Source organism: Euprymna scolopes, chromosome 19 (assembly GCF_053919585.1).
Source record: "Euprymna scolopes isolate OS-2025 chromosome 19, ASM5391958v1, whole genome shotgun sequence".
NCBI classification, from domain to species: Eukaryota; Metazoa; Mollusca; class Cephalopoda; order Sepiida; family Sepiolidae; genus Euprymna; species Euprymna scolopes.
This window is the reverse complement of record NC_136500.1, coordinates 86,965,372-87,037,460: the sequence shown is the minus strand read 5'-3', so window position 1 is coordinate 87,037,460 and position 72,089 is coordinate 86,965,372. Positions and strand designations below refer to the sequence as shown.

Below are 72,089 nucleotides of genomic sequence, written 5' to 3'. Positions count from 1 at the left end.
ATGCAATTTACCTGGGCTGGATGAGAAGGATTAAAATCAAGAACGTCTGTGATGATAGCATTGTGCACACCATACTTGGTCCATTCTGTGTTGAAAGGGGCTCTGCATTTCTGTCCAATCAAATTCTTTAAACCTTCTTTTAAACGTCTGTTTTCTTCCTCCTCCTCCTCGTCTTCCTCTTCACTAGAATTTATGCGCTCATCTTCCCCTCTTTCATTTTTAATGGAACACTCGGCTATTTGGTCACGTTCATTCTGAGATCTCTTTTCAGTGGTGCAAGATGTTGATTCACCATTGTCAGCATCAATTAAAGCCTGTGAAAATAGAAATTATCTGATATATATATATATATATATATATGAAACTGAACGTCTGTGTGTCTAGTCATGAATAGGCTCCTTTATGGTTGACTATTATAGAAAACTGATCACATATAATGATAGATGTATCGAGACACAGGAATGGGTATGTTTGATCTGATATGGATTCATTAAAATTGTGGGGTCTGCGTACGCGCCTGGTCCACAAAGTATGGAAATAAAAAAAAAAAAAAAACGTTTACAAGTGTTTTTGATATAGATGTACATAATACTTTGATAAGTATGTTTGAACTTAAATGGGGATGGTATAGTAAAATAGAATGGAAATAGGCACAAACTTTAATAAAGAATTTTCATATCAATCTGCATAAGTATACTTTGATAATTATGTTTCAGTTTGAAGAAATATGGTATAATAAAATTATGGGGTGTTCGTTCGCGCCTGACCTCCATAGAATGGAAATATGTCACAAAGTTTAACAAGGTTTTTTAATATAGATCCACAGAATATTGTGATAAGTGTTTCAGTGTGAACAGGTATGGTATAATAAATGATGGGGTTTATCTATTTTATTTTTACTTTCATCATATTTTGCTTTGGTTTTGATACCACCAAATTCGAAGCTACCTCTTTACAACTCTTCCTTTTCATAACCTATCATACTTTCATAAATCAGAGTTCATTTTCTGTAGGCTGTTTTTGAACCCAGTCAACGACGGGTACTTTTGCTAGTATATATATATGTATATATATATATTACTATTATAATATTATATATAGAAATTATCTGATATATATATATATATACTTCAGAATAGTTTTTATTTAACAATCAGTTGTCATGGAAACGTAAGATTGTAGGTTTACAAAATATTACTGGCAGTAATATTCTATAAGTTATCCCATCTAAACAAGAATTGCTCGATATGCAAGATAGAGCAAATAAATTAAATTGTAATTCGATGAATTTCAAAAAACTCTCATTGAAATGAAATGAAGTGGTTGAGTTTCATATCAAAGAATTTTTATTATTCTAAGCAAGACAAAGAATGCTTTAGAAAATTAATCTCCTTAACCTATAGGGTTTCGATGTCTACCATCTCATCAGAGGAGAGAAAATATTAGCAAATACTTATAAAGGTATGCACCCTATTTGCTAAAGTCAGTGAGACATGGAAAGTCAAAGTCAAAATAATACATTTATCAGAAGTCCTGCAGTAGGAGGATTTGCAGAAAAAGGATATGAATGTTTTTTTAAGATCCAGCTTGCTTGGTAAAATCCATATTATACGTTCTCTACATCCGTTTGGTAATAAGGTCCAAGTTCTATATTGGGTAATCCGCATAGCTGTGTAGATATCCGATGAGATGGTAGACATCGAAACCCTATAGGTTAAGGAGATTAATTTTCTAAAGCATTCTTTGTCTTGCTTAGAATAATAAAAATTCTTTGATATGAAACTCAACCACTTCATTTCATTTCAATGAGAGTTTTTTGAAATTCATTGAATTACAATTTAATATATATATATATATATATATATATTAGCAGATCCTGTTAACCAGCATTGCCTGGTGGAAGCATGTCCCCTATTTGTAAAAAATTAAACTAAGGTTAATGTTAAGAATCGCTTTCAAAATAGACATCCCCAACCTCCACAAGTTAAGAATGGCTTTCAGAATTAAAACCCCCAACCTCACCATGTTAAGAACGGCTTTTGGAATAGACACTATTTTATAAGGGGGGGGGTTAAAATATCTGCCCCAAATTGAACCTTGATATTCGTTGTCAGCATACCCACCCGCAAATACTATGAACCAAAAAAAATTGAGGAGTGGTAGTGTCTTTCAGAGAGAAGTAGATTTGTTTACCATGCGTGCATACAAATCTGGTGGCCACTGAATTACAGTGCATAATACAGGTCTTTATATCTCAAAAACTACTTGTTCCTGCCAAATTTAAATGAGATTATTTGTGAGCTGTTCCGTCTGATAACACCATAAGCATCTAGTGTAGGGTTTCCCAAACATTTTCAGGCTGATGCCTCCTTGGCTTCTAGAATAGAGTATAAGCACACCCTACCCCATAAACACATGTACACTTTTTTTAAGTGAAAACAACAATTATTATAAACAAAATATGTATTTAAAAACAATGATATAGTACAGAAGCTCGACTTTGTCGGCTTGTAAACATTTTATTTGATTCTAGCAATAACCCTTAATAATCACATCAAACATTTTTTTTTCAAATTGAAAATAATATTAAGCACAAAATTTCCTTTTCAAAAATAATAATCACTATATTCTCACAAAATGCACACACACAATATATATATATATATATATATATATATATGTATGTATAACCTACATACAGCCACTTTCATAAATGTGTATTCTTTAGCATAAAAACCTTTGCCTATTTTCTCTCTCTATATGTTTGTGTATATATCTTTTAATTACCACTTCCTAACTACTTCTTCTGGCGTTACTGCCCCCTACCCCTAATATCAAAGCACCCCCTCCAGGAGGGCTGTGTCCCATCTACTTTGGGAAACATTGATTAGTGTGAGATGTCTAGCAGCTGCACCTTCTGTGACCCAACTACAGTGCAATGATGACCTATGATTAGATGGACCCCTAATATGAAACTTGACCAAACCAAACCAAACACATTAAGTAAAAGGAGTTTTTTTCTTTAAATGGAAGTTGCTCCAGACAGTGTGAAGCCACTTAATGTAAGGAGCTAATAAGAACGAAAAATGATTATTGCAAAGACAGGAGATGCCTACTGGCCTTATTCTTAAAAAGACCAAGACGTAGGAGAGAAACAGTTAACCGATTACCACCAAATTGTACTTTCAAGTCGCCTTTCAAAAAAACACCTGTATAGGAAATATTTCTTACTCTTATGGCTTGTCAGCCCAACTGGTCTTCAAAGTACAGGTCTATGCATGGTTCAACAAGTGAAGGAGGGGTTTGTTTATGTTCGTGCATCAGTTGCATGCTAACATCTGTCACGTGTGGGTGTGCCACTTTGCAGTTGCGATTTTATTGCATAAAAAAATTCTGACGATAAAGGGTTAACAGGAAAACAGTTCTTGGAACGAAGCTGCTGTAAGAACTACATTTGCACAGCAAAGAAATTATCCTAAGGACTAGTCAGTTCTGCTGATACAGTCAGCAAAGGCTAAGGAAAACATGGGAGTAAGTGATAAGGGTGGATTAGAGAGAAAGAGGGATAAATAAAGACCTGACCAGAAATAGTTTGCTATGGAAGTTGATTTTTTAAAGCCATCCAACACATGCCGACATGTAAAAGGGCTGTTAAACTGACACATAATCATTACAAGCAATATAACACCTAATCACTCAAAGAAACTTTACAGACATTCGCATTAGACACACTCACCCCTATCGCAAAAGATTGTGGGGTCAATACGTTACAATTATAGCATTTTACAAACTGACCTTGAATGCTGCATATTCGGCGTCTATGTCCTTTGCCTCAGAAGACTTTGCCTCGGAGCTAAAAGTTGGTTGTTCATCATTTGCAGCATCTAGTTCAGAAAGTAATTGCCGTTTGCGCAGATCCAAAAGACTTTCTACAAAAGACAGAAAAAAAGAATTGAATCTATAATTAGATTGTGACACAAAAAACATGCTTAAGAACAGCATATTTCTGAATTTTTTAGATAAGAAACTTTTATTCACATTATTTGTAATCGGACTGGTTCTCTCAGTTCGGTTTGTTATAATGTCTCAACTGTTTTTTTTCATCAGCCTTTGGTGTGAAGCTCGAACTAAAATACACTTTTCTGGCCTTCAGGCCAGAAAAGCACAGTACCTGCTTTGTTCTCTACTGGAGGAGGAGAAATCCAGTAATGACACAAATAAAAGTGCTAAATTATAATCAGTTCTAAGCGACATGCTTCTGGAGATTAAAGATTCAATTCTCTGTACAGGCAACACTAAAAACACAATTATGAATTACTTAAGATTTCTACCTGGTCATGGCTGACGTTAGAAGAATAAGCTTAATATTTCCAAGTGTTTGTATTTTCAAAAAGTACATATGTCATTTTTTTTTCATATGCCATTTTTTTTCATATTATACCAGTTTTTTTTTTCATATTATACCAGTTTTTTTTCATATTATACCAGTTTTTTTTTCATATTATACCAGTTTTTTTTATACAAGGTCATTTTTTTTTTTTTCATATAGTGCCATTGTTTTTCGTTTCTTTTTCAGTTGCTGACATGAATTGGACTGGTGAGCATCATGCTTTCATTGTGGAAACGTTTATCAAAACAAACAAATCTGTAACTGCAACACAATGAGCGTTCCGTTTGCACTTCAATCTTGGTAAACATGATCCCGTACCAACTCGAAACATGATCTTGTTATGGGTTACCAACTTCAGAGCTACTTGATCTGCATTGAAACGAAAATCAACCAGCTAGCTTCACACCACCAGAATTCCAGAAAATGTCACAGCGGTAAGAGCTTCAATTCAACAGTCTCCATGCCATTCAACATTTAAATGCGCCAACACTCTTAGGCTTTCCAAAAGAAGTTTGCAAAGAATTCTTCACTGATTTTCAAATGCATCCATACAAAATGATGTTGGCACAAGAATTCAGCGAAAGAGACACTGAAACTCGCAGAGCATTGTTTGAAAATTCATCAACATGAATAGGAAATATCATTTCATGCAGCAGTTGTGTTGTTCAGTGACGAAGCACATTTTCACCTGCGGGTGCAGTGAATAAGCAAAACTTCAGATACCGGGCTGAGAACAACCCTCATAAGTTGCATGAACGCCCTTTACAAAGTCCTTGAATGACTGTATGGTGTGCTGTGGCAGAATTCGGTATATGGTATCCATATGTTTTTGAAGAAGACATTACATTGACTGTGAACTGATTGATATTGTGAGATGCTAGAGAGTTTTCTCAGACCAAAGTTGAATATACTCCACAATATGGACAATGTTTGATTTCAACAGGATGAGGCAACAGCCCACACTTTTCGACATGCGATGGGGATTTTGAGGGAGATGTTCCCTGGTCATTTGATCTCATTGCGTGGTGATATCGGTTGGCCCGCTCATTCACCTAATTTAAATTTGTGCAATTTTTTTCTCTGGGGATACCTCAAGTAAAAGGTATACATTCATCAGCCTCGACCTATTGAACAACTTAAAGATGCAATTCGTCAAGAAATTACTGCCATTCTTCATGAAATGATCCGCTGAGCTAGAGGCAACTTCTGCGAATGCTTTTGACAGTGTGTGGACAATAATGGATCCCATGTAACTGATTTTATTTTGAAAACATAATGAAACAGAATGGCATTATATGTACTTTTCGAAAATAAAAACACTTTTTTGTTTCTTTGTCTTTTATTAAACATACAAAGGTGTCCAATCATTTGGCCTGACCCTGTATTTCTGAAACAATGTTTTCATTGTTTTTCAGTTTTACTTTTGGTGATGATCAATAAACATGTATTTAAAATAAGCCATGCTTCAGTTTTGGTTGTCGTCCAAGGTTTGCACATATACATTCACATAGTATACCAGTAATGTGAGTTAGTTGCCTATTGAAAAATATGTAATCTCCACTTTGATGTGAACAGAACTGGGTGTCTTGGTTTGGTAGTCAGATGCAGAACGATAAAGAAGAACAATCAAATTGGAATAGAAGGGAAAGAAAAAAAAAACAGCAATACATGTTTGCACTGAGCTTTTAATTTTTACTTTGTAATTACTGTAGCAACAATTATTGAAGTCACATCATATAGCACATACCAAATCTATCTAACTGTTATATTATGTAGGTGCAAAAATAATGTCGTTTTTTATATGACAAAAAAAATGGCATTTTTGCACCAACCTAATGTTACATTAAATTTATAAAATACATAAAAATTTCCAAAGAATCAAAATCAATAAAATGAAATTAAAAATTAATTCAATAAAAATTGACACCTTATTAATATTGAGTACTTTTATTAATATAACATATACATCTATCTTGTTGAATTTTAAAAGTCAGACTCAAATAGCATTCTGTCTGACATATCGATACTTGATTAAAACTAGCCTATTACTTCATTTCATTATGTTATTGGTCCAAACATATTTATTTTGCATTAGTTTTTTTCAAAAAATACTTAGTCTAGAAAGAAAACTTTAAGAGTGAAGACTTTCTTTACTCATTGAATATTCGTACACATTTCTTCTTGTTCATCTTCTATTCATTTAATGTAACTTTTCCCTTGTTCAGGGATCAGGCGTTTTCTGATATTACGCACACTCACTCTCCACTTCTCATTGGTCAACCATCTCCAAATTTCACTCCGTACAATCTTGTCTTAATAACTTGCTTCCAAGTTTTCCTTGGCCTGCCAATCTTCCTACAATTTAAGGTATCCATGCTTCTACTTTAAAGGGAAATAACCTCATCATTGATTATTTTGCTTGCTGCAAGAAATAAATATCTAGAAACATGTCATATTTTTAAACAATTTTTCCTTTACTCAACAAATATTCTTACAAATAAAAAGTAATCAGGTCATGCATTATTTCCCATGACTTCATCAACAAAATGAATATTAAAAAAAAACATATCTTTTAACATTATTAGTTTTATTACAAAATTCAAGTCACCAAAATTACTGTCCACTTCTGAATAAACAAGTCAATTATGTTTTTTGTCCCTGGCAATGCTGGGTCAGGAGAATTAATAAATAAGAAAATAACAATTTAACAAAAAAATTTAAAAATTTAAATTACCTTCTGTTAAGCTAATTAATTCTTTTAAATCTGCTCTTAACTTGATTAAGTTTTCATCAGGAACAGATGCTTGAATCGCCGTTTCGACCTGATTTAACTGGAAATAAAACAATTAAAAATGAAATATACAGTTTTTGCATTTCCGAGCTTAAGTAAATTTTAATGAATCCTCATGTTAGATATTGAACAAATAGATATCCTAATATATAATATATATATATATATATATATATACACAATTAGTTGAGAATAGCAGGAAATAGCTCGAGAGAAGTGAAGTCACTAAATACAAGTAAAAAATTACTTAGGCTATGGTAATGTATTAAAAATACATATGACATCACATGGTTTAAGGAGAGAGAGTGATAGCAAGCAACAAACCGTTTGGAAGTATGCAAAGCATTAGATGTATAATAACATAGGCTGACAAAAGTGATTTGGAACAAAGATCACGTCAAATAAATAACTCACTTTCTTCCATGCAAATTTGCTTTTAGTTAGTCTTTTTTGAAGATATAAATAAGAAACCTTAATTACAGGACTAGCATTTATTCGTGGTCTGAAAGGATCACAGGAAAAACATGTACAAGAAGTATGGGCAGCAAATGAACTTGGTTTCTGTGTGTATGACACAACAATCATTGTATGTTTCGTTGACCTTGATCCAAAAAATTATCCTCGTTTTTTTTCCAAGTTGAAATAAATGGCTCAATTCATGAAATAGTTGTCTTATTTGATAAGTTCCATGAATTGACTTTCACTCCAGACCTGAAATGGAAGAGTCACATAAAATCCATTGTGAAGGCTGTGGGAAAATGGTTAGATCTTTCAACAGCTTCAGAAAAGACGTTGCTTTGAATGCAATGCTCTACTTATACAAGAAACAGATGGACTGTTGTCCCCACCATCTAGACTTATGCCAATTAGAGCACTATCACTTTGTTGACAGAATACAAAATCAACTTTGATTTTGTTCTTTCCCTACAGTCTCTTTCTCATGTTGTGTGTCAGTAATGCAGATAACACAGCACTGATTTGTACCCAACTTACTTATGTCAGATGTGCAGAGAGGTCAAGGGGTTGCTGGTGACACATATCAAACTCATTGACAAAACATGCACCTGTGTTGCTAGAAAGTGGGTCGGTCCATTTTGAGTGTAGATCGGTTAACAGGAGTTACCATCCCTACATATACACCCTGATATGGGATATTTTTGGACATGTCAGATTTGGAGTCGGAGTTTGGTAGTCAGTCAGATTTGATCGGAGATAGAGTTAGTTTGAGACCAGGAGGTTCAGACAGAAAGTAACATTAGACGAGCTCGCTGTTCAATTCACCTCATTCTGCTCACACTCTCTATAGGTTAGACGCGCACACACTAGGCAAAGGATAAAATAATATTTTTATATTTCCTATAACAAACAAATTTTGTGTTATGAGTTGTCTCCGGCTGACAAAAACCTACCAGCGTTCATGCAGCTACACCACAGATCTTCTCTGCAGAGAAAATGTTGCTAATCTTTCTCCACTCTATTGACATTTTCATGGCAGCTTTAATCACCGTAAAGAATTTTTCTTTCTTTCTCTGTATACTTAAAGCTAAATAGAACTACCATGAATAAAGCTTCTTTCCAAGAACTTCCCATATGTGGAATGCAATATAGTAATACCTTGAGATACAAATGCATTAAAATATGATAATATATTTACACTCTAAGATAGGACGATATTTTTGAGATATGATTTCAAAAACTGTCATGCCATCAGTAGGTGTCAGAATGTTTTTTTAGCTACCCAAGTGGATCCAAATGCTTAATGCTTACAATTTTATTCTTTATTTTTTATTCATCCTTTTCATTACAGTAAGACTTAAATATTAAGCATTTAATAAGTTCATTCAATGTTTTTAATTGTGTATAATCTTGCCCCTTTTTAGTTACCATATTGTGTGTGTGTGTGTGTGTGTGTGTGTGTGGTAGCTTTGCTTCTGTCCCTACCTCCTCCTTGCATGCATCCCGTATGTTAGCATTTATCTAGGTAGTGAATACAACTCGATTTTTTATTGTTTTTATTAATATTTATTATTACATATCAATTTCTGTGTCATTATTGCTGTATTTATCTTTCTTTGAGTACAATTGTTTACATCTAATTGATTATATAAACATCAATATGTTCATTGATGTATGTCAGGGACAACCATTGTAATCCGACGTAATATGTCATATGTGCATGTATGAATGAATGAGTAATACTTGTCCCATTTGTATTGTTTCCTTAGGAAACCTATTTCCATCATGGTGAGTTCTCTGGAATGAGAATATAAGGCAGATATAGTTTCTTTATCTTTTATTAATCATCCCTACAGATGATTGATATTAAGTTGGTGCAAAATAATGTTTTTTTTTTGGGGGGGGGGGCGTTCAACTCCATGTCAAAAAATGACATTTTTGCACCAACCTAATAGCTATCAACTGACAATCTCATTAATTCTTGTCCTCAAGTAGCCTTTGAGACTTGAGAAACGGTGACACTTTCACTTTAACTCACTGAATTAAATAAAATTAATCGATTTGTTGCCTCAGTCAAAAATAATGCGGCTCACAGATCACTTGGAGATTTCTCTCCCTCTCTTTGCTCTACTCTTCTTTTATCCGACATATGCAAATCTTCAGGGACACTTCCACTACTCTATCCAGGTCCAGGATCACTACGTTCGCTATATATAATTAACTTCTTGGGTTTGTATTACTGTACACAAATTCGAAAAAGTCGTCAAAAAAACAAATATATAACAAAAAATTGTTATCAAAGGCAAGATACGTTACTTTTCTACCAAACTGGATATATTTTTCGTGTTTTTATTCAATGTAACATGTTTATTCAGCTCGAAAACCATACAGTGTTTACCGATGTATTGGAACATTCAAGATGGCGTCTGATTCTCTCTTGAACACGGTAAGTTTGGGAAAAGGTGTTATGAATAAAAAACCGGTTAAAATACTGTTAAAAACTCGCTCAATATATGTTACCGTGACATAGGTTGACATATATTCGGCAGGTTTTTAATAGTATTTTGTCTAGTTTTTTATTTATAACACCTTTTCCCAAACTTACGGTGTTAAAGAGGGTGTGAGACGCCATCTTGAATTTTCCAATACATCGGTAAACACTATGTTTTTCGAGCTGAATAAATATGTTACATTGAATAAAAACGCAAAAAATATATCCAGTTAGGTAGAAAAGTAACTTATCTTGCCTTTGATAACATTTATTTGTTATATATTTGTTTTTTGACAACTTTTTCGAATCTATGTGTACAGTAATACAAACCCAACTTCTTACATCAGTGGCTTCATGCCTTGCCTGAAGCGACTTTTATAAAAATAAATAAATAAAATATACGTTATCCTCTTACTGTATTCCTCTTCTGCTAGATATTTTAAGTACGGTAGCCCATGGAGTAAATGTGATGTTATGGTGATTGGATAAATGAAAGTGATGAACAAAATTACGATACTTGTGCAGTTTACGGATCGCGTTATTTTTCTAGGGTTAGGATTTTTAAGTTAAATTCAATTTTTACATTTTTTTTTCTTTAACTGTTATGTGAAAATTCAGAATAGCTAATGAATCCCCCTTCCTTATGTTAAGAATGGGTTTATAAAATGTAATGTTATTTCAGCACAGTTCGTAAACTGCAGAAGTACTACAATTATTAATTGTAAACAAGTTTCCTCCACCTTTAATCTTGTTTACTCTTGTTTTAGTCAAACGAGAAATGATTGACCGCTGATAATAATCAATAAAAACAAAAAAATTATTACGAAAGAAAATGTTACTGCTAAAAATTAAATAAATTTATTTCTGAAAAAAAAAAAAAAAAAGAAAAAAGTAAACAAAGTCATCCTGTCAGGCTCATTTAGCGATCCAAACAAACAACCCAATTCCCTTTGATCATACGCCAATATGGCGATAAATCATTATAAGATATTATATTTAGGCGAGTGATTGTCTACCTGCATTGTATAAAGCTGTAAACTTTGTTGAATCGTATCCGCATCCATGATTACTGCAGCTTTTAATAACAGACATGAAATTATTCTTTAGTTATTTCGTATTCAATTTGAATAAACCGGTGTAAAACGATAAACTAGATTTTGTAGCCGCCGATTCAGAAAAAGAAAAAACTTAGTTCACTAAATAGTAGTGTTAGTTTCGTACTTAATATTCAAATTTATTATTTATTTATCTTGTATATTATTTGCTTTAGCTAAGCTTTCCTTTGCTTTGTTATTTGAATTTGGGGTGTCTCATTTTTCACAGACCGTAAATATTTCTTGTAAATAATTTTAAAAAATTAATTTAAACCACTGAGATTATTTTAAGCAAAATCGTATCTTGGCTGATATAAGAAATAAATGCAAGCAGAATCAGAACTGCTGCTAGTGGTAGAGGTATAGAATGCATTTTCGAGATTCTTAATGATAAATTTAGCAGGGTCGCCAATTTACACCCTTACATAAAGAAATAAATATAAAGTCAGAAAAAACGACACTCGATAAAGAACACGGAATCGCTGAGTTTATATAAAATAAATAACATTTGTTTACATAAAAGATGTGTTAAAATAAAGTTTTCCAACAAAAGTGTTTTCTTGTGTTTCAACATTTTAAATGAATGATTATTGGCGTGTGGATTTTATGGCACAAGGCTTGAAAGTACTGATTTTTTATGATAAGTGTGCAGCAAGAGGGCTTGAAGTCAATGTGGATTATTTCCTGGTGGAAACAGTCTGTGCTGTGACTCACTCTCACACACGCGCGCAAATCAACGAACGTTCATTGATTTTCCCCACGAATTTGCAAAAATAAGTTCTAGCAACGACATAATTTCAAATACGCCCACGCGCTTTTCTCACAACAACAAAAGCAAAATGAACATATTTCTGGTGGACGTAGGAGAAGACAATACCACATGACAATATCGACCAATGAGAAATTTTAGAAGATTGTTTTTTAACGCTTTTCCAAACCAAATAGCACCAGCAGCAATCTTGTGCTGGAATCTGATTTAAAAAGTATTTAAACACAACAAGCATTTTTTTTCTCTCTCTTTTCGCTATAACTTGACACATGAACATGTCTCTTGTTTTCATCTCATCGTCGTTTTCAAATCTGTCGAAACCATAATTACACACACCATGCGGGCATCCAAAAAAAAAAAAAAAAAAAATCACACTTATGAACACACGCACCCATTCTGTACATTTTTTATAAGAATTATTAACGGACTATTTTCCTCATGAGACTTTCGAATAAGGCGAACTTCACAAACCCTGAAATAAGGACATTATTTTCACAAAAGACTTTCACCTTCCAATCTTATTATTTTAACGAAGGACTTCCATCTAACATGACTTTTTAATCTTAGTAAGTCCACAAAGGATTTTCACCTAATTTGAATATTCTAACCTTAATGATTTCACATTTTCATTTACCGATCGGACTTTGGTTGTTCATCTTGTTATTTAGTTGAAAAATAAATGCAGCGCATTTTAAACGAGAAGAAGGTGTCATTGTGTTTTATTTCTTTTTTTATCATTATTTTGTTTGGGGCCGAGGAATTTAATTTCTTTTAAAGTTCTTTTCCACTATAAGTCCATAATCCACATAAGAGTGTGTGTGTGTGTGTGTGTGTGTGTGTGTGTGTGTGTGTGTGTGTGTGTGTGTGTGTATTGTAAGAACAATGGTTTGTTTGCTTTTTTTTTTGACAAAGGAGTCACCACTTATCAAGGCCCGGGGGCCACTCGAAGATAAGGGTTAATGGGTGTACAGTGGTCAAGGGTAACATGCTGTAGTAATCATTAATGGTGAAAATTTGGTAAATTGGATTACTTAAGGGGATGGCTCATAAAGAATTTGTTCACGTCATTGTAGCAGTACAATATTGTACGTATTGGAAAGCAGGAGAACGGAACAGAGTTCCACAGGCGTGCAGTTCTAAGAAAGAAGCTTTGTTCATGGAATCTATGTTTAGGTTTAGGCACAGATAAAGAGTGGGGGAAATTATTGATAGTGGTTCCAGCTAGACGAGTGTTTTTCATGAAAGTCAGGCCAGGGAGGACCATAGATTGAAACTCAGACGAGCACTTGCCATGAAAATAACGATAAAACAGAGACAGGCTTGTGACGTCTCTTCTGTGGGAAAGAGGGTCTAGGGAAGAGAAAACGGCATCCTCCACTACAAAGTCTATTTTGAACTTTGTCAAGGAAGGATAATATTGTGGCAACAATACTCCATCCTTGGACACACTTGGCTCTTATACAGGTAGAGAATTGCATTAGCAGTGAGATATCTACTGGAGTGGTAGAACGATCCCACCATTTTCCCAGCAGCCCTGGCAATTGATTTGAGGTACGTGTTCCATCTCAGATCAGGAGTAAAGGTCAGACGTTGAAGTTTGTCAAAATATGGAGCCTCCTCAAGATGAGAGCCATTCATTTCGATTGATGCCAGATGGAGATCAGAGCATTGATGATGGAAAGATAGAAGTTTTGCCTTAGATGCATTAAAATTAACCAGCCACGTCTTTCCCCATTGCACCATGTGCTCAAGATCAGAGGAGAGAGAATCAGAGAGAACTTGGTCATTTACGGCCTTTGAAGTGTTTGAACTGGAACCTCCTTCAGTCGTCTCAATGCACTAAGTAACCGTCTGTCTTTTAATGTCATCTGAACAGCCAAAAAAAAACTCTCCCAACCCCTCAAAGCGACCTGCTTTATATCACATTCATTCATGTGAATTCCGCGAGATTACACGAGACCGTTTCTGTTAAATATCACAGACGCCATCTTGCTTTTTCTTTTTCCTATCCAACGTGCATGACAAGCAGACACGTGGGTGCTTAACAGGTAGGTCATGTGTATGTCCGTTTCTATTTTCCCCACAGTTGCCATAGATGGTAGTGTCATCAACATAAATGCCTACAAATGATCTTAGAATGTGTTTTGGGAGATCATTAATTTAGATCAGAAAGAGAGTTGGGCCCAGGATGGACTCCTGAGGGACTCCAGCATTAATTCTGTGAGCTTCTGATTTTTATCCAATAACCACTACTCTTATGAACCTATCAGAGAGAAATGTTTTAATAATTTAGAAGACGTTTCCAGCTATACTCTAGCTGGAGATTTTGTGGAGTAGACCTTTATGCCACATCCTATCAAAAGCCTTTGATATGTCAAGAGCAATTGTCTTAGAAAGAAAGAGATTCGCTAATCCTATGAGATATAGCTGTTAACACATCAGCTGTAGATCTAGTAGAACGGAAACCTTATTGCATGTCACTGAGGAGGTTAATTTTGCTGAGGTGGTTGACTACTTCTCTATTTACCACAGATTCTAGCAACTTATGGGATACAAATGTTTAAAAGGAGGTTTGAGTTCTCACTGGATGTGATGAATTTCCACGATGGGTATAGTATTTAATTTGCGGCCCATGTAAAACCATGGCGGGTGTTTTCATGTTTCACAAAGACGGAGCTTCCTTGAACATGTGCTGCACTTGAGAATTTGGAGAGAAACTATTTTGATTTTGGCAGATAAATCCCCTTATAGTGCTTTTTGCTTTGGGACTAATCACTGTATTCAAGCATGAGGGAGCATAAACATAGTTCCTTTGCTTTTATGTATGCATGTGGTCACATCACGACGTTATGTTCCTACACATTTTTAATAACACATAAGTGTTTCAAACCGGTGATCGCTGTGGAAAAGTTCCTGTCTGTCATTTATTCCAACTGGATGTATTGTTGCTGCTGCTAGCTGTAGATGGAAATAAAAACATGGTGGTGGTGGCAAATTGCTTTGGATGTATAGTCTTTAAGGTTTATTAATACTTATTACTTACGGGCTTTCAATCTTACAATGTGGACTAGTGACAGTCTTCTGTGTACAATACCAAGAATACAATTACAAATTAATTAAGACTTCTACCTGGTCATGGCTTATGGAACATGAGCAAGCTACCTCAATGGATTAACTAAATGGTTCCATTTGTTATCTCATGAAATACAAGATCTTCATGAAGCCTATAATAACAACATAAACAAAGTACAGCTTACATCAGCAGGAGCCAAGACGCCCAAACAGCAGGAGCAGCCAATAATAATAACAATGACAACACATAAGTAAAGATGTGGCCGACTTGTGTTTCACTTAGACATTTAATCAACTGCTAACGATACATTAAGTTGTCAGAAACTGTTTTTTGTATCCATCCTTCCACTACGATAAACAGTTCATTAAAATATAGAATTATCGGGCAAAGCACATTAGCTACACTAATAGAAATGTGGTACGAAAAATTCTGACAGATTAAATACAGAAATATGTGGTAAAATATCTACAAAAAGACTACTAGTGACAAACTTAATCTAAATTCTCTCACAGACACACCAGGTTTAAATGGAAACAACAAAACAGATTCAGGGAAACAAGTATTCCCTAATAACAATGGATAATCAAGACAACAAAACACAGCAGCAAACAAAGCATCTCTTCGATTGTGGTGCAAGCCAGTGTTTAGTGCTACATCTGCTCCGCTAATATATAAAGGCTGCATCATCGATTATCAGTAGCAGTTTAGTGGTGGGGGTTACCCTACATCTCGCATAATTACTTTCCTTCTCATTTTAGTAACACAGCAGCAGCTCACATGAACGTCTTCCTCCTTTCTTTCTCTTACAGCGGTGTCAACAAATAACGCAAAAGCCTTCACCCTTTCTTTCTCATAGCAGCACAAGCCGATCACACAATGCCGGCAACAAACTTCACAATTAAAGGATTTTTCTAATTCTCTTCTTGGAACTGTAGCAGCCAAAACTTGTTACAATCACAGGCAGGAGCTAATTTTCGTGGCTTGAGATTTGCAATTCATTTTCTCCCTGGCTTGTCCAATCACAAGCCAGCTCTCAATCACGTGATTGAGTATATAAAAGGTGAAATCACAAACCTTTCTTTCTCTTTCCTCCTGACATTAGTCTGGTGCTTTGGCCCCAGGCCGAACGTAAGTACGACAAGCTAACATGGATATCGTGAAAACTTGCTTTCTTATTACGAGACACTAACCCTTTGCTCTGTCTCTACTATCAAACATACGCTCCTACATACACAAACACACTGAAAACTTTGCCCTTTCTTTCTCCTTTAATCAGCTTCCTTTGTTCCAGCGACTACTAGCTATAAACACGTGTAAATGGAACTATTCTCTCCTCCACAAGCCGGCGATATATTAAATCTATCTTTACATGAGAACACTCCCACCTACTAACCCGTTTCTCTCGTGTGCACGCTACTAACGAAGATGAGAAATAAAGTTGTTTATTAAATGTAAAAATGAGACTTCGTTTCGTTGTCTTCATTATTAACTAAAACTTTTTTGTCAACAAAGAACACTTTTAATTGATGCTGCAGGACCTTTCTATATTTTCTTCTCCAAACACCTTTTTTCAGCAAAAGACACTTCTAATTAACTCCAGTCTGAACTTTTCAGAACTTTCTTATCGTCAAGACGATTTTTCATTCAATACGTTTCATCAATAATTGTGTAATTTAATATTCTTTCTGTCTTTCTGGCTAACATTATAACACAATCAGCCGGTCACTGGTGTGTGACCGACACACATGTTACACTAAATATCTTAGAAACGGTCCCATAATGATGTGATGATGGGTTAGTCATTAGGGCTCGAGTATCCATAGGAAAATCATACCTGAGATGTTGGATGTAAGTGTGTGGCTCCTTCATTTTCTCAAGATCACTCTGGTGGCATTCTGGCTGGAATCTTCTTCCTTCGTCTTCAGTGCCGCCTCATTCGACTTAAGAAATTTATGCCAGACACAAAAAAATGACACACATATATTATATAACCTTGACTATTTATTTTACAAAAACATACATTACAATAAAATATACTAATTATAATTAATTTTTACAATTAAAACTAAACAATAGGCTCTTCAAAACTAACTAACCTACCCTAACTAATGTTGAGGGAAGGGGGATGTCCCCCCCCCTCATTTACTGAGAGACAGAAATATGCGTGCTCACCTCATGACGGTCCAGACAAAAGAGGTCGATAGAAGAAAGGGAATTATTGGGTTGCATTTCTGTGTATTTCTCCGCCTACGGCCAAATCACCACCTAGCCATGCAGTAGTAAGCAACTACCAGCACCATGGCACTACAATATAGTGCCATATCCCACCCTATGCACTCTGAAATTTACGAGTATTCATAAATTTCAGAAGTCCCTAATTTTCTGTGGATGGCGCTTCAACCAGCCGTCTGCGATCAATGTCCCCATCCCCTTCGTTCCATTAGGAACTCAGTGAAGTAATTTATTTTTTTCCGCCAGGCCTCTGGTCGGCTGGTATACTGCTTCAAATACCAGGGAGAATAATCATCCTCGCTCTCCATCGAAACAGAAAAAAAAATGACGGAGGAATTTCAACCTCCCCATATAACATTATTTCAGTAACTGGATTTACGCTCTCTTCAGCAACCAGTATTAATGTATTTTAAATAAGTCAGGGTTACGTGACCTCATCATGCCGATCTATATGTATTTCAAGTTATCATTTCAGTAACTGGATTTATGCTCTCTTCCGCAACCAGTATTAATGTATTTTAGATAAGTCAGGGTTACGTGATCTCATCACGCCGACCTATATGAATTTAGTTAAACCTCGGTCTTCAGAGGTCCTAATCCAATTTAATTTTTTAATTTATTCTGCATCAACTTATAACATTATTTCAGTAACTGGATTTACGCTCTCTTCAGCAACCAGTCTAATGTATTTTAACCAAGACAGAGTTTACGTGACTTCATCATGCCGACCTATACATATTTCAATTTATTACAATGAGCCGGAGTTATGTGACTTCATCTCGATTTTGATGATCATGCCAGTTACTACAAGAGTAAAATTGCGACAGCATACACTATTTTTGTTATTGTAACGGTCGTTATTGGGTATTGAGATACAATACCTCATAGCATACAATATGACACTGGCATCAGAAGTATCCAGTACAATTGCTGCTAGATAGTTACAATATCATACTGGTGTCATTTGTGTTTGCAACGACTGGTATCAAAAGTCAACACATAACACTGGTGTCAGAGTATGCAGCAAGTTCAATTCAGACGGTTTAGAAACAAAATATAACAACTAGAAATCAACTGAGGACTACAAAGATCTCACCCGATCCGAACTATTCACTCTCGTCAAGGAACAGAAACTTGTCGCAGTTACCATTATAGACTATTTTCTTGTGGATTAATGCCCCTTGCTGACTCATCCAGTCACACACTGACCAATCAGCTACCAGCGCGCATTAATCCTATGTGTCCCTTAATGGACTATTTACTCCTGCCTGGAACAATCCAGGCGCCAGCAGGTGAGTTCCGACCATCAAAGAACACGGACCATTCTCCTCTCGCTCTCTGTCCACTGAATCCCCCCAAGCTGTAAATACCTCACTGAAGACTTCCACTGGACAGCCTGGGTATGCTTCAAGTTTAGCCGTGTAGTGAGGCCCAGCTGTGTGCTTAGCTGTTTAGTGAGGGCTAGCTGTGTCTAGCTGTATAATGTCGGCTAGCTGTGTTTGGCCGTGTAGTGTAAGCTAGCTGTGTCTGGCCGTGTAGCATCAGCTAGCTGTGTCTAGCTGTGTAATGTCGGCTAGCTGTGTTTGGCCGTGTAGTGTAAGCTGTGTTTGGCCGTGTAGTGTAAGCTGTGTCTGGCTGTGTAGTGTAAGCTAGCTGTGTCTGGCCGTGTAGTGTAAGCTAGCTGTGTCTGGCCGTGTAGCATCAGCTAGCTGTGTCTGGCTGTGTAGAATGGGCTAGCTGTATCTAGCCGTGTAGCTCCACTTCTGGTAAGGAGTACCTGACAAAAACGGACACTACCTCCTTGCCCTGTTCGTGATCATGAGATCAGGAGGGAGTGTAGGGAAAATTGTAGTGTGTAAGATTAGTGCAGGTGTCATTCGTTTAAGATAAGAAAGAGAAAAAGTAGAAACCTGACAAAAATGTATTTTATGCAAATTGAGACGTGGTCGCGTTTGACAATATAAAAAGCCAGCATTTCTTCAGTGGAGGACGATTTCTTTTTCTTGTCAGCTCGATGTCGGTATGGTGTACTTTGCAATCTGATGTCAGTTGAAGAAGGCTTGTTTGCAATAATGTTGAAAAAGGAACAGGAAGGATTTTTGTTATGTGTGTGTTGATGCAGCAAACTTAGCAATCTGAAAATCATTCTTCTTTTTTTGTAACTCAAATATTCAATGATCAGTTCATGTGCATGGCACGTAAATCCAAGACGGAGGATTTTAACATCTCCAAGTGATGGAGTTATTCTGAACATGTGCTGTTCTTGAGAAATCCAGAGGAAAAAAACTCATTTGATTTTCATGGGCAAATCTTTATATATAGGCCTTTTCGAACGTTCCAGCCTGTTTACTGTATTTCTACGCGAGAAAGTATAACATAGTTCCTTTTGTTTTATTTGTGTGGTGGTCGCGACGCATCACAACGTCATATTCTTACGTGTGGGTGTTAAAGCAGGGATCCGGGGATTTGTTCCAGCCGTGCATAGCAGTTGCTACACATCTTTTAATATGGGATCAATACGCCGTCTTTTTTTTTTTAAATTCATTTATTTTTTATTTTTATTAATTATCAAAGTTACATAGACACGAGAACTACAAACACACAGAAAATCTTGTTGAGTGGTGCATTTTAATTTGTTGACTGATGAGGAGAACTCTTTATTGTAAAAAGGGGAAGAACAAAAGGGATTATGGGATATGTACAGGAAAAAGGGAGGTAATAGGGATACAAGAGTTATCGGACCTTCAACACCCCCACTTGCTCTTAGAGTGTGAGCGTATTTTTTTTTTTTTTTTTTTTTTTTTGATTTATTTACTTATTTGTTTATTATTATTATTATTATTTTTTATTTTTATTTTTTTTTTTTGTTTACAAAGAAAGAATACGCGTATATATAAGAGCATCACATCGGCAAAAAAAACGAATTTAAAGCCCGAATAAAAGTGGTTTGAATTTTTCTAGTTTTGCTCGGGTTGGGGGTTTGGTCATGATGTCTGCGAGCATGTCTGTTGTGGGGCAATATATAATTTTTATGTTGCCGTTGTTCAAAGCGTCCCTGATGAAATGGTATTTTATGTCTATGTGTTTGCATCTTTGTCGATGCACTGGGTCTCTAGAAAGTGCTATAGCGCTTTGACTGTCATCGAATATTTTGATAGGTGTGTATTCCTTATACCAGTCCATTTCTTTTAATAATTGTGTGAGGTACATACCTTCTTGGGTTGTTTTTGCTAATGCCACATATTCGGCTTCGCATGTGGATAACGCTACCGTGGGTTGTCTTTTTGACTTCCAGGAAATGGGTGGACCGCCTTTTGTTAGGCTGAAACAGTATCCAGATATACTGTGTCTGTCGTATTGGTTTGATGCCCAATCGGCATCACTGTACGCGAATAACTGGAGCTGATCGTTTGATCTTGTATAGCATAGTTGGTGTTGCATAGTACCTTTTATGTACCTAAGTACATGTTTGGCTGCCGTCCAGTGCTGCTCATGCGGTTTTGATAAGTGTTGGGACAGCTTGCCAACGATATAGCTTATATCTGGTCTGGTACAGATCATCAGATAGATTAGGCTGCCGACGACTTCACAGTACTTTCTGGGGTCGATGAGGTCAGAGTCATTTTCGGTTAGATCACACTTTAGTTCACATGGAGTTGTCCTGGGTTTGCAATTGGTCATATCAAATCTTTCCAGTATTTTTGTGATGTACCGTTCCTGGCTCATCAGTATACGACTTTGAGTTATGTCGAAGTCTATCCCTAAGAAGTGCCGGAGTTTTCCAAGGTCCTTCATCTGAAATTCGGACATCAACATCTGCTTGGTGGTGTTGAGCGAATCATTATTATTGGCTGCGATAATTAAATCGTCGACCCATGAGATGATGGTGATTCGTTCCTCACTGTTGTGTCGCATGTGGACACAATGATCCACTCTATTCTGAATGAAACCATTTTTGGTGAGGTGGTCGTGCAGGGTTTGATTCCAATTTCTGCCCGATTGTTTCAGTCCATATAGAGATTTGTTTAACATGCAGACTGGTTTCTCGCCCGTTTTCCATCTCACTTCAAATCCCTCTGGTTGCTCCATGTAAATCTCATGGTCAATTGGGGCATGGAGGTACGCCGTTTTGACGTCCATTTGGTGTACGATGAGATCGTATTGGATAGCTACTTGCATTAGTATGCGGATTGATGTGATGTCAGCTGTTGGGGAGAAAGTGTATAATCTACCCCCTTGGTTTGGTTGTAACCCTTTGCAACAAATCTTGCTTTTTATTTCGGGGATCCGTCAGGGTTTTCTTTAATTTTGTATACCCATCTACCGCTGATTGTTGTTTTGCCTTTGGGTAGAAGTGTCAGCTTGTACACGTCGTTTTCTTTCAAGGAATTGATTTCCTCCTGCATTGCTTTGATCCAATGGTGTGCTACTGGGGAGGTCGTAGCTGCTTTATAGGTGTGTGGTACACCATGTGCGACTTTGTAGCAGTAGTCGAGATTGACAAGTGTGTGACCACTCTCGTCTTGAACTGTCGTTACATAGTCCTCTAAGTAGCTGGGCATCTTGTGTTCCCGCTCTGGGTATCTGCGTGTATAACTGCTTTCTTCTATGATATTGAGTGGTTCATTAACACTAGGCTGTTCTCTGTCTTCTTTCGGTTTTAGATTTTTTGTCAAATCTCTTTGGAGGAAGTCCTCATCATTATTGCTTAGTGGAGAAGTTTGGTTTTGTTGTACGTCAGAATTGTTGACGAATTTTACTTGTCTGTGTTGGTACACTTTCTCACTTTCGGGGGGGGGGTAGATTAGGTATGCTGGGCTGTTTCTGTCGTATCCGATAAATATCCCTCTCTGGCATTTTGGGTCCAGTTTCCCTCTTGTGTTGGAGTAGGTGTAGCACACCGAACCGAAGATGTGCATTTTCGAGAGGTCAGGTTTCCTCCTGGTTATTTCGTAATATGGAGTCTGTTTCAGGCGGTTGTTGAAACACCTGTTTTGTATAACTGCGGATGTCATGACAGCATAGGTCCACAGGGTTTTGGGTAATCCACTCTCTATGATCATGCATCTCGCCATTTCGAACAGTGTCCGCCAATTTCTTTCGGCTGTTCCATTCTGGTGAGGTGAGTACGGTGCTGAGGTCTCATGTTTAATTTTGTTTTTGCGGACTAATTTCTGGAAATCGTTCGACTTAAATTCTGAGCCGTTATCTGTCCTCAGTATTTTTATTTCGCCGTAGGGTGAGATATCCGCAATGAATTTTTCGGCGGCGAGTGTGGTGTCACTTTTATTTTTAATAAAATATACAAATACAGCACCGGAGAAATCATCGGTGAACGAGACAGCGTATCGGTTTCCGTTTAGGTCTGCCGGGTTTATAGGGCCGGCTAAGTCCGAGTGAACTAGATGTAGTATGCTGGTTGCTCGTTCATCCGGGTGTTTGTTTCTGCTTTGAGGGAATTTTCCTTGAATGCAAATATTGCAATTTCTATTGTTTGCGTTTTTTGGTTTTATTTGCATTCCACGAACTACAGCGGGTAGTTTCGTTACGTCATCGTAGTTACAGTGGCCGAGTATTTTATGCCACGTGTCGACGTCATAGCATTGATGGCAGCTGTCTTCGGTGCTTTCATTCTGTGTGGTCGTTAAATAGTACAGTCTTTTATGTATGAGTTCATTTTTATTTTCTTTAAAAATGACTGTTGCTCCGTTTTTAGTAGCAGTTTTTACGGAGAAAATGTCTTGTGGGTAGGAAGGTATCAATAACGCCATTTTTAAAGTAACTGTGACGCGGTTTCCATTTTCGTCTACTAAGTGTATTTCTGTGTCTCCTCTTTTTAATGCGACGCCGCTGGTTTTTGTTCCGTCCGCTAACTCCATGTAGTGGTTTTCTGGCTGGAATGTTTGGTCGAAATTTTTGAATTTCTTCTCATCTCGAATGATGTGAGAAGTGGCACCAGCGTCGACAAGCAAACCCGTGGGTGACGTCGTCTTCCGCACGTGGTAGTCCTCCATCTTGAATGTGAACGTGTGTTCTTCTTCAATGTCCGCTGCCTTTTTCATTGTGTCCCTACGTTTGTAGCGGCAAGACTCTCTTTTATGAGTGGTGGCTTTGCAATAGTTGCACCACATTTTTCGTTTGTTGTTGGCACAGTCTGTAGATATATGCCCTTTTCCGCCGCACATGTAGCATGTAGTGTCTCGCTCGTCGCGGTCGTTGTTGCTTATAGCAGTTCTCGAAAAGGAGGAAGTTAGTTTCATCACGTCGTCGCTGCTAGACTCGTTTTTGTGCTTCAGAGTTTCTTCAAAGCTGTGAAGCTCGGTTTTAAATACCGGGAACGTTAGTTCTTTGTTGCTATGAGTCACATATATAGAGAATGGGTCGAACTGGCTAGGTAATCCCTTTAATATCATCGCGATGATTAAAGCATCGTCCACTGTCTGTCCGGCATTTCTGAGGGCTGTTAGAACGGTTTCCGTTCTTATAACGTAGTCCGTGACACTTTCATCGCTATTCTTTTTGAGAGACGTTAGTTGGGTGTATAAAGAAATGACTCTAGGCGTCCCTTTTCCTGCGTAATGTTCGCGTAATATTTTTAGAGCTTTTCTTCCGTTGTCTGCAGCTTCTCTCATTATCAGGGATAAGCTTTTATCATCTAGAAACTGTACCAGTTCGGCATACGCTTCCTCATTTCTTTCATCGTCGTGTTCATTTGATGAGTTTACGCCTAAGATGGCGTCTTTTAGACCGAGCGTACGTAAATGGCCTAAGAATTTTACTTCCCAAATTTCGTATTTGGCTTCATCTCCGTCGAAAGATAATCTGCTCCATCTGTTTCCATTATCCCTTCTGGGCCCATAACCTGTTGAGTGGTGCATTTTAAGTGAAACAGAGACAAAATGGACAGGAATTCAAAGGAGGAAAATAGATACACGTGTTGACTGATGAGGAGAACTCTTTATTGTAAAAAGGGGAAGAACAAAAGGGATTATGGGATATGTACAGGGAAAAGGGAGGTAATAGGGATACAAGAGTTATCGGACCTTCAACAAATCTCACCGGTCACGTGACATGTCGGTAAAGAGATGTACAGTAAGTCAGGCAGCAAGTAAGCAGAACGTCATAACAAGGAAAATAACCCCATCTTAAAAGTCATTAAATTTATTTTTTATCAACAGTTTTTCTGTTGATATGATAGTTAAGTATGTAATCTATGATAATCGTCAGAAAAAGTTTTTAAAAAGGTGGGAAAAAAAAAAAAAAAAACGCATTGGGGCGTGGCAGCCGTGGCACTCTCGGTCCTTACACGCTGTGAGGTTTATACGTTCGACTAAAAGGTTTATAAAAAAAAAAAAATCAACTAGTAGCTTGCTGAGTTCGACTAGAAGATTCCAAATTCGAATAATGAAGCTGAAGAAGGGCGAGGATTATATCGGCCAAAAACATTGTGAAAAATAGGAAATACAAAACGTAAGGAGCGAAACTTATGCCGGAAAAATTTTCAGATGGGACAAAAAGCCGCGAACACCGTTAATACGACGAGTTGATGTGAGGATTAGCCGGTGTTGAGTAACATGATATTATTTAACGAAAGTTTTAAAGCTGTTTTGGGCGTGATTAATGTTTTTGATGTTTATTAAAATAAACATCATCCAGAACTAAAAGAAGAATGGAAGATACAAATAATAACATCCAACACATTGGTGGAAGTATTGTGGTTAGCACGATGGAGTCCATAACATTGCCGGTAGCCGCAACAACTCCGGACTTTACTACACAATATATTAAATTTGTTGCGAAGACCTCCGGCAGGGATAAGTTGTGCAGGTAAAAAAAAAAAAAAAAAAAAATCTTTTTCCTTACTATAAAAATGAATAATCACGTAAAGTAATTGGAACGAAATGGGTTGCGGCATTATTCCAAAGCAACTTATTTTGGCAGAAGAAGCGCTTCGAAACCAGATGCACGATGCCCTTTCGTTCATTAACCCAACCCACTAATCCAAGTCCAGTGTGGTTAATGAAATGTTTTTGATCTCTCATTAGGTACCTCCAACGCGCACCAGTTTTAACCCACCCGTATGTAATACGATGTAACTGTAATTTAATATTATCCTAACCTTCTTACCATTTAAAAGAAGCCTCAAATAAACTGCTAATATTTGTAAAAAAATTTTACAGCATACAAAAATAATGAAAATGCGAGACAAAATCGTGTTTACATTATCGAAGCTTTAAAATAACGTTCCTATGAAGTAACGTTTTTTAAGCTGTTGACACACCCATGTTTTAAAAATCTAGCAAAAATCAAATAAGTCATATTTTCCTGAAATTTCCCATATTTATTCATTATTAAATACACTTACATAATAAAAGTAGGTTTCGTTAAATATATTAGAGGAAATATTTATTTATTTAGATGCTCTACCCCCCCTCCCTTCATATTTCATGTTACGAAAACTAAAAAAATAAATGTAGGTTGATAAAACTTTCAACATTTTTAAAGCTGAAAAGATCAAATAATTAAAAAATAGTTATATATAAAATCCCGTCTTTTTTTCACTTACCTTAAAGTTGTAAATAAAATTGGACATAAAATCAATATTATTATGTTAAAAAAAATAAACAATTTTTCTTGATTTTTTTTTTTTCTCGGCAATATAATTATTTGAATTACAACAAAAAGCAGCATTCTAAAAAATAATTATTTTAAAAAAGCTTTAAATGATATTAAATTCAAATATTACGCAATATGACGTTTAAACAGCTTTTATATATATGTTTCCAATAATAAAAAAAATATATTCATATAATAGAATATATGACTCTTGAGATAATAAAAATTACAAAAGCAAAATCGACTAAAAAAATTCGTTTGGATTTGATTATTAAAAATGACAGAGGGTGATATTCCAATTTTGTGCCGTTTTTCCAAAAAAGTATGGACGCGTGTAAGCACAGCATCTTTAGATACATGTATCAAAAGAACAGGTTAAAATTAATTTAATCATCTGTGTAGTTCGTTATTACAAATCTATTTGTTTTATAAAAAGTAAGTCTTATATTGTTTTTTATCCATTTTTTTTTATTGTACATTTTATTTATTCATAAATTTCTGCATAAATGATCTCCCATAGAAATTGACCCAAACACACGAAATGGTGACGTCACAACTTATTGTGTATAATGATGACATTTTACACAACGGTTTGAAGGTACCTAATATATATATATATATATATATATATATATATATATAACTTTTTTAGTAAGCATCGTTTTGCACAATGCGTTGCGTTATAAATTTCAGTACTCATGCAAGGAGTGGTCCGTGCTGAAATAATAACATTAAACGTTATTATTTAAAAAGGCATTCTTAACATGGGGAAGCGAGGGTGTTTTGTACCTATTCTATACTTGAATAAAAAAAACATAAGACTTTAATTAAACATGGAAATACAATTTAAAAAATAGCGCGGATCACTCTCTGCATTAGCACCTAAATTTCTTACCCAACTTCGCGTTGCCAATGTAGACTTTTATCATACACGTAAAATGCCAAAATAATTCGACCAGAAAATATAGTCATCATCTTTAAAGAAATAAAAATAAATGTGTCCGTGTGTGTATATATATATATATATATATAAAGTTATAAAATGTATATGGCGATTAAGCTACACTGAATATTCCGCGTTTCATCCACTCTAGGATTCTTAGTGGATGAAACGCGGAATATTCAGTGTAGTTTAATCGCCATATATATTTTATAACTTACTAACTAGCTCTACCTACGTATTGAGCACTTTTGTTGAAGTAAATACTTAAAGTGTATGCATAAATCTATACTTTCGTATATTAATTTTATGTGAGTAAATTAAGTAGTTATATATATATATATACCAGATTTAACCTGTGTCAACTGTGGGTGGACGTACAAAACAGGTGGTTTGAAGAGGCATGTGATTATACATAGAAGTGACCATCAAGAACGTGCTGCTAGTGGCACACATGTCTGCACAATGTGTGCCAAAGAATGCCAGTGTTTGGCAGGGCTTAAAAGCCACCTTTGTGCGGTCCATCACTGATTTGTGTTCGTGTTTCTGTATATCTTTTATCTTTTCTATTTTTTTTTTTTTTGTGCTATATCAAGCAATGGCAATGTTCAAAAACGAATTTGCTGCCATCATATATATATATATATATATATATATATATATATAACCCATTTTGATAAAACTTGTGGAGAACGCTCTGCTTTACGGTTGTTTTGAAAATGGAATGGAAATTTAAATTTCATTCCCTTTTAATCATTTTTTAAATTACACATGTGCTCAAAAACTCGAAAATGAAAAAAAAAAAAAGCATTTGGACCAGATCTCATCATCCCGGCTGTGCTATTAAAAAAATGCTCTGCTGAGGTTGCTTCAGTTCTCTCCCAACTTTACAATAGATGCCTTAGCAAATCTTGCTTTCCCGACTGCTGGAAAAACGCTTCTGTGGTACCAGTCTTCAAGAATTCTGGTGAAAGAACTAACCCACTAAATTATCGCCCCATTAGCCTCTTCCCACTTTTTGTCAAAATATTTGAGTCCTTAGTTAATCAAGCCCTAGTCCAACACCTAACAGCTGCTAAACTCCTGACCAACAAACAATATGGATTTAGGCAAGCCCGTTCAACAGCAGATATCTTAACTGTAGTCCCTGAACGTATATACTGTTCACTGGACAAAACAGGGGAGGGTAGAGCGGTAGCCCTTGATATATCTAAGGCTTTTGACAGGGTATGGCACGATGATCTTCTAAAGAAAATTAGATCATATGGTATCACTGGAAGAATACATAATGTAATTAACTCCTTAAGTAAGAGAAAAATCCAAGTTGTCCTCGACAGTCGTACATCTAAACAATATGATATAAATGTGGGAGTACCTCAGGGATCTATGCTTGGACCTTTATTATTCCTGATATTCATAAATAACCTCCCTGATAAAATTGTTTCAGAGATGGGTATATTTGCCAATAACACCATTCTCCATATTAACAGGCATGAGGGGGAAAACAAATGAACACATATCTAAGGAAATGTCAGTAATACTAGAGGATAACCTCCAATCTGTAGTGGAATAAGGACAAAAATGGATGCTCACATTCAATGCTGCCAAGACTAAGCTTGTTTCCTTCAATGACTACAAGAAACCTTCTCTACCACCAATAGGAATGGCCAAGAACACATTGCCTGAAAGTACTTCTTTTAAACTCCTCGGCCTAATGTTTACTGGGAACATGAACTGGAATAGATACATTGAGAGTATTGCCAAGACTGCTGCAAAGAAGGTGGGCTCTCTCTCTCTACCGTGCTAGAAAATTACTTATGCCTGAAAGTATCATGTATCTCATGTATGGAGTACTGTTGTCACATTTGGGCTAGTGCATCTGCTGCTTGTCTCTCACTCCTGGACAGGGTTCAAAAGAGAGTTGCCAACCTGATAGGTCCTGAACTGTCATCAAGGCTTCAGCCTCTGTCCCATCGACGAAATGTTGCATCTCTCTGCCTGTTCTACAAATACTGTAATGGTGAATGCTCTGACGAACTGCAAGCACTTGTACCTCCTCAACGTGACTACCCCCGACAAACCCAACAAGCAACTAATCCCACCCTTTTACAGTAGAGATCCCTAGGTGTAAGAAAGCCTTTTACTCCGATAGTTTCTTCCCCAGAACTGCAAGTCTCAACTGTACTGATATGCAGAAGTTCAAGTGTAATGTGAACAAACATCTTGCTACTCATTTCTCTTCATAATGCCCCCACAAATTATGTCCCCGATAGTAGCCCCCTACTTCAAAGTGGCACTGTACCTTGTTTGAAGTGAAAATTGAATTAAAAAATTTTTTTAAATAAAATAATAAAAATTAAGTTAAAAAAAATGGTAACATAACCCTTGATATGTGCACAAGTTGCAAATATAAGAACTTTTATGCAATAGTAAAATTTTGGGAACAAGAAGATTTAAGTAGGTTTCTCATTGAACATGGAGTATTGCCCAAAATAGTCATATGTTCGAAGTACCAAATTCCGAAAGCCGTTCTTAACATGGGGAGGTGTGGGGGGGGGTATTCATTGCAAGCATACCTGAAAACCTGTAAAAGTCAACATTTAGAATGTGAACAGTGAGTTGAACTTCTGTAAAAAGAAAAAAAAAATATCAAAAAAGGTATACCAAATTGACCTTTTTCGTTTAAAAATGAAATTATTTCGTTTTTGTTAATAAAATTTTATTTTTATAAAAATAAAATCTTTCGGGTTTTTTTTTATATAAAAAGTACAATTGTTGAAGGTTATTATTACTTTTGGTTAAAACGGAACGAAATTTAAATTTCCGTTCCCTTTTTAAAACAACCGTAAAACAGAGCGTTCTCTGCAAGTTTTACCTTTTTATTTAATGTAAAATGTTTATTCTGTTCGAAAAACAAGTAGTGTTGAGCGCACCGCAAGAATAAGAAAAAATCTTAGTCAAACATCCTCGATGGAGGTTACACAGCCGTACAAAATGAGAAATTTGTGTGATGCCTGGATGACACAATAAAACATGTAGGCTTCTTAGACTGGTTGAATTAGAGGAGCAAACCGCTCGAGAATGTGTCTACAGCTGCATTATCTTTCCCAGGACGGTATATTAAATTAAATGTAAAGGCTGATAGTTCGATTCTCCAGCATTCTACCTTCTCATTCTTTATTTTGCTTGAACATGAAAGCCACAGAGCATTGGTTTGTAATGAGTTCAAAGGCGGAAAGATGACGATCATTTATGCACTGCTTCGATGATGACATGTGCTTCTTTTTTGACTGAAGAGTAATGTTGCTCACTGACTAAAAGAGATTGGGAAAAGAAGCAACTGGGTGACTGTTCTGATTGAGAGTGGCAGCCAGGGCAATGTCCGAAGCGTTGGTTTCTACGATAAGGGGTATGTTGGGATCAACAGTCGTAGGTGAAGCATGCTCGACTTCTTCTTTGAGGTTGGTGAAATCCGCTAAGCAGGATCTTGATATAGGGAACATTGGTTCTGTGCTAGCTGTCAAATTTTATCTGAGAAATGAGGAATCTATTTAGCATAATATAAAAACATTCCAACAACTTGTGATTTAGCATCTTGTGGTGGGGGTAGATATCTTAAAGCATGGAAGTGTTCAGGATCTAGTTTTACAACTCCAAATGATACTTTATATCCTAAGAGGGTGACTCTCTCAGTTCGCATAATACTCTTGTTCTCATTGAAACTTATGCCGTACTTCCTGGCAACATCTAAGAAACGATTAAGGTTTTCATCGTGTTCCATCATATTATGGTCGCATATAGTGTCCGCAACCTTCTCGGGTTTTATTAGCTTGTCTATTGATCATTAGAAATATGATACACCATTTGTTATGCCAAATGGAATATGGCAGAATTGATATGGATTTCCTTAGGCTTCGAAAGCTGTGGATTTCTCTTCTTGTATGGGTATTTGATGATACGCATTCTGCAAGTCCAGGGTAGTAAAAACGGAATAGCGAGCATTTTTCATCAATTCTTAATAAAGGATAAGCATCAAGATACGTGAACTGGTTGAAAGTCTGATAAGACACTTCTTGTGTCAATTATTAGTGGTTACTAGAACCTGTGCTCTCTAGGGAGAGTGAAAGGGTTCGATAACACCATCTTTTAGAAGGTCATGAATTTCGGATTGTATAAACTGCTGATGGATCGCTAAGTGTCTTCTGGATTTTGTAGCAATAGGCTTGCAACCAGGCGATAAATGTTTGAATAGTGGCGGAGAAACAAGATGAGACGCCATTACGGCACATACAGAGAAGGGATCTTTGTGACCCCCAAAGGGTATTTGTACCTTGGAGTGTAGTTTGAGAAAGTTGTGGCTAAGTAAGACATCTGAGCAAAGAAGAAAGGACTTAAAGTTTGAAGCGCGGGTAGGTAAACCCTTTATATGCTTACTAGCGGGGGTACTCGGCGTTGCCCGGGTGTTTAGAGGTGTGCATGGTGGTGGTGTGGGGGGGGGGTAAATCAAAACAAAGCGAAGTCATAACCTGTTTAAATATTATTAAAAAAAAAAAAAAATGTTAAAACTTCAAAAAAAAAATCGGGAAAAAAAAACAATTACAAAAACGAACGTGATGCAGTAAGTACAGTCCGGCAGTGCCCGGGTATTTGAAAAATAAAAAATTTGGGGGAGGGGAGGTATGCTTGAACCCGAATCCTTGAGGCGAAAGTGAAAAAAGCGTGATGACTTAACTAAAAAGTGAATAAGGTCAAACAGCAATCCCGCAGTCAAGTTTGCTTTGGTTTTGTTTTATCAAGATGTTGGGTTGAAAACCAGCTCCCCATAAAAAATGGGGGTGTCCAAATGAAAGCAATTTTCTGGTATGACGGTTTTTACCGCACTGATCAAAAGCTGATTGCTTTCTGTACGTTCTGGCATGGAAGTTGAGAACACGCACCGTTTCAATTTAGTTTCACTTTATTTATACTAAAAAGCCGAACAAACAGCCGACACAGCGAAATAGCGCAACTTTTATAAAAGTCAATCTAAATAAATCTAAACGCGATGCGCATTCACATATCCTAGATATTATGATTTAGACGGTACATAAAAAATTCTAAGAAATAGTAACCCCCCCCCCCCCCCGAGAAGTCCGGCGAAAGAAGCCTTTGCCAAACATACATAAAATGTGCACACACATTTTGCCTTTTCTATATATAGATGTTGCATATCAGTGACCTAACGTACTGCTTGATAAAGCTGTGGACGCCATTGATATCTCCTACGAGAAGTTTGTGTTGGCCAGTTGTACTTATGGATGATGTTCGATGATATATAGCTTTCTGAGCTAACAATATCCACCAGAGCCTCCAGGATTACTCCATTCACTGAAAGTTTAACTATGGCTTTTGACAGACAATCAAGTGATGCAGCAGTTACAACGAATGCGATTGGTAATTCACAAGCAAAAGTCACCTTAGGGGAGCGATTTGATCAGCAGACTAGTTGGAAATGTCCCCTCTTGCCACAGCTTCCACAGACTGCATCATGGGCCCATATGGGTGGGGCATTTAATTCGTGGGTGTTGTCAATTACTGTAGAAGAAAAAATTTTTCCCCACTGCAGCTGAAACATTTTCGGAAGTATGAGAAACCTCACAAGTCATTGATGGTGACGCTACATGGTGTGAGGTTGATATAAGATTCGACTTGTTTCTGGGATGTTTCTAGAGAACGAGCTACGTCGGGAGCATCTTTCAAATTGAGTGACCTTTTCTTAGAGTTGTTGAATTATATGAGCATAAATGCTTATGAGGATATCACGAACTGCTTGGTCACAATGTTCTTTGGTTGCTACTGCCTCAAAACAACAATCCGCAGTAAGCGAATCTAACTTATGCAAAAAATCAATTGTTTCACTTGGCTCCTGCCTAGAGGTTGCCAAAAGATGTCTAGAATGAACAATGTTAGAGGGCTTTATGAAAAGAAACTGAAGTTTAGCGATGGCTGGTTTATATGAGTTGCGATTTATTAATTTGTGCACTGGAGGGGCGATGTAATTGCAAAGAAAGTCTAGTTTGCTGGTTGGTGGACAGTCGATTGACCTTAGGAAGTTGTTGAATGTATGCAACCAATGTGTCCAATCGTCTGTGGTATCACGCGCTGAAGGGTTACCATCGAAAAGCTTTAGAAATTGGTCCATTTTAGATTAGATTCTAAATAAATGAATTGTAATGATTTGGAACATGGAAGCTGAATGAAAACCAGTTAATAAGCTTTTATTCATCTAGAATCACGGGTATGCATGCTGAAATAGAGAAATGAAAAATTTCTAAGATTTTACATAAAGTAACAATGTTAATGTGACACCTACTGTATTTTTCTTAATATTATCAATTTTTATTTTATTTCATAGAAATTTAGGTTTATAGTTAGAAATAGCTTGGGGTAAGATTTTACACAAGTAACAATGCTAATATGACCATTGATGAACTTTTATTTCAAAACATTTGAAAATCTTAAATATATAAATAGATAAAAAGATATACTTTTTATCAAAATTTTAAATATTTTGTAGGCCTTTTCTTTAAAAGCAAAGTAACCACACCTTTTCTGCCCTTGGTAAGTGTTAAAAATCCTTGACTGGGGCAATTTTTATTTTTATCCTAATCCAGAGTGTCCCTTTTTGGGGAGTTGGGTTTTCTGTAGATTAAAAATTGACCTTGTGTCCAACTTTGCCCTCATGGAGAGGCAAGTAAATAGGAATACGTTTTTGTCTGATAAAATTCGAATTTGCAGATTTTAATTTCGGTCATTAAGTTAAGGGAATCGTAACTATTGTCATAATTTCAAATAATTAGTGCATTGTATAAGTATAAATTTGGGTACTTCTACAGAATTTTAACTAAACTGTTTTTTTTGTTTTTTTAAACCATTACCCTAACTTGACCCTAAACTAACTCTGACCCAACCTGAAACTAAGATTTAGGTTTAGTTTGGCAAAAACCAGGTTGATTCTGCTGGGTCAGTTCAAATTCTGTAGGACCACCTAAACTTGTTTTTATTTTTATTTATTGTTTATCTTTTGTTATCGGTTCAAGTGTTTTTGTTTGTGCTTTTGATACTTTAAATCATCAGGTTTTATATTTTGGCTGTTAAGGACAAAGGTGAAAGTAATCTTATTATACAACATTGCACGTTGCTTACAAAAATATTTGGTCAATGTGGCCTGGTTGTCCCACTGAAGACTTACATGCAAAGGGTGTTTATTCCCAAAGCCATTCTTAACGTGGGGAGGTTGCGGATGTTTATTCCCAAAGCCATTCTTAATGTGAGGAGGTTTGGGGTAATACCCCTAAAATGCAACTCTTTTCAGGTAAGTTTTCAATGGGACAACCAGGCCATATTGACCAAATATTTTAAATATTTTTGGTATTTCGACAAAATTTGAACCAAACATAAAACTGAGCTTAGAAGTTAGGGTAATAAAAAAAAGTTTGGTTCAGATACTGTTAAAGTACCCAATTTTTTTCAGTAATGTAAAAAAAGCTAACGATATTTTATTATTGCGTTCGTTCATGATGTTGTAATGCTTTACACCGCTTAATTTTTAACTCAAGAGCAGGTTTTTACACCCAAACTAGTGAGCATATTTAAAGAGTCAATTAGATGAAATGCACCTGATGTAAGATGTTTGCTATGCGAAGTAGAACCGACTTCTAGAATTTGTTGTACTTGATTCCCAAGGAATTCAATTGTTCCTCAGGATCATCTGGAAATGAGCCAAGTGCACCTATAATGGTTGGCACGATGGAAGTTTTCTTGTTCCACAACCTAGCAATCTCCACCCTCAGTTTTTGATAGTTCCGTAGTTTCTCATTCTTTTTGCCTGTTAAGTTGATGTCGCTTGGGCAAGCCACATCAATAATTTGACATTCATTTGTCTTTTTATTCACAACCACAATATCCGGTTTCCTGTTAGTTATCTCACAGTCACACTGAACCATCAAATCCCAAAGAATCTTAACTTTCTCATTTTCCACTACCACATTTGAGTGATGTTAGAATCACTTATATTCTAAACTTTTGGCACAAACTCCAATGCAGATTTGTGCATACTTTATCATGGCATCATTTGTACTCTTTGAGCTAGTGTAGAACATGCACTAACAATGTATGACACTGTTTCAGGAGTCACACCACTTAGCCTGCTCTTATCAGAAGTCGTTCCCATAGATGTTTCTATTGATTGCATTAGTATTTAGTGCCAGTTTCTGAGCAGCAAATATAAAATTTTATGTCTCTTTTCAAGTCACTTTTAGACAGAAAATCCTACATGTCCTGACATTTTAGTGCCTTAGTATCTCAAACTAACCATAAAGTTTCATTTTTTTTCCAACTCTAAACTTTTCTGCTTCGATTCTTTTCTTGTAATTTTGCTAATATTTCAATGATTCTTTATCTAGCTCTTTCTTTCACCACCTTTAATGCATCCAAAACCAAACTCCTATCCTTACATCATCAACGCTCTGATCCCCATCTGGCATCAATTGTGATGGATGGCTCTCGTCTGGGTGAGGCCCCGTGTTTTGACAAGCTTCTGGGTTTGACCTTTACTCCTGATCTGAAATGGAACATGTACATCAAGTCTGTTGCCAAGGTCGCTGGAAAGATGGTGGGATCCTTCTACCGCTCCAGAAGATATCTCATTACTGATGCAATTCTCTATCTATATAAAAGCCAAGTACGTCCAAGGATGGAATACTGTTGCCATATCTGGGCAGGAGCTGCTAAAAACAGCCTATCCTGCCTTGACAGAGTACAAAATAGACTTCGTGGCTTAGTGGAGGATGCCCTTTTCTGTACCCTGCAACCTCTCTCACACAGAAGAGACGTTGCAAGCCTATCCTTGTTTTATCGTTATTTCCATAGCAAGTGCTCGTCTGAACTCCAATCTCTGGTCCCTCCTCGCCAATCTTTCACGAAAAACACCCGTCTAGCTGAATCCACTGTGAAAAATTTCCCCCACTCTATATCTGTGCCTGAATCAAAACGCGGATTCCATGAACAAAACTTCTTTCTTAGAACTGCACGCCTGTGGAACTGTTCCGTCTGCCTGCTTCCCACCGGACTACAACTTGGATGTCTTCAAGTCCAACGTTAATTCCTAATGAATCGCCCCCTTAAGTAAACACTTCATCAAATCTCCACACTAACGTAATGTACTTGCAATAACCCTTGTCCCTGAGTGGCTTCCGACCCTTGATAAGTGGTGATCACTGTGTAACCCCCCCCCCAAAAAAAAACACTGCTGCAAGTAATACTTCATGACTTAGCCAAGTAGTGGTGAACATTTCTAAGCTCTCCCTAGACATATTTTTCAATCCCAATTAGTCCTCTTCCTCCTTTGTGATGTACAGCCTAATCATTAAAATTTGGGTGAAGTGTTCCATACTTGTAATAACGGTGTGGAGATCCACAGCAGTAAGCGCTCACGGTTGGTGCATGCCCTCTGTAGAGAAGTGCTGGTACTTGAACCAGAAACCTGTCCGATATGAAAAATAAGATACATGCAAATTTAGGCGCTATCGTAGTTTGAGGTGTCAGTATGAAAGGACATTTGTTTCATGGGAGTGATATTTATCTCCTGCACATGAGGTTGCTGTCGGTTGGGAAGAGGATGAAAAGAAAAATATGACAGCTGATTGGGCAAGAAGAAGCAAACAAGTGGTGGAAGAGAAAAAGCCTCTTAAGTACCACGTTGAGAGTTAAGAGTACTGACCATTTTTTTCTTTCTTTCTCTATTTTGAGAACCAGCAAACGTTTTGTCAAACATGAACACAACTTGCATGTCAAACAAATTTATGTGACTAAAATAGGGATTAATTCCTGCCAAAAAAAAAAAAAAAAAAAAAAAAAAAAAAAAAAAAAAGTATGGACAGTCTTTCATATGACTATGACTAATAATTTCCATGTGTCTCTATCCAGCTGTTTCATTTCCTCCTGTGTTCTTCCTACAAAAGCCGCACCGTACTAAATTACAGCAACAGCCGATGAATTAATGACTGAACAGGTTCCTAAGATTTGGTTGAAATTTAAGGATCAGTTTGAATCTCTCCATATACTTTTCTTTCGTCTTCTCTTTCATTTCATTACAGAGCATCATGTCAAGTTCAAGCAACTGCTTGAATTTTTTAAAGTTATTTCTGATTTCGGCATAATAAATAAGTATGTAATGATATTTTTCCCTCAAATGCTTTTTTAGAATCTGCCAGTACCTGCAGGTTATCGCCCCAAACCAACACTAACCAACAGTGCTGACAATCACAGACAGTGGCTTCCACTAGCTGCCACTGGAAAACAATGCCCAACAGTGGAAGCCAGATTATTTCATTTGGGCCACACCCGCCAGTGTCTGCTATTTTCCAGGGATAGCAGTGGTCACCAACAACAACCGTAGTTTGTTTTGAAGGTAGAATTGTCATGCTTCCACTGGGCAACAGCAGTTAATGGGTCCTGCTAGTATAATAAATACCTATTATTGTTGATACACATAGCATCGTTTTCATCCAGTTTGTGTTCATATTTGTGTCTTACCACTCACAAAAGACTACTTTATTTTAATAACATTGAATCAAAAGTAAAGAATTAGTTGAAACAGTCTAGACCAAGGGTCACCAAACCTTTCGAACAGGGGGCCATAGTGCTGACTTTTTAGAGCTACAGAGGATAAAATAAAAAATTAAATAAAAAATGACCTGGACCTGTCTTAAACTCTTTGTTCATTAGCTTTGCTTTTTATTGAAATTTGTTCTCCGAAACCTCATTCTTTTAATCAGTTTTTGAACAAAAAGAAAAACTACCACACTATTTTCAGGCATTTTCATTTTTTTTAAATTTTTCCTGAATATGTTTACGTTTTCCATAAGAACTTCATGGGCCAAATTACAGACTTTGGTGGGCCAAATCTGGCCTGCAGGCCATAGTTTGGATAAACAAATTGTTGCCTTTGCACGTGTGTAAGTGAGACTTGTGTATAAGTTGCTGTTGTAGTTCATGACTATGACTAGTGTTGTTTGCTGAGATGCCAGTAGCCTAACGTACACAGCCAGATTTCCTTTGTCATTTGATAATGGCATGTTTGGCAAATTGAGTTTCTTACTGAGGACTGCGATGTTGTTAATGCCAACAAGTGCTTAGCTCCTAGGGGCGAATCTTTCTGATTGGTTGACGATTTCAGATTTCAACCAATCAAGATAATCTTTTGATAAAATTGACCAATCAATATTAAGCATTCCAACCAATAAACATTTAACATTCTAGAGATCGTTCCCTGCTGCTGTTGTTACTATCACTGGAACATGGGGTTCCAGTGTTGCAAGGTGCCAAAAATTAAAATTTTATACAGTTCAAAATGAATTGTTCTAAAATAAAACCAGGTTTCATGAATAGCATTCCAAAAACTGAAAGAAAAACCAAGTTGTTTTTTTATTTATTTTTTTTAATGAATTAAAATCTTTTATTCTTGAGCAACTTTTGCTTTTCCAAAAAGATAAAAGCCTGAATTTTATCATATGAAAAGCACAATAATATAAAACTTCTATTTTTAGTAGCAAAATTAATAAAAGACAAAATTTAATTAAAGTTTAAAATTATGTATGGAGGCCTGGAGGGGACTAACTAAAACTATATTTAACCATTTTTGTTAATTCACGTATGGTAGACCAAGCGTGATACTAGATGCAGGAGTTGTTTTCAACACATACGATGCCTAGCATTCCCAAAATAGTCACCCATCTAGCACTGACCAATCTCGTCATTGCTTAACTTCGGAGGTTATGTAGGCAACATATATATATATATATATATATATAGCTTATGAAAAAAGAATTAAACCCTTCCCTTCACTTAGTCGTCAAATCAAACGTTAAAAAATATGTAGCTAACTGAATTTATTTTTTAGTCCTATCAAGGCTTTAGTTTATTTTAAACTATCTTTAAATTTTGTTGTGTTTTGTTGTGTTTTTTTTTTTTTTTTTTTTTTTTTTTTAATACCGCCACGCAAAGGTTATAGGGATATAAAAAGTTGGAATTATTTGAAATTCAGGTACTATTATAACATTTTTGCATATTCTCGTAGTAAAATAATCCTAAATCTTATTTAGATGATGATGAGAAGAAGAAGTTCAAGTTGAAGAACCTTTTTAAAAAAAATATTTAAATGTTTTATCCGAAACAAAAATGGCGGTTAATGGTGTGGTTTTGGAAAATTTAAAATTCTATTAAAAATAGTTGAAAAAGTTTTATATTATTCTGCTTTTTATATGATAAAATCCAGGCTTTTATCTCTCTGGAGAAAAAAAAAAGTTGTTCAAGAATAATGGATTATAATAGATTTTAATTCATTTTAAAAAAAAAAAAAAACTATTTTTTTTTTTCATTTTTTGGCCATGCCTCCTATAAATCATTTTGTTTTTATGTTTACAAATTTTTTACTGTTAACTATTCAGTGCTTTACTTCTAGCCGAATCCTAAAATCAAGTCATCCAACTGACTCGGAAACCAGAAGCGAATAGACTGGTAGAGTCACAAATTTATTAATGTAGAGATTGGTGATCAAAGCCGGTTGTTTCTATATTTATGTGACGAGAATACATTCACAAAGGGAAGTAACCTTGAAATTCATGCGATAACTAGAGTTACTGCCCTTGAATATTTTCATTATGTGCGATTATTCATCAGATCCTTACCAAAATATATCTCAGAATACTGAGCCAAGAAACTTTGTCCTATTAGCAGAATTCAGACAACTCAATTTTATTTCCTAATAAAATCTGACAAAAAGGTAATTCCAATTTTGAAAAATAAATAAATAAATAAAATAACGTAAAAGTAAAAATAGAAATTGAGTTTTATCATATTTTAAATGTGGAGGAGCAGGAGCTGTGCAACTAATTCATTATGGCAAACTCACTTATCGCCCTTGACTAAAATTGACTTAAATTAAAAGTTCGCTATTTTTAAACACAAAATCTGTGATTATCGATGATTTTTTGTTAGAAATACATCTAGCACATCTACAGCTGAGTAATTTTTCATAATTTTCATGCGTTAGTTTAAAAGATCACCAATCCCACCTATTTTTTCATCATTTTTGTAGAAAAAAAAAAAAAAATTAAAAATACATTTCTTTATTTATTAAATTTATTAAAATATATTAAATGGGGTTTAAAACTTAAAAGAAATTAACAAACAAAAACTTTAACAACAAAATAATGTTAATAGACAAAGAACTAAAAAATTAAATAAAATGCTTCTCTTATATAGAGTTTATTATAACTTTTTTTTCTTAGAGGTGGCAAATTTTAAAGTGACAACTCTATCTTTAATTGCAGAGCTGGCAACTATCGGTTATTTTGAGTTCAGCTTCGTTTGGCAATTCATCATGTGGTTTCAGCAAAATGGAGTCACATGCCACACATCCTGCTATCATAAGTATCAATTTACTGAGAAAAACATTACATGAATAAATAATTATACGAAATGGGCCTGTCAATTGGTCACCTCGTTCATAACCCCATTAGATTATTTTCTTTGCGAATATGTAACATCCCATGTTGATAAACAAGACACAATAGACCACTTGGAAGACAACATTCTATGCATTTTTGCCGAAATCCAGCTTAATTTAATGTGTAGGGATGTGTGGACCTCTATATTATATTATATATGCGAGCCGTGGGGTAATATGCCTAAAATTGTATTGTAATTATAAATACCAAAAATATTATTTTAAGTAAATCACTTATTTGTATAATAAAAACATTTTTCTGTAATTTTTTTTTTTTTACCCAAGGGAGTTACCATTTATCAAGTCTGGAAGGTCATTGGAGATTAAGGATTAATGAGTGTACAGTAGTCACCAGGACAACAGTGTAGTAATTGTTAGTGGTGGAAGTTTGGTATAATTTGATTATTTAAGGGATGGATCAACAAGAACTTGTTTACATTGGACTTGAATACAACCATATTGTAATCAGCTGAAAATAACAGTAGGAAGTCCGCATGGAGAGAGGTGTTAAAAAAAAAGTTGTAGTAGTGAGGGGATCAAAACAATAGTAGTAGCAATACACATGGCCGTTAAAACGCTTTGGATGATCACAGATTTCAAGGAGTTTCTGCTAAAATAGTTATATTTTAAAAACCAAAACACTTTAAGTCTTCAAAATACCACCGTTTTGTTCAGAAATAAATATAATTTCAAATGAATTAGTAAATAATAACATATATTATATATTTTTAGAGTTTTAAGCAAATAAAGTGATAAAAATGTGAACATCATAAAACGGAATTTTCGGTAAGATTTTGTAACGACCCTCCCTGATTTCTAAATATTCGTACCGTGTTTCTGTGAAGAATTTTTTAATGAAATTTGAAAATTAGCCAAACGAGATGTCATTTTTAATAATTTCGAGTGTCCGAAATTCATTTGACGACTTGTTTTTTTGTTGTGTTAAAAAAAGATTTCAAAATGATGAGTATTGAAAATTTTGAAAAGAATTTTCTTCAGACACTCACTATTAAATAAAAAAATCTTTTTACTATGTTTATTTGTTAAAAAGATGATTGAACAGTGTTTTCTCTAGTGGTACGTAGCAATTTAAAAACATAATATCCGAAAAAATCGTTATGAATTTGAATCAAAACTTCTGTAGTACATAGTAGATAGTAGCAGCAGAGCAGCAGCGATAACATGGCATAAACAGACGTTTTGTTTTTGTTGTTTATTTTTTATTCCAAATCGATTTTTTTTTTAATTGAAAATCTGGTTATAAATAAAAATTCTTACATGTTTAGTTAGAGCTATTTTGTTATCAACCATACAAATATTTAAAAAAAATTTTTTTTTTTTTTTTAAATGTGGTAGTCAGGCTCGAACCTGTGACGCGAAGACGGAAAAGAAAGTGAAAGAAAATCTGATGTCTTACCAATGCTCCATGACGCGTCCGGAAGTTTGGAACGTTAAAGTTAGGCAAAGTCAACCCAACCGACATGATGACTTGCAAAAGTAGCTTGCAAAAAAATCGACCTCCTCCTTGTACAAAACTGGCAAGTTTAGGGTGAAGGAATTAATGTTTTGGCCAATTTTTTGATATTTGTTGTCCGAGATGTCAAGCTTCAAAATGATAGCAATCTTGTTAGGATCCGTCAACTCTGTCGAAAGTTTTTACGAGGCATACATACATACATTTAAACAGACACTTGAGATTTAGATAATAGATAGCGGCGGGGGGGGGTACCTGGCGTTGCCCGGGTGTTTGGAGGTAAATCAAAATTCGATGAGGATCGAACCCGAACCCTTGAGGCAAAGTTGGAAATTAAAGTGTCAAAAAAAAGCGTGCAACGTTAACCATTGGCCCACCACGAGATACTAACGGAAACACGTTTGAATTTATTTAATTACTTAGATTTGGCAGGTGCACATTTTAATGACTTAATGAGGTCAACTTTGACTGCGGGATAGTATTTCATTTACTGCGGGAACGCTTTTTTTATTTTTATTTTCCCAAGATGTTGGTGGGGTCCAAATTGAATAGCAGTTGTTTGATATAAGGAAAATATTTCCACACATTTCCGGCGATCGCCACCGGAAAAATACCGCCAGAATAAGTGTCGCTTTTATTATAGGAAAAAGCATAATCCACATGTGGCGAGTGACAAATATTGAATATTTATCTTTCCAAAGTCGAGCAAATTAAATAGACAGGCGACTTCTGTTGTTAACTCGTAGATATGATTTGTATGTGATATAAAAAGTTTTAAGTTGCGAGCCGACCGACCTCTTCTCTGAAAAAAGCCTTTCTTGGACATACACAAAAAGCGAGCATACATACACACATTTTCGCTTTTATATATAGAGAAGATAGCTATTGTAAAAATGAAAACAAAAAAAAAATATTTCCAGTGAGTTAGTGACAAATGCGTCAAAACTTCAGATACTAGCCTACTAATTATTCAGTAACATTGAATGTAAAATAAAATATGCATCAAGTGCGCTTAAAAGCTAAATCACAACGTAATATTAGGAAAATAAACAAATATTTTACTTGTTTGAAATTTATCACAAATATATTTTGGAGCTAACATTACGTTGTGATTTGGCTTTCAAGTGCACTTGATGCATATTTTATTTTATTCAAATTAAATCAACGTTTTTATATGGAATTCACATATTTGTGTTTTGTGTGTAAAAAAAAATCCTTCTTTCAGAAATTCTTTTAATTTTACTTTTACTTTATTTGAAGCAGAATGTTTTTTTTAGCTATTAAATGAGCCATTTGAATGGTTATAGAGATCAGTGTGTGTGTGTGTGTGTGTGTGTGTGTGTGTGTGTGTGTGTGTGTGTGGAGAGGATGAGTAGCTTTCCACCAGGTTCTGGCTTAATCAATAATAAATGTGTTTTTAGTCGTGTGCAAGCGACTCTATAAGTCACTCCGTCGGTCCGTAACACTTTTGTGCTTGGCCTTTTGGCCAAGATCAAAGTGTAGTATCTATTCTTACTACATGCAAACGCTTCGGCGGCACGGGGGGTGCAAAGATCAAAGTGTAGTATCTGTTCCGACAGATACTGCACTTAAGATAATTTGTACCAGTCAATGGAGGGGAAACCCTCTATACTGGGACAATTATTATTTTTGGTAACCAGAGTGACCCCTTTTAGGGGAGCTGGTTTTTACCTCACATTAAAAACGGCCTTGTGCCTAATTTGCTCAGTGGGGGAGCAAATAAATACCATCTATTCTTACTACATGCTGTACTTATTGTGATATAAAGTGGGAGATCACTTTTCTGTATTAATTTAATGTAAAATGATCACCCACTTTACAACTAGTCAGTCTCAAAGCCATTCAAGTCATTCTCCAGATCATTCAAGGATTTGAAGGATTCCAGTTATTTTTTAAGCATTCAAGTCATTCTTAAGGTCATTCAATTCATCCTTCAGAGCACGCAACTAATGGCTATCGGCCTTGTTTTTTTAGAACATCCAATGATTAGATGATTTATGAATTTAGGGTAAAGTGTACTGATAAGCCACCTTTATTAATTTACTAGCAATAAGATCCGACGTTGTTCGGGGTTGAATGAGAATCACAACTATGTACTTTTTCATTGTGCTCACAACACCATATTAATTCCTTTGTTTTTACTTCTATCCTCCCAATTCGCTCCCCAGTATATTCGGAAGAAATGTTGAAGTGAATTCTCTTAATCTATAAAAACAATCACAAAAAAATCTGTGGATTTAATCTGATTAAATCCACAAATTTTTTTGTGACTTTTTATAGATTAAGAGAATGAAGTTGCTTAAGGAGAAAGAAGATGTATTGTTATGGTCCAATTAGAAATCAGGGATCAAATATAGTGTCAGCACCCTAATTTTTTTTTTTTTTTTTTTTTTAATTCAATTTTCGCCCCAAACAAGGCACAGTGCCACTTTGAAGCAGGGGGCTACTATCAGGGACTTAATTAGCGGGGTCATTATGAAGGGAGATGAGTAGAAAGATGTTTGTTAACATTGCACTTGAACTTCTGCATATCAGTGCAGTTGGGAAAGCAGAATCCCGGAAGGGAGTTCCAAAGACCCGCAGTTCTGGGGAAGAAACTATTGGAGTAAAAGGCTTTCTTGCACCTAGGGATCTCTACTGTAAAGGGATGAGACTTAGTAGCTTGTCGGGGGTAGTTACGTCGGGGAGGTACAAGTGTTTGCAGTTCGTCAGAGCATTCATCATTAAAGTATTTGTAGAACAGGCAGAGGGATGCAACATCTCATCGATGGGACAGAAGCTGAAGCCTAGATGACAGCAGCTGTGTAATGAGAAACAGGAATATATAAATATATATATTATTATTCCATGTATATATATATAATATTATAAGGTAATATAATCCATTGTCAATAGATTTTCAGTATTTACTTCGACAGTGCTCAGTACTTGAATAGGGTTTAAAGTATGAACATATGGCAATTAAGCTACGCAGCGGCATCAAAGTTTCATCCCCACAACTTCACAGGAACGTGTTGAAATGCAACCAATGTGTGCAGCTAGCCATTTGACATGACTGCCTCTTGCTACATTAATTTATCATTTTCATTAACTTCGAAGATGAAGATAAAAGTCCCAGTTCACTGATCTACCTCTGTAAAAGAACCGCTGAAATGTGTTAGTAGCAGCAGTTACATGACACACATGCAAATAACAAAGCTGGTGACGATGTTATGTCACAACAGAGGAAGAGAAGGGGAAAAAAAGAACAAAACGGAGAGAAAAAATGCACCACGTGGCAAGAACAGGGAAAAAGCATGTGCCAGCAGAAGATGAATGTGTGGCCTGTGATGACGAGAGACTTTTAAGACTGTATAGAGGCAGGGTTTTGTTAATTACATGGCAGACGAGATAAACTAAGAGACTTTTAAAACAGGAGGCAATGTGTTATTTTGGAAAGTACCATGAATAAATGCCTTTCATTTTAACTGAAAAAGCCGAAACAAATTTCTTTCCTTTCTTCCTTTGCAAACTGCCTCAAACACGACATGTGGGTTCGAGTGTTAACATGCAACGACAACATTACACCTCCATTCACCCCCTTAAAAACATGCTAAGAACTTTCTCAAGTGATATCTAGTTTTCTTTTTTTCTTCTTATTTAAACTTATTTTTAAATCATTTCATGAGACATCTTAAATTTGAAATGCCCTCTGTGTGCCTGTCATTATCAGGAACTTGTGCTGGGAAAAATTAAACGAAGACTAACAGTCTACCCAGGAAGGAACTAACAGCTCCTAGCCAGTAAATTGTATCCGCAATTCCTCTGCAATAAATACCACTCCTACTTTGTCATTAATATTATTATGACATTGTTTACCTTTCTGATAGGTGCGCTTCTTGAGTTTTTAGCCTTAAATCTCATTCTGGACTGCTCAATTAGCTGTTATAGTTTGTTTAATACTGCTTCCATTCTTTCTGCATTCTTTATCGCAATGTCAGCCATAAATGCTCTATGTAGAGGCTTAACAAGTATAGTCTCACAATTTGTTGATCTTGTAGAGGGAAGGACAGGATGGTCTGCTTGTGTTATAGACGATCCCGTCCCCATGTGTATGGTGAATGTATTGAATGGTAGAAGGATTGAAAAGCAAAAGGTCACATAATGATGACGAAAACATACCGGTATATATCAGCGAAAGAATGAAGATTCATTTACATAAATTTACATGAGAAATATTAAGGATATAGATAGAAAGAATAAGTTTGTTGAAAATAATAGTTTGTTACTTGTGATTGATGAGAAGCTGGCAGGTTAGTCAGTTAAGCTGGTTGGTGGCCGATGCCATTAGAGCAGTTCTTGATTACATGTTGACAGCTTGAGGATCCAGCGCGAAAAAGAGAGAGAAAAATAAGAAATAGGAAGTCACATAGCTATGTCACTCTCCGGTTATCAGAGTTAAAGGGCGATAATCAAGTTAGCCTGGGAATTTCCATTCCTACAATCTCAACAACATTTCCATCACAAGTGCGAACAAAATCACTGATATTGTACATACTACTGCAATCCCAACTTCCAACCTCTGCCAGCCAGTTGTGTATTTACAAACCTCTTTTCTTCCTTGGCTTGTTGGATACGTTGCATGCTCTGTACATCCAGGTATTCCGGTATTATTGCTGCCTTTTGAACCAACTCATTGATGAAGCCACTGCATTGAACATACTTTATCATTCTGTTGACAACTCCGAATGCAATTTTCCCATCAATGTTTAGTAATGATATGGGTCGGAATTGTTCTAACTTCTTGACCTGTTCTTTTGGTGGTTATATGCCGCCTGCAAAACATTCAGTAACATCTTTAGTCCTCCACATCGCTCTTATCAGCAGAAAAGGCCTCAATCGGAGGCATTTACAGTGCTTATACATCTTATAGCTGACATTATCATTGCTCTTGCCTTTCTGACAAAATCATCAACTTATTTCAAACATTATGCCTGGTCTTGTTAGCTTTTTTTACACCTTGTGTCAGTGATATATTCTCTTTCTGATTTTTATTGCTATGTGTTGTTTTCAGGTGCTCCTCGAGTTCTTCCTTCGAATATTCCTTTTCCACTCTTAATCTCTGTGAATACATCGTTATCAAACTTGTATGGGTTCTTTATGAATTGTTTCCAACATTGTTTTCTTTTCCTTCTTTTTTCCTTCTCTTCATTTTCCTGATTTTCCACATTTTGTCTCTAAATCTTGTCTTCATATGGTTGCTCCAACCCGACTTTTCTTCTGCAATCGCATCTACTTCTTAATACCCTTTTCTCTTTCTTTATTACTGCAATTGTTATTTACCTCCTGCATGGTTGACTAGTTTTCCTTTGTTTTGGCAAGTCTTTCTTTTCCACTCCAAATCTTTCTTTCACTTATTCATAGATGCTAATTTCTCCAGTTTTACCACAGTGTTTTCTTTGCAGGATTTGCTAGGATTTTGACATTTCTACAAAGATTTTGCAGCTCATTTTATCATTAATCTTTGGCCAATTTATATTAGCTTCATTTTCTGGATGGTTCCATTCTTGCTTTTCTGTCTCAATTGTAGATGGAATATATATTCTTTTGACATTAATAGGCGTAAATGAGTGGATAAACCCCCCAAATTTTTTTTACTAATTTCCTAATTGTTTCTGTGGTTAAATACATTGGTAATATGAAAATTCAATGCACATCCGGCAGAACTCATGTCTGCAAAAAAAACACTGTTGACTTGACAGAACACAATCCCGAGCAACACCGTTGAATTGATAGAACACGATCCTGAGCACGGATTCAGCAACACACGACCATAGCAATCCTCCTCATCTGACGCCGAATGACCTATCAGCCCCTTTTCTATAGCCGTCAAATGAAACTCAACCGGCGTTGCGGGCAGGATGGATGTACCCCATTGTCAGACTCCTGATCTGCAATCGAAAGGTCTCAGGTTCACTCTTCGACGCTGGTTTGTTGGTTGGTTGGTTGTTTTTGTTTTACGGCATATCAACCCTTTTCGGGTTATTTAATGCCGAATCCAAAGATTTTGAAGAAACATTTTTTTTAATAGAATATATTTGTTGTTTTCACATCAGTTTCTATTTAACCCATAGTTGGGACCCTAACAGGTACTACCACTCTTGGTCAGAGTAGACCTGGGAGCAATGGTAATTAAAGGGTGGCTCCACACTCCCCAAAGCCCACAATCTGGGGCCTCACCACTGGATATAGTTTAAGGTCATATCCAGGACCCCCATTGAGGGACTTTTACCCTCTGCAGGGTGGGGGGCAGTCGGCGTATTCTAATGCCCCACCGACAGGGCCCGCTGGTTTGTATTAATTTTTTTTTAATTACATTTTAGACTACAGTATCACATTTTAAAAGTATTTTGCTGTTACCAAAGAAAGTAACGTTTAATTAATTTTTTATTTAATTTTTTTTTTTTCAGGTGGAAATAGATTAGTGAGATTCGTTTTGTTTTCTTTCATTTTTATTATTTTTCTTTTTAAATCTGTTTCTTTTTGTCTGACAGGTTGATCCAATACAGCAGTAAATTTGTCTGGTGGCATCTTCAACGAACCAACTCGCAGCACACGATTGTTCAGAAATTAAAGGCCTTAGATAGTTCTATCAGTACGTCCAGAAAAAGTAAGGGAATAAATCACATTCACCTTAACAGTGTCTTTTCAAAAATCTATTTTATTTTACAGAAAATCACTCCAGATAATCCATGACGCCAATTGATATGAAAAGCTATAAAAAAATACCACTTCAAAGTAAAAAATTAGCCAATAATCAATCTTATATGGATAGAGTCGAACTCTGAAAACAGCAATTTTTCTCCCATTATCAGAGACATTCCTCATAGAATATGAGAACCAAAGTACCAAATAAGAGAATCTGTTTGTCCACTTTTCACGCTTAGTACTGTAACGGCAAAATTATCAGTGTTGCTTTTGAATCATATCCAAGTAATCTCCCTTGACCATTACTAACCAGTGAGAGAATGCACTCTTCTATTTCTGAAAGCTTAAAATATATCTTAATTCCACCTGCATGCAAATTTACAAATTTGACTTGGAATATCGACTCAATCAGATGTAGTCTGACTGGCTGCCAATTTTTGCAGACCTTTCACTAACCCAGGTAGCAGTCATTTTCCAGATTTCCTCTATTCTGGCTGTGATTATGGTCAATCACTACAAAAATGTTGAAATGCATATCTAAAATATATTTTATACACCATTCAATTATAAATCACTGTACAATAGTGATGGTTTCAAGCAGAAGTTACCTTTTTTTTCTCTAGTGCCCTCTTTCTTATTAAAGCAGATCCCTCCAACTTTTTGTTTAAATTGATCTTCAAATGACTGTTAATGACATAACTCATTTTCAAATACATGTATCCACCTCTGGCAAAGATTTTATATACACATATGAAATAGATTTTTTGCTTGTTCAGAAATGAGTCAAAGTTATAGCCCATTGACTTAGAATGAGTGCTTTATGCCAAACTGATAGTTAAATATGATTAAATTTGTTTTCATTTTTACATTAAATACTAGTCCATATTAATCCCTAACTGTGTATCAAACGAATACCATAATACATACTTCACTGCACCTTATCATGTAACAGTGTGGGCACATGTATGGCAGCTGTGTGTAAATGACCGAGCTGTGTGCAAGGTGATGTCATGGCAAGGAAGAAGGAAAAAAGATTATAAAAAGAACTGGTGCGCAGACTGATATTCATGAAGACAGAGCTAGACGCGTGACACAGGTGGCCCAAGAGCGACAGGAAAAGCCACGTGCCACAGTGGGATGGCAAGCAGACATGGATTTTTAACAACTTCCTCAAGTCATGAAACCTATATATTTGAATAGCTCAGAGTCTGGGGTTGCAAAAAATGGGCTCATTTGTTTTCTAATTTAAATTATTTCTCAAGATATGCCTGTTTGAAGTTCACGAATTTCGAATTTTCGCAAAATTGCAACTACAGTGATTTTTACCAAGGAGTAAATTTGGGTGCATCTGAAAAATTGCTCAAAATTTCTTCTAGAAACCCCTAAATATGTCCTATAAGTCCCCTAGATGATGCTTAATTCCCTAAATTTACTTCAATATAAAAAAATGGAACATATGAACAAGTTCTTTACCTATTTTTTTTTTTTATTTTTTCACAAAATTTAACATAAAAATAAGCATTTTTTCCATAAAAAAAAGCCTAAAATTTGCCTCTGGCCAGTATATTTTAACGAAAGACTGCAAAAAAGCTCTGAGATGAAATTTCTCATGCTTTACAAATAAGAATCTTGACAAAGAAAGCTAACATAATCCAATTTGATGAAAAAATTTGCTCTCTGGAACCATTTTAATTCTAACATACTGAAAAAATTTGAACGCCCATTTTTCCGTAATTTTGGACAACCCACAATGACCGTTTAAGCCATAAATCCAGAGAATTCTCATCATTCTTACTCAAATTTCATCATCCAGACCACTTTTTCTATGTTTTTAGGGTGCAGAATCCAAATCTGGCATTAGAAAACCATGAAACTACACTGTTTTCTGGAAAATCTGATTTTTATCCTTTTTTAAGCTATTTTCAGTTAAATATTGGCCATAAACCAGAAAAAATTCTTGATTTATTTTTCCAAAATTTATCCATTATAATTGAATATTTTCATTTTTCTTATTTCCAATTTTTCAACATCTCACATTTTATTTTCGCTACTCAATTATAATGAATGACATGACAAACATTGCTCTCATTGAGATTTTCAAAAACTGCAAGAGATCTCTATTCAACAAAGAGCCAGACTTCGATGAAGTTGTGAAACAGGTCTCATCCAAGCTAGAGGTCCCACCTAGTGATAAACTTTTATCTGACATCAAAGTTGTGTTCAAAGACTTTCAGCAGCAACAAAAGAAGAATTCTTCATCCAGGTCATCAAGAGAAGGTAATGCTCCAACGTCACACTTTGGTACTTAAGGCAAAGCGTCCTCTAAAGGAAGTCAGTGACCATCAACAATGCCGACAGCTGAGCAACTATATGGATTCGACCAAAGCTGCTGCTCAAGCACAGAACACTTCCTCCACCAAAATGTTTGCCTTTAGTCTGAAGATCAAATAACTTCAAAACATGGAGGTTGCTAAAGTGGGGTACTCTATCCTACGCAATGAGTCAATTCCAGACAGACACGTTTCATTGGAGGTTGCATGCATCATCTATGAGAGTGGCAAAATGACCAAACGGATTTACACAGACATTTGTTTACTCCTAAAAGATGCTGAAGCTGATGTTCTTCCATCGTACGACAAATTGTTGAAATTTAAGAAGGAGCAGTGTGAAGTACCATTACCTCCAGTGCTTGCAACTTACGTCTGCCCAATTGTTTGCATCACTTCAGTTGCCCGCATTCTACAACCTCAACGAGACCCAACCAAAAACTGCTCACCCAAGGAATCGATAGTAGTGAATTAAGAGCCAAGATTGATCAATTGGTACTGCACATAGATGTCATTTTAACCATCATTATCAGATAGGAAAGTGAAAATTGATGAGTTCAAAGAATTTTGTCACACTACATATCTCCATGTTGGTTCAATTCCATGGATTGATATCACTCCAAGTGCTCATGTTGTTTTAGGGCCCAGTGCTGAGTTAATTGCAACATTAGTCTGCTCAACTATACAGAATCTGGCATTGAGGCAAATAACAAGTTCCTATGTCAGTATCGGATAAACAAGTCTCGAAAGACAAACCAATTTGACAATTTATCAGATTATATTAACAGACTTTGGAACAAGAATGATCCCATTGTTATGAAGACAAGAAAACGTTTAAACTGCAGACATTGCAAGTCATTCGGTCACAGCATTAGAAGTTGTGAGCAGCTTAAAACTGCAATTCATGGTTGCAAAAGTGAATGAGTCTTTGTTATGCTTTTTGATGATGATGATGATGATGATGATGAGTTATCTGATACATCGAGTTAATAAACTAGTTTTTTCATTGTGTAACCTTTTAGTGGTGCATTTTCTCATTCTAAGTGAATATTTGAAAAGTTTGTTTCATGCAGTATCAAATAAAGGTCTCCTTTGTCTTCTTAGCTTGAATAGTTTTAAAGATACAGGCATTTAAAGTTTGTCCGTTAATTCTTAAATTTTGTCTGTCAGCAAATTTATGATGTTTTTCTTAAAAAAAACGATTTTTATGTTGAATATCAGCTTTCCAACATCCTACCATGGTTTACCACCCTATTTGATGTCAAAAATGAACTCAAAGAGCTAAAAAAGCATAACCACTTACATTATTAGATATACATAGGTAAATGTCCGCTTGACCCCAACCCCCCTCAATTGAGCCCACTGTGCGTGTTAAACCTGGCCAAACAAGGATGGAGTACCCCGTGTTCGACACGCTAGTCTTGTGAAGCATATTGGAGTGAGAAAGGACTTTTGAACAAAAGACAAAACATTGGTCTCGAAATACCTGTAAATAAATGTTTTTTTGATAAAAGTGGATTAGGTTACAATTATACCAAAGATTCATACAAAATTTCAGCTAGATCAGTTTCAGTAGTTTCCAAGAAAACTTCTAGAGTAAATGTGGTATTGTGGTGTCTAATCCTTAACTTTGCATCAAACGGATACCATAATCCTTAGTTTGTTGCACCTTATCATCCATACAAAATCTCAACCAGATTGGTCCTATAATTTGAGAAAAAGTGGAACAGACAGACAGATCAAGAGAAATATCTATATAAGTAAAATTGTCTGTGTGTGTACATTTCTTTACCAAACTACTCTGTCAATTTTCAGTCTACAGACTCGAGATTTGACATAAGGGGAATTGAGATTTGGGAAAATCTTTTTAATCCGTTTTTGGACAGAAATTTGGCTGTCAATAGGTCAAAGTTCAATGATTTGACCTTTGAAAATACTACCAAACTCCTCTGACAATTTTGGGTCTAAACACTTGAAATCTTAGATGTAGGTTACTTGGACATGGATCAAACTTTTTAATTTGATTTGAGCCCAAAACAATAAATGTTATTAAGGGGTCAAAATTGGGGTCAAAGTTAAAAATATTTTACTTCTGCGGTCTCTACCAAATTACTCGGCCAATTTTTTACCTAAATATTTGAAATTTTACATATTCAGACAGAGCAAGCTTTTTAGTCAGTTTTTAGCTGAAAATTAGGCTGTCAAGGGGTCAAAGTTAAAAATATTTGACCTTTGCAGTCTTTAGCAAATTATTCAGCCAATTTTGAGTCTAAACATTTAAAATTTTACATGAAGGGTATTCAGACATATAGCAAGCTTTTTAATCAGTTTTTGGGTGAAAATTTGTCTGCCAAGAGGTCAAAGTTTAAAGAGTTGACCTTTGCAAACTCTACCAAACTCCTCCGCCAATTTTGGGTCTAAACACTTGAAATTTTAGATGGAGATTACCTGGACATGAATCAAACTTTATAATATATATATACATATGCACATAAAGTTATGAACTGTACATAGGGCCTAAGCAAAGGCGAGCTGAACTGCTAGTATTAAATATGTCAAATTTCAGCTCAATTTATGAACACTTAAAGAACTGACCTTCTAAATTTAAACAACTTTTAATTAACAATACAAGCAGAATACTTAGTGAAATTACTTTTTTAAAAATTGAAAATATTAGAAGCTATTTATATAAAAACCTAGCAACTGACAATGAATAATAATAAATAAAAAAATAGTTGCACACTATTTGAAGACACTTGTTTTGAATAGAAGTTTGAATATTTTGAAAACATTAGGTGTCGGGGAAAATGATAAAATCATTTTTATGTCCTTTTAGTGTTGTAAGTTCAGTATTTCGCTAAAAATAGCTTCATCAGGGTAGTTAGTCAGTTCATAGTTTTTTTTTTGTTTTTTTTGTATGTATATATACAGCTCGCACTTTTAAATTTCTTCTCCAGGACTTTCTTCCCCTATAACAAAATGAAGAAAAAAAACAAACTACGAACTGACTAACTACCCTGATGAGGCTATTTTTAGCAAAATATTGGATTTACAACACTAACAAAAAAAACAAAAATGATTTTATTTTCCCGACACCTAAAGTTTTCAAAATATTCAAATTTCTAATCTATAATATTACTTATGAAATGGCAAAAAAAATATTTTAAAATGTTTAACATAAATGCAGTTTATTTTCTGTTGCTCACCAGTTTTTTCTGGTATATGTTCCTAGGTCTTGCTGTTATACTGGATAATTCAATTTTTTACAGATGGTCTGGTAGAGATATTTACATTCTTCGTTCTGTTGCATTGTATAATAACCGTCCGCGATCTGTGCCTAAATTTAAATGCAGATTCCATGAACAAACTTCTTTCTTAGATCTGCTTTCCAACTGACTGCAATATGGTCGTCTTCAAGTCCAATGCAAACAAATTTTTGATGAGTCGTCCCCTTAAGCAATCCAATTTACCAAATTTTCACTAATGATTATTACATGTTTTTATTGACTACTGTACACTTATTAACCCTTGTCCTCGAGTAACCTCTAGGCCTTGATAAGTGGTGACTCCTTTGTAAAAAAAACAAACTGACTCAATGTACTTTGCTAATCAATTAGGGTCTGTGCAGGATAGTTTGCTGCACAATTTCTACGGAACCTGATCAATGGCAGCTCAGATTTGTTCTTTAAGTTCAATGGTGATATAAAAAAATATGATTTCCAATTCTGATTGATACATAGAATAGAAGAAATGTTTGTGTCAACAAAGTTACAAATAAAAAAATTATAAAGAGGACCTTGTATATTTATGTATGTACAAAAACTGGATGTCAAGTGGTTCACACTCTACTTTTATACACCAAACAGATTATCGCTAAAAGCCTAAAAACTAAAATATTCATTAGCTTAAAATAAATAACACAAATAAATAACATACATTTCTTAAACCTAGATTTAGTCTTTATGCAAATTAAATGTCACGAGGTCGATTGTGCATGCTGATATATGTATATATAATATATAGCTATGCCTAGCTGGCATTGGTCAGGATTATTTTATTTTACTCTCATTAACTTTTGTGATCTTTTGTATTCTCTTAAAAAAAACTTTAAAAAGTGAAAAGTTACCCAAACAAAGGTAAGTAACTCTGTATTTGTCAAAACAAAGTTGTTGTTTTTTTTAAATTATAAAACAGTGTACAGAAGATTTTATTTGGGTTTCAAATACTATGTTACTTTGAATATTTAGTCAAAATTTACCTGTAGTATGAAGTATCCTTATGTTAGGTTCTCTTTATAAATCCATTTCCTATGGAGAGATCAAAGACACTCGCTGATAGCGTCTTGTAAACTGTGAGTAAATTCATTTTTGAAGTAAATTGTAACTAGAGATAGGACAACAGCATATTCTTTTCATTGTTTTGACTCTCGAGTGTGTATCTGTTGATATCTTATATGTTTTTATGTAGAGTGATGTGGTTCTCTGTTGATTAACTGTGTCGGATATATACTCGAGAGTCAAAAGATTGAAAAGAATATACTGTTGTCATAGCCATAATTATAACGTTGCAAATTCTGTGCAAAAATAGCCGACTTGGGATCTGAAATGATCTGAAATTATTTTCCTCTAATGAGCATGCAGTTTAAAGATGTTGAGATTTATTTAATTGTAGAAGTAATAACAAACTTCCTTCATGAGAATCTATTTTTGAATAAATAAAAGTTCAAAATGAATTAATCTCATTTTAGATGTAATAAGAGATTTATTGAATTAAAAATAATTCTGTAACAAATTTTACAAAAAAAATGAAAATATAAACAAAGATGGTTATTGTTTTCATCCATTTGTCCACTGCATTTCTTACTGAACAATAGATTTCGCAACCACCATATATGGTGAAAGGCTTGGTTCAGATGAAGTTCGGTTCTTTCGAGATCTTAATGTAGAATATCCAACCACTTAAAATATTTCAGATTTGCATGAAATTTGATCCATAGTTATTACTAGGACAACAGCATATTCTTTTCATTGTTTTGACTCTCGAGTGTGTATCCGTTGATATCTTATATGCTTTTATATATAGTGATGTGGTTCTCGATTGATTAACTGTGTCGGATATATACTCGAGAGTCAAAATAATAAGAATATTCTCTTGTCATAGCCCTAGTTATGACTGACATCAATTAAGCAAGATTCTTTGAATTGTTATTTCTTAAGACTTCTTAAGCTTAATCTTTAATTTTTAGACATTCTCTTTGACCTCCTTTTGGCTTTTTCCTCAGAGACCTCCATTTGGAAGCTCATTTTCATGACAGTATTGTCATCTGTGTGCATTACGTGCCTGTGTCAGTACAGAGGATTTGCTCTCATTTTGTCTGACATTGACATAACTTTTGACATGATTGAGGCTAGTCGGACTGAAAGTTTAATACAACTTCTTTATCGCCATGATTGATAATCTTTTTGCTTTCTTTGTCTGCGGCCAGTACTTGGAGCTGTACAAAGCATCAGTAAATGCTTAAAACATCAATATTTTATACTAATGAACATTTTTCTAGTTTCAGATAGCAGTATATATATATATATATATATATATATATATATATATATATTGTATATCACCTTTTATGTATGACACAGGTCGAAGAAGCATTAGCATTCTCAGTTTTAGAAGAGGCATATTATAGGTTGTTCTGAAGGTGGATTAAATCAGCATCAAATTGCTGCAAACCTCGGAATTCCACTTTCAAATGTTAAGCAATCGATTGTCCAATTAATTAGAGAGGATTAAATGAATATCATCTTGCCTAGGTCAATCAGGACCCTTTGATAGCAATTTTTAATGGTCTGTGAGACCAGTATCTCAGTATTTTCCGGTCAATTTGCTGAAATCAAGAAATGCAAATCCCCAAAAGTAAACTGACTGGGAAGACTCTCTTTCATCTAAAATGCTTCTTTTCCAAAACTGCTCACCTTTGGATCACTGTTCCAATGGCATGGTTCCCGGCTAAATACAACATGGTAGCCTTCAAATCTTATGTAAACAAGTTCCTGTTAGGTCATTTTCATGAATAATCTAATTCCACCAAATTTATATCATTAAAGATTACTTCACTACCACCTTACATTCATTAACCCAATCCTCGAGTGGCATTCAGGCCTTGATAAGTGGTCAATACAATTATTGAATTAAAAAACAATAAAAATGAATAGTGAATTAATAAAATTAGAAATAATATACTCCTTGTCACATATTTTTACTAGTATATAGAATGTAAGTATTGGGTTTGCTAATGAACAGCTGATTGCGATAATTTCTTATTAGCATATGCAACCCCCAACCCCCACACACAAACCTCTAAAGAAAAGGTAATGCCTGAGAAGATAATCTCATGACAATAGAACAGATACTACACTGCTCTTTCCATGTATTAAATACCGAAAAATACTTTGAAATAGTAAATTGAATTGAATATTGAAAGATAGACGTAATAGCATAGTATTAGCTTCAAACAGATACCAAATCTCCATTAATACTAGATGTCCTTTTGCAAAGCAATATGCAAATTAGTTAACCTTATGTTAATTGCATACACATAATCAGTATATCAGAAAGCTGATGCTGTTGTAAATATGAATTTGTACAACGGTTGTTCCAAAAGTAAGGCCTCCTATTTTCTAACTACAAAAATAAAATGTTGAAAAGCTATGAAGATGGGAGTGGTACCATTAAAACGAGTGACTTTTTGTGCTTCAGAACTTATTTTTCTACATAGCCACTATCATTCTCAATGCACTTTTGCCAAGCTCTATTCATGCCTTGATCGTAAAAGTGGAGCGCGCTTTGTCACTCACATTTTTGTCACCACTCTGAAATCAAAACATTCAACAGGTGCTGGTGAATGTCGATCCGTTCAATTTTTTTCTGCGTGGAGGAATTCAATAGCACGTTTCTGCTTTTGACGCACATCCATGACAGGGGTTGCCTTTTTAGAGTCTTACACCATCAATATCTGCAACAGAGAGATGAAACCTTCAAGTGATGAATGCATAAGTTCAGTCATCATAACAATTAAATTTATAATCCTCTTTGATTTATTCAAGCATAATAAAAAAACAAAATAGGAGTCGTTAATTTTGGAATGCCCTTCTGTGTTTATAAATATATAGATCATAAGTGTTTATTTCTTTGTAAGTATTTGAAGTTTAATGCTTTGATGTCCGAGCTTGTTTTAAAGTTTATTCATTTATTTTTTTATTCTATTTTTTTTTTTTTTTTACAGTGTTCAGATTGGGAAAAAGCTTTGAAGTCATCCAGAGCACGTTAAAATCTTTACACATCGAAGATCCCATTTTACGGACATTTGTGTCTATGGCCAAAATAAACAATGCCCTTTACTTGGTTTTTGACAATCTCGTCTGGTTAGACAGAGTCGGTTTGATCAAGGTGAACCGTGCTCGCATGTCAGAGATTTCAGCTAAGTTCTGGCTTGCAAGCATCCTGTGTAGTATTTCGAGAGACATTTACCAATTATGGAGAGTCGCCGATGAAGAAGACCCGGAAGATGTCAGCGGCTCTGATTTTGTCATCATGTGCTTGTTAAATAACAAATCCTTATTGCTTGATCTTATTCGGAATGCGGCCGATCTTCCCTTGCCTTTGGCCATGCTCAAGCGCACGGACCTTTCTCCTGGGACTTTGGGATTACTTGGTATTGTGTCGACTTATATAGGAATTTTAACAGAATGGAATTCTGATTATAAAGTTGTTCCGACTTAAGGAAGTTATATTTCTTAGTAGTTTTTTTTTTTTTTTAACTTTTATATACGGAACCAACCAGAGGAAACAATTAAACTCAGGAAGAATTTCTTATATTTTTTGTGAATTCAAATTTATCAACCAGTTTCATTCATGTGTTTAGACGAATATAAAATTATCCAGATTCTAAAACTTATAATTTGGTCACTTGCTAGGTATAGACTTAGGATCTTATTTGGATTCTTTGGACTACTGTTCTTATCTTGTGTTATTTTCAATATGTTTTGATCGATGTAACCTCTGACCTTCTTAGATGTGTGTGTGTATATATATATATATGTGTATGTATATATATATATATATATATATATATATAATTAATGTTATAATTTATTAATTTTAATGTATACTGTTTTCATTTAACAGGTTGAAACTGTTAGGATAAAAACAGAATTTCCGTTAAATTCGAGTAAAGCTCAATGGATCTATTTTATAGTGGCAGAGCAGATATTGTACAAGATTTTGTTGAAATTTAAAGACTCATTTTTTTTTGTTTTTTTTATAACTTTCGTTCATTTTATCATGGATTTTTTCATTACAGCCGTTTCGTTAACGGGAGGACATTATATACATATATATATATATATATATACATACAAACACACACACACACACTAATATTTACATTTCGAAACAAAATAGGTTTTGTACTTAAATTTTTCATAAGGACCCCTGGCCCAGTGGATAGAGTACTTGGTAAAATTCAGTTGTAAAACTTATTTTTCTGGCAGTTGAAGGGTCAATACAATTGACAAGTACTTAGGACTTCCACCCAGTTTCATCTGACAGATGACAACGTGCTACCCCCATAGATTAAATAAAGTGTTTTGTTTGAAATTTTGTGTAGATTCCCAAGTTTGGCAGAAAGATGACCAAAACACTGAAAAATAATACTCAAGATGAGAACAGTAGTCTGAAGAATCTAATATAAATAACCAATCCTCATCTCAAAAACTCAGAACTTCGGATCTTAATCTGAAATATACAGAGGGCTCCAAAAGTAATTATAACCCATTATTCTGCACCCAAACCATCAAACCATGTAAATGGTACAATAATAATACCACAGGTGCATGCACAACGTACATGCATAATGTGAAAATGACTATTTCTACATTTCAGCAAGATAAGACACTACCACATATTATACTCACTGTGCGCGCACTGCTTCAGAGTTTCCCAACAGACAGATCAGAAATTTAGAAGCTGTCACTATGCTCACCTGATTTAACACTAATGAATTTCTATTTTTGGGGGAGAGAGTGGGGGGAGGTAATTCTAGGGTTTACGCATGCAATCTGTGCGCTATCGATGACCTGATTTAGTTCATATTGCTTTCCTGTCCAGAAATAGATGCTGACAAAGATGTTTGTATCCGGAGCATGCGCAAATACCCATTCTCAATTTCCAGGGTTTGTTAATATAAATGTCAAACTGTTGGAATAGCCATGAGATCAAATCTAATCATGTTATTACATATATTTTCTACATTTGTTTGTATATTGTATTTGTTTGTACAGGGCGGCCCACTTAAAAGTAGCCCAATCTCTCTAATCTTTTTCTTAACGACCAACTGACACCACTTGTCATCATGTGATTTTTATCTTTGGGGGACTTTAAAACAAAAAAGTTTATGCAAATAATCCTCACAATGTCGACCAACTAAAGGAGAACATTACCAACGCTATCAGGAGAATCACCAGAGAAGATCTACAGGCAGTATCTGCAAACGCTGTTAAATGAGCACAGAAATACATAGATGTTAACGGGGAGCACTTCCAGCATCTTTTTATAGCACTACACGTAATTTAAACAATAAAAAAATGTTCATCCTCTTTACTACATTTTTGTGGGCTACTTTTAAGTGGGCCACCCTGTAAATATTTTTTACATTTTTTGGTTGTCTAAAATTTTTTGATTAAGAAAAAATGTTTTGAAAGATGTAACCAAACTCCTATTTATTTATTTATTAATGAGTGGTCATCCATGACAAAGCTCAAAACTGATTCAAGCAATAGGTTTTACAAATCGCCATGTGTTAATGATTAAAGTGAATTGAATGGAATAAAATGAGAAATGACACGTATGACAAAATGGATAGATAAGGATTGAACCTTGACCTGAGGAGGTCAAAGGTTACACTCCTCAGAAACAAACAAAAAAAAAAACAGCAATAGAGAAGCCTATTTTGCAGAGTAGGAATGAAAATGCTCAATTGATATTTCCAGCTAAAATTCAATTTGCAAAGATTGAAGATTCTCTGAAACCACTATTTTACATTTTTTTTTCTAATTTTAATATTTCTATTTTATTAGTATTATTTTTTTACTTTTTTAATATTTCTATTTTATTAGTATTATTTTTTTACTTTTTTAATATTTCTATTTTATTAGTATTATTTTTTTACTTTTTTAATATTTCTATTTTATTAGTATTATTTTTTACTTTTTTAATATTTCTATTTTATTAGTTTTATTTTTTACTTTTTTTCTATTTTATTTACTTGTTTAATATATTAAAACATCTTTTTTGGATTACTGTTTTCATTTTGAATGTTATTTTCACAACGTTTCAATCAATGTAACTTCTGACCTTGTTTAGGTCTATCTTGTTGAACTCTGGAATCTTTCTGCAAGAACCAGTGGTATAGTGGATAAAATATTTGGAAAAAATTCAGTTGTAAAGTTACTCTTCTTGAGGTTAACTGTTTACTCCTCAGTACAGACGAGATTCAAAATACAACTGCGAATTACTTAGATAGCTGACGGAATGCGAGTATGCTACCTCTATGAATTAGATAAAGAGTTCCGTTAAAAATTCCGTGCAGATCCCCCAGTTCAACAAATACACCTGTAAAAGGTTGGAGGTTACATCGATCAAAACATGAAAATAAAACTCAAGATGAGAATAATAGTCCAAAGAAACCAAATAATACGACTAATCAATACTCATCTAAAAAAATTTAAGAAATGTAAAATTTCTTTTATATTTTGAAAATAATTTCCCACTATTTGTTAATCCATCATTCATGTGTCAGATCGCATATGACGGTTATTGGCCAGACAGCACAACATGCTTTACCAATATGAAATACGCTTTACCAATGCTAGGGAAAGTGCTGATACAGCTTGACATTGCTTTTATCATTGATGTAAATGTTACATGGTTTTAGATGCACATCAGACTGCCTTAAGGACACTTCCTGGTATTGATATACTATTATTGCTCATCGAGACAATCCACCACAGTCTACTTATTTCTTTTCTTTATCTCTGATCATATAGACCTGGGTGGTTGTCTAGAACTTAACCCGTTTAAAAAAAAAAAAAAAAAAATTACAGAAAATTATTTATGATGTACATACCCACATACCCATCACTGAACACAAATGTCATATCCCAAAAATTATGTAAATTGATCAATTTTTTTTTTTTTAACAACTAAGAAAATTAAATTTTATGTAGAAACAAGGATGGTGTGGCTCACTGGCATATTCCTGAAAAGGTAAAATTCATCACTGGAACCTCCTGCTTAACAACCTCTCCAGAATAAAGTGAAATTAGTCTTGTAATGGCTACAATTTATTATTAATGGCTAAAAATTGTAAAAAAGAAAATGTTTTTATACAAAAAAAAAAAATTTATGTGAATTTTGGAATATAACATTTTCATTTCGTGATGGGTATGTACATTATAAAGATTCTGTATTTTTGTTTATTTTTGTTTATTAAATAGGTTGAATTCTGGACAAACACCTAGACGTGTATCAATAAAAACAAAACTTACCAGCTTAAAAGATGTTATGCATGTTTGGTGTCTTGCTCATAATTTCACCTGTGTGGTATGTTCACTGCACTGGTCATGGTCATCTCATCTGTCATGCCAGTCCAAAGTTACTGTTGGCACGGTAAGTGCTGTAACATAGAATTTACATCCCAAGCAAAAGCAAAAACCACAAGTCTAATCTAAACAACAATGTTTATTTGTTAGAGGTTACGGATGATGCTCGCTTTTCTATGGTTGAATGGCAGACTTACAGAATGAAATGTTTTGTTCACTCAAACTGGAGCACATAAGTTCCCTTGTCACAGTCTTTCAGCCAAAAATCTCCAAGAGACCTAATCAGCTCAGAGTGGCTCTCTCCAGGATAGCTATCTCCAAAATCAACTGCCTGCCTCAAATGCCCTGCTTCAGCTCCTACTCTTCCTCCCCCTTCTGAGGGGGGGGGGCAGTTATGACCACCTTCCTGTCCCATTTTCTAGGATTTCTTTATCCCTGACTGATTCCGGCTTTTTATTGACAGCCACTGTTCAGCTGGTTTTCAAGATATCCATTGATGGTGAATGCTCCAACGAGCTACAAGCCCTTGTACCCCTCAATATAAATACCCCCGACAAACCTGACAAGCAGCAAAATCCCACCCCTACACAGTAGAGATCCCTAGATGTAAATAAGCCTTCTACTCTAGTAGTTTCTTCCCCAAAACTACTAGACTTTGGAATTCCCTTCTGGGCTCCTGTTTTTCCAACTGTGCTGACATGCAGAAGTTCAAGTGTAATGTGAACAGACATCTTGCTATTCAACTCCCTACGTGGTATCTCTGCAATTTATGTTCCCAATAGTAGCCCTCTACATCAAAGTGGCACTGTGCCTTGTTTTGGGTGAAAATGGAATTTAAAAAATAAAAGATAATATTTATGACATTTTTCCATTATCTGTAGACAAACCTGGACATCGGTTTTTTTCAAAGGCTGATCCTAGCATGATTTTCTTATTTAATGGGGTACCTATATTTTTAAGCAAAGAGAGTTTCTCTTGAGTGGTCTGACTTTGGCCAGAGATATTTGCAGTGCATGTTTACATGCTGAGAGCAACTGTGTTGAGAAAAACTGGCTTTAAAAAGACTGATTAAAAGGTGGGCTCCCTCTGCCATTCTAGAAAATTACTCACACCTGAGAGTATCCTATATTTTTACAAACCACAATTGACCCATGCATGGAGTGTTATTGCTACAGATGGATTTATGCATCTACCACTAGTCTCTCCTCCTTAGACAAGGTTCAAAAAAGAGTCTTGAATCTAATAGATCCCGCACTATTGGCCAAACTCCAACCTCTATCCCATCATCGCAGTGTTGCATCCCTATACTAGTTTTACCAGTAGTTTAATGAAATATGCTCTGATGAAATCATAGCACTTGTATCTCAACTAACTCGACAAGAAGCAAAATTCCACCCCTTTACTGTTGAGACCCCAAGATGCTGGTAAGTCTTCTACTCTAATAGTTTCTTCCTTTGGAGTGATAGACTTTAGAATTTGTTTTCTGTTTCCTGTTTCTCTGACTGTACTAACCTGCAGAAGTTGAAATTTAATGTAGACAGACATCTTGCTGCTCAACTCTCCACAGACTTCTGCTAAATACAATCCACAAAATAGCGCTATATGTCCAAGTTACAATATGATTTATTTGGGGTAGAAAAAAAATGAGGGCTTCAAAAAAGTTTTATGGTGAAATTAAGGTAAAATGTCTATAAGCAAAGAGACAGCTTGCTGCTCAATTCTCTACATATATAACAGAACTGTTGACGTTTGTTTGCAGCATGACACATATGCAAATGACCAAGCTGGTGTGTGATGTAATTTCACAGCAGAGGAAGAGAAAGGAAAAGAAAAAATGAAAAAAAAAAAAGAATGGAAAAGGACCAGGAAAAAAAACATGTGCTGCCACAAGATGAACCTGTGGCCCATGGCAGCGAGAGATTTTTAAGCCTGTGTTGAGAGGGCAGGGTTTTGTTAGCTACATAGTAAATTTTTTAAATAAGATGCAATGTGTTGTTGGAAAGTACCAGTAATAAATGCCTTCTGTTAAAACTGAAAAAAAATGGTGAGTCAAATTTTTCTTCCGTTTGTTTTCTTTGCGACTGTCTCAGACACATGTTGGGTCCGAATATTAAAATGTAACAAAACCATTAAAGATTAATGACCACGTTACACATAGTGCCCTTGTAGATATGGTTCAAAATAGTTGGCCCTTATATTCCAAGTGGCACTACGCCATGTTCAGAGTAAGAGTTTTTAAAAAAACGTGATTGTGATTTTGGACAGTTGAGAGAAAGCGTTAGTGTTGGTAATTTTGCTGGTGTTGTTACGGTGTTCAATGAATAGCAGTTCGTTCTGAAGTTTGGAACATTATCATTATGATCCAGATCTTCCTCTAAAATAATCTGTTAAAAACTTCAACACCTTTCTGACATTATTTTCTACAAACTGGCAAAACCTTTTGCACCGACCTAATATTATGGGTTTTTTATATTGTTCAAACTAATTTTTGCTATACTGTTTTTTTTTTTTTTTTTTTTTTTTTTTTTTTTAAAAAAGATTGATTGGATTTTAAACTTGTGTTTGTATTGAAATATTAATAAACAATTTATGTAATTATTTTTGTAATTTATTCTTGAAGTATCTTTTGTATTTGTATATTTTTAATGGGCTGATTTTTCATTCATATATTTATCTTTGTGCAAAAACAGGGTTAAGTTTCCTATTTGTTCTGCTTTACCCCCTCCCCCAACACACAGCTACAAACACCCGGGCAACGCCGGGTACCCCCGCTAGTCTATAATATAAATCTCGCCTGTCTGTTTAAATGTATGTTTGTATGTCTCGCAAAAACTTGACAGATGCAATGGATTTTGACAAGATTAGTATTATTTTGAAGCTCGACCCTTTTGACGACAAATATTGAAAAATTGGCTAAAAACATTAATTCCTTCATCCTCAACTGGACACTTTTCTACAGGAAGGGGTCGCCTTTTTTCCGCTGATATTTTCGAAAGTCATTGCCTCTTTTCGATTGACTAGCCTTAATTTAAACCTACATCACTTTCGGTTTGACGATAGGCACAACAGCTAACGTGTCACTTTTTTTTTTTTTTTGGTCTTTTGGCTCAACTAACACCCTTACACACACCACTTTCTTTTCAGCCTTCGCGTCACGGGTTCGAGCCTGTCTGCCTACTACAACTTTTATTTTGCTCAACACACACCTCCAAACACCCGGACAATGCCGGGCACCCAAGCTAGTATATATATATATATATATATATATATATATATATATATATTATATATGTTAATTTGTGTTTTTATTAGTAATAGTAACAGTGTGTGAACACCACTTTTGTATTCAAATTCACTTACCTAAGTGGAAGAGAGTTTCCTCCCTTACACAAATGCATTTTAAGTCGCCCCCCCCCCTTTTTAATGTGATATTTTTATTTTTATATATATTTTTCTAAGAAATTTTGGCATACATGATTATACAATGTCCGCTATATATTTTCTTTTATTTGTAACTTTGTCGACACTTAAGCATTCCTTTTATTTTATGTGTCAGTCGGAATTGCAAATCATATCACCATTAAACTTAAAAAATCCAATCTGAGCAGGCGTTGATTAAGTGCTGTTGAAGTTGTGCAGCAAACTATCCTGCACAGTCCCTAATTGATTAGCAAAGTACATTGAGTTACATGGAGAGCACACAAGGCTATAATAAATATCCAAATTTTATGTTGCAAAAAAAAAAAACCCCTCAAATATACACTTTGTTAGTTTCTATCTTATAATTGCATTTTTTTTTTTTTTCATAAAAAAATGATATAGTTACTTATTGTAGTCCCTGTAACTATTTATACAGGCTGTCCCGAAAAAAGCTGACGGATTTTAAATTTGATTACCTTCCTCAATATTTAAGTTATGCTTACCAATTTTCATATGTAGGTAGATGAGCGTCTCCGTAATTTTTTGAGATATAGTAAGAGATCATAGTCTACTTATTCTAATTCTATTTACACAACTTTATCTAGGGTAAGTTTTTTACAAGATCTAATTTTAATTATGAAAAATATGTCCACCATTTTCATTTTCACTCTTGTGCTCTCTGCAGGGCATTGTCTAGCACATCACTTAATGTTTCAGGGCTTATGGCCCTAATTTCCTCCTCTATATTGTTTTTAAGGGTATTTATTGTGACTGGTTTTATTGCATTGGGAGTAGGGGAATTTCTTGTGTTGAAATTTCGTCAAAATTCTCTTTGAGTTACTGATATTAACTCATTCAACCGAAAATACGACTCTACAATAAATATTCGCTCCTCGGTAGTGTAACGACTCATGATGACCTTGGAAGGTTTACTCTAAATGATCTGAAAAAAATAAAAGAAAAATATAAAAAATTAAGAAAGTTATGAATTTTTTTTTAACCATCAGCTTCTTTTGGGGCACCCTATACATATGTGATTATTTTAAATCCCTTGAAACGAGATATATGTATTACTAGCAGGGGTGCTCGGCGTTTTCCGAGTGTGGAGAGGTGCTTAAAAAAAAAGTGGTAGTAGCGGGTGTGTGTGGGGGGGGGGAATCAAAACAACAGTAGGCAGCTCGGGTGAAGACAGATTTAAAAAAAAGAAAAAAAAAGGTAGTTGGCAAATAGGCTCAAACCCATAACAAGATGAGAAAAAACACCTTAGCTGATGCGTCCATCATGAAACCAGAAGTCACAAGCTTTTGAATTAAGGGTAGTCAATCCAATGGAGATGATGACTTGTGAAAATGTCTATGAAAAAGAACAACCCCCTACTTGTAGAAAACTGCCCTGTTGAGAGTGAAGGAATTAATGTTTTTGGCCAATTTTTCGATATTTGTTGTCTGAGATACCAAGCTTTAAAGCGATACCGATTTTGTCATGTTCCAATGCATCTGTCTAAAGTTTTTGCAAGACACACAAACACATACATACATTTTATCTTTTATATGTTAGAAGAAAATAATAAGTAAATACTTATACACTAGCAGGACCTGTGGAAATTCTACAGAGGACTCATATGTAATATATTGATGTTGGCATTCTGTAGATGTTCAGCTCTGATATTATTGTAGCTCTTTGTTAAAACTGCAAAAGTATTTATCTAAGCAAGCAGGGATGCTTGGCATAACCCGGTCGTAAAGTATGCTTAAATATGATATTTTAATTCTTGCAGATTTCGTATATATTAGTTAATGTATTATCGATATTAATATATTATAAAGTTGCAATTTTACATATAAAAAAAATATCCATATGAATTAGCTTGAATTGAAACCAAAACTTATGAATATATATATATATATATATATATATATATATATATATATATATATATACTAGCAAAAGTACCCGTCGTTGACTGGGTTCAAAAACAACATACAGAAAATGGATTGATTTATGAAAGTATGATAGGTTATGAAAAGGAAGGGTTGTAAAGAGATAGCTTCGAATTTGGGGGTATCAAAACCAAAGCAAAATATGATGAAAGTAAAAATAAAATAGATAAACCCCATAATTTATTATACCATACCTGTTCACACTGAAACACTTATCACAATATTCTGTGGATTTATATTAAAAAACCTTGTTAAACTTTGTGACATATTTCCATTCTATGGAGGTCAGGCACGAACGAACACCCAATAATTTTATTATACCATATTTCTTCAAACTGAAACATAATTACCAAAGTATACTTACGCAGATAGATATGAAAAGTCTTTAAAGTCTGTGCCTATTTCCATTCTATGGAGGCCAGGCGCGAACACAGACCCCACAATTTTATTTTACCATCCCTATTTAAGTTAAAACATACTTATCAAAGTATTCTTATGTACATCTATATCAAAAACACTTGTAAACGTTTTTTTTTTTAATTTTTTTAATTTTTTATTCCATACTTTGGAGGCCAGGCGTGAACGCAGACCCCACAATTTTAATGAACCACCGTTCTGCCAGATCAAACATACCCATTCCTGTGTCTCAATACATCTATCATTATATGTGGTCAGTTTTCTATAATAGTCAACCATATAGGAGCCTATTCATGACCGGACACACACACACAGATGTTCGGCTTTATATATATATATATATATATATATATATAAACGAGTTCTTTCAGCTATAATCAAAACCAAAACCAAAATTATGAAGACTTCTTGATAAAATTATTTATTACAATAAATGGAAGTCTATCTATATATATATATAAAAGCGAAAATGCATGTATATATGTTTGGATGTTTGCTAAAAACTTTCGACAAACGCAACGAAAATTCACAAACTCGGTATCACATCGAAGCTCCATCCTTTGACAATTTTCGACAGGGGGGGGGGTCAACAAAACAGTCCTCTCGTGACAATGACCGATTCTACGCATGCGTCAGATGACGTGACCTGATTTACTTTAAATAGTTGAAAAACCGTACAAATTTCATGTACGTCGCATTAGCTCAGTTGGTTAAGGCCTTGGTTCATTATCTAAATGTTTTGGGTTCAAATCGTGGTGCGAGATGTTTTTTTTTTTTTTTTAATCGATTTTTTTAAGTTTAAATATTGAACCAGTGTTATTTAAGCCATTAAGCCACGTAACGTTCGTTTTTCTGCTTTTTTTTTTTTTTTTTTTACTTTACTTATTCTTAGCCAAAAACACCCGGGTACTCACCAATTTTTTTAATTTTAATATCGAAACAGGCTTATTTAAGCCATTTTTCACGTGTTCTTTTTTTCTGTTTTCATCGTTCGTTTGCCTTACGTTAGTTTTTTTTGTGTTTTCTTTTTATTGTTTGATCGCCGCATAGCGGGGAAAACAGAAACTGGCTTCCGCAACTTGATGTTGTCGCACCTGCTAATTTTGGTTTATAAACATCAACTTAACACTTATCAATTCTTCTGTTCCCGTGGTAGAGATGGTTAGGTCGCAGGGTATTTTTTCCATTTCCTTTCCACTTCCACATCAAACGTACTATGCCTTAGAACTTTTTATATACCCCCTAGATCATAATATCTACAATTTGCGAAGGGACATCATGTCTTGATTTATTTTGATCGACTTTTGTAAAATTCGCGCTATTCCATCCTCTCACGTGTTTGTTCGGCTTTTCAGTATAAATAAGGTGAAACTAAATTGGAGCAACGTCAGTTCTTCGGCTTTTGTGCCGGGGACGTCCAGAAAGCAATATCAGGTTTGATCAATGCGGTGAAAACTGTCATATCAGACAATTGCTATTCATTTGGACACTCCCCTTTTATGATGAGCTGGTTTTCCCCCAACATCTTGAGAAAACAAAACACTGCCTCGCAGCCAAAGTTAAGTGCAGGATTTCATTTCCCCCATAGCGTGATGTTTTACCTCATTGAATTTACGCACCTGTCACATAACTTTTTAATTATTTAATTTCATCTGTTTTCATTTCACTGCCTTCATAGCGTCGAGGTAAGTCATCACGCTTTTTTTTCACCTTCGCCTCAAAGATTCGGGTTCAAGCCCACCTGCCTACCAAAACTTTTTTTTTTTTTTTTTTTTACACTTCCAAACACCCGGGAAACGCCAGGCACTCTCGCTAGTAACAATTAAACAGCAGTCACTCGGATGTAAGTGTGACACACTAAATAAATAACACACACGCTATCCTGTTAATACATAGATTATTTATTTATGGACAAGATTGTTTCATCTTTTGAAAGCTGCTATATAGTATAGATTCAAACAATTGGGCTACTTACTGACGGGTTGTAACTTACAACTTTGGAACTTGTAATCAAACATTGTTGACCCCTTTGCTAGTAGGTCAGCTGCACGATTGAAATAAGTAAATACGGTTTTAATACATAGTTTTCAGCTATAGGTGGGTAAGCTTTGTTACTAAGTTCTGTGAGCGATGAAACAATAGATCCAATACGTGTAGTAATGACAATCTTTTTATGTTTGGTCGCTGGAATTTTAGCATCACCAATTTTTAGAAGTATGTAGGTAAACGCACCAGCCATTGGATCGTGATGAAGATGGGTTTTGTTTTGAGGAAAACTCTTGATGAAACGATACCCCCCTCACACACACACAAAACAATAAAATTGATGGTACTTATACAGAGACGGTACCTTATTCTGTACTTTCATCTAAAAATTAATAATTAAATAAACATAATTGTAAAGTAGTTATAGGCAGAAATATTAATGTATCCCAGAAAGACATGTAAGAAACTACCCAACCCATCCACCACCCAAGAAAGATGGGAAACTTTCAAATGTTGAAAAACTGAACGCAGTTAATTTTTTTGGTACTGAGTATTAAATTATTCACAAATCTTAAATTATTGGGAAAACTGAGCAACCTAACGGATTTGAAAAGGTAATATTACGACAACCCCACCTCTGAATAAATAGAACATGTTCAAATTAGTTCCTGATATTAAATTACAGGTTAGTTAAAGATGGATCCGATCTGAAATTATTGGGGAAAGTGAACACTCAAACACAATTGAAAATGTAATTGTATGAACCCCTTCCCCAAGCAAATGTTATAATTTCAAATTATGATAGAATTAGTTCAGTTTTTGATTTGATTAAATGACAGTATTAAATTATGTAATTACAAAATTGTAATGTATTAAGGAAAGTAAAAACCGAACAATAAAACTTATTACATATACAGAGAAGGTACCTTATTCTGTGCTTTCATCTAACAATTAAATAAACATTAATGTAGAGTTATGATGGAATGTATCAAGACATGTAATAAAGTATCCGCCCCCACCCTAAAAAAAAAAACAAAAAAAAACTGGATGTAAAAAAACTTGGAAACGATTAAAAAGTGAATGTATTTAATTTTATTGCTAATGAATATTAAATTATTAGAAAAATTAAGCAATCGAAGATATTTGAAAGCATACTTTTTATGCACCCCCCACCTCGAAAAATAAAAATTTTAATTTATAATAGGAATAGTTCAGTTGAAAAACGCTACATCACAAACGGTCCAACAATGAATATCCCCCCCCCCCTCAAAAAAAAAAAAAATAAAAATAATAAAAAAAAATACTTTCGGTATGCATACGAAGGTACTGTGGTTAAATATAAAAATTTAGAAACCTATTCTGTTCTTTCACCTAACAACTAAATTAACAAAAAATAATGAAAGTGCTGTAATTTGATACCCACCTCCAATTGAAAAGAAAAAAAGTTTAAATGATGAAAAATTGAATGTATATAATTTCGTTGGCCGGTCGTAAAAAAAAAAATGTGATAGCGGGGGTGGGTAGGTGTCCAGTCGTAAAATCTGCTTAGATATGATAAATTCTGACAGTGGGATGGGGATGTGACAACCGGGGGGGGAGGGGGGGGACGTTGCACGGTCGTATAAAAAAAAAGAAAAAGAAAAAAACGACAGGATGCGGGTGCCATCAAACAAGCGAAATCGAAAGAAAAAAGAACAAAAATGACACGAACTCGCATAACTGAAGTTAGTAACCAAATGCTTTTACCGACGTGCTCACG

The 72,089-nt window shown here is 35.1% G+C and overlaps 2 protein-coding genes across 3 annotated transcripts in view; one reads left to right on the top strand and one right to left on the bottom strand.

The window, feature by feature from the left end:
* LOC145239820 (zinc finger CCCH-type with G patch domain-containing protein-like) overlaps window positions 1-11,323 on the bottom strand; it is a 388,887-nt gene extending 377,564 nt beyond the window's left edge. For both annotated transcript variants that reach the window (XM_080103351.1, XM_080103352.1), the window contains exons 1-4: window positions 11,145-11,323; window positions 7,125-7,221; window positions 3,796-3,929; window positions 12-314 (exon numbers count right to left, since the gene is read on the bottom strand). In XM_080103351.1, coding sequence (XP_079959477.1) covers window positions 12-314; window positions 3,796-3,929; window positions 7,125-7,221; window positions 11,145-11,192 — 582 coding nt within the window. In that variant the 5' untranslated portion in view covers window positions 11,193-11,323. The remainder of the gene's footprint in view (window positions 1-11; window positions 315-3,795; window positions 3,930-7,124; window positions 7,222-11,144) is intronic.
* Window positions 11,324-24,821: 13,498 nt separating this feature from the next.
* On the top strand, window positions 24,822-58,777 carry LOC145239821 (peroxisomal membrane protein 11A-like). The gene is made up of 3 exons (XM_080103353.1): window positions 24,822-25,123; window positions 48,430-48,545; window positions 58,193-58,777. The coding sequence occupies exons 1-3, from the start codon at window positions 24,966-24,968 to the stop codon at window positions 58,687-58,689; spliced, it is 771 nt and encodes a 256-aa protein (XP_079959479.1). The 5' UTR covers window positions 24,822-24,965; the 3' UTR covers window positions 58,690-58,777.
* Window positions 58,778-72,089: the final 13,312 nt, after the last annotated feature.

Excerpts from the sequence above, each read along its gene's own strand:
- LOC145239821 (XM_080103353.1), top strand. The coding sequence starts at position 24,966 with ATGGAAGATACAAATAATAACATCCAACACATTGGTGGAAGTATTGTG. Across the intron at positions 25,124-48,429 it reads GGCAGGGATAAGTTGTGCAG|GTTGATCCAATACAGCAGTA; the intron begins GTAAAAAAAAAA and ends TTTGTCTGACAG. Across the intron at positions 48,546-58,192 it reads TATCAGTACGTCCAGAAAAA|TGTTCAGATTGGGAAAAAGC; the intron begins GTAAGGGAATAA and ends TTTTTTTTACAG.